At 40.7% G+C, this 60948-nt stretch overlaps 1 protein-coding gene across 1 annotated transcript; it reads right to left on the bottom strand.

Moving 5' to 3' along the window:
* Window positions 1–488: 488 nt before the first annotated feature.
* LOC124719942 (protein SCO1 homolog, mitochondrial) lies at window positions 489–52891 on the bottom strand. Its single transcript, XM_047245144.1, has 5 exons — window positions 52603–52891; window positions 52283–52481; window positions 44558–44755; window positions 13336–13544; window positions 489–2062 (listed from the first exon to the last, which is right to left on the bottom strand). Exons 1-5 carry the CDS (start codon window positions 52654–52656, stop codon window positions 1913–1915), a joined length of 810 nt encoding a protein of 269 aa, XP_047101100.1. The 5' UTR covers window positions 52657–52891; the 3' UTR covers window positions 489–1912.
* Window positions 52892–60948: the final 8057 nt, after the last annotated feature.

Here is a 60948-nt window from a genome sequence, read left to right as displayed (position 1 = left end):
AGTCACGTGACGATGTCACACATTCGACATTTGTCATCAAAGTTTTGGGTTTTTCTCGACATTTCTGACCCCGTGTCTCTTATATTAAATTAATTGCCTCATCGTCACCTACATCATTTCCGAGATTTTTAAACATTAATAAGAACCACCCCGTATTTCATTTAACAATACTACATTTTGCATTTTTGTAAAGAAACATTTTGAAGTATTGTGAGCACATGCATTTTTATACAATTATTAAATAAAAATAACAAGTTTTTCACTAAAAAATTATGATCCAATGTTTGAATGCTGAGTCGCAGATAGGCACAACAAAAAGACTATCACAATTAAAGCTTTTAGACAAACACATATGAGCGTGCGCACACGCACGCACGCACACACACACACACACACACACACACACACACACACACACACACACACACAAAAACAAACAACTGCAGTCTCAGGCAACTGAGTGTGGTTTCAGTTGCTTGAGCCTGCAGACGTACGTGTGTGTGTGTGTGTGTGTGTGTGTGTGTGTGTGTGTGTGTGTATTGTTGATGGAAGGCCTTAATCGCTGAAAGCCTTATTTGTGAGAGTCTTTTTGTTGTGCCTATCTGCGACTCAGCAGCAGCGTTATATGGTGAGTAGCTACTTTCCTTCTCATAATATTGTTACATTCCATCCTAGATTTTCCATTGTTTTCAGTCTGATAATAAATATACCACTCACATCAAAAGTAAAGGTAAATGTAAAGTCAATGGTGCAAGCCCATGATTGAACTATCAGCCTGACTGCAGGTGGATTACGGCCTTCCTACTGGTGCACGAGGAGGTGTGTGGAGACCCTAGGCCTGCTCATTCTTTACCCACAGGGTGACCCCTAGCACTCATTTTGGCAGCAGGCTGAGTAGACCTGAGGCCCTCCTGGAGATACGAATGAAGAAAAATCCCTGCACCAATCCAGGACCCCTAGAGCCAGAGTCTAGTGCTCTACCCATTCGACCACTACAGCCAATTCCTGTAAAGGTAAAGAAAATAAATAAATAAAAAAAGTTGACAGTAGCAAGAATCAAACTGATGACACCGCTGTTACAATACTGGAACACTACGCGCTGAGGTACACGCAGCTTTCTTTCATGTCCGTAATATTTTACAATTTTGTATTTATTAGTGCTCAGAACATTCCAAAGTCAACTTTTTTCAGTGTTTTTGAATAGCGGATTTACTCCTTTGGGTAGGTAGTCCGTGGGTACTGACCTTCAAATCCTGTTGTTGTCAAAATACTGGAATGATGGAAGAAAATCGCAGCAGTCTTTACAAGCAGGGCCAATACAAAAGATACGTGTTTACCGTACGGAGTTTCATGATGAGGAAAATGTAATGTGTGGTACACAGTCACCTTTTTCTCAAAGAACACTGAGAAACGTACACTAGTCTCATACACTATACCTCCTCTACAAAATAAAATATTAGAAATAGTAATTACTTCGCCTGCAGTTACTTTCTAGAAAGTTATGTAGAAGAACAAAGAGTGCATACAACAGCTTGTCAAAGAGTGCATACAAAAAGCACAACCGATACATTTCTCTCTCGTCCACTACTCGCCTGAGGTTTCTGCCACAGATCTAATGCCTGCGTGTTACCAGAAATATTTTGCCACTGAAATATTACTTGTGGTGATCATTTCACCCTTCTTCCTATTCACAGCCTGCTTCTGCCTCTGATTGCAACACTAGAAAGGAGCCTGTCCCGAGCGGAAGCAAATTCTGGAAGATCTGGCGGGCTTAAAACGAGAACACAGACTGTCCTGTTGCCACCACCGATTGATACCGACGAGGCACTCCCCGGTCAGTTCGGCGACTGTCCCTCGAAATGGCTACCCCGGTGGCCTGCAGCAGTCCCTGGCACTCCGCCGGTACTGCGAACTAGAACCACGACTTCTTGTGCACCTCATTGTATTTGACCATGTTGAACTGGATGCTGTTCGCGACCTCTTCGACAGTTCGCGTCTGGCCGTAATAGTCCACAAACTCCCCGTCCGGGTTCACCAGGTACGTGATTATGGTGTGATCCACCTGTAACAGTACCACAGAAAAAAAGTGTAAATCATACATGAAATGAAGGGATGGAACTTTCCCTTATAAAGCCAAGTTTTACAAGAACTTTCATATAAAAATTGTTTTCGACACACGTTGTTTTAACAGTATTGCAAAATGTTCACATTTAAAATTATAGACTTTTCAGTACTGAAAATGTTATGCACCAGTTGTAGAATGTGTGATTTATTTATCACAACATGTTTCAGCTCTGCATTATCCCCGTCATCAAATTCCATAAAACAAGGAACAACAAATCATTAAATCACAATTCTACACATATTGACAACTGCATAAATCAATCCATATTGAACTGTACTCAGTGGTAGCCAGTTACGATGTGCTAGTGTCTTACACTGCACTGTAAATATTGCAATAAAATTGAGCCATTTTTCTTCAATTGTGAGGAGGATACTGCACTAAAATTTCTCAATTTTTCTCCAAATGTGTGCCAGAAACCACAGTAAAATTACACTATTTCTCTTTGAACGTGTGCCAGCAGCCAAATAAAATGGACGAAAAAACGTTTTCTATCATTCTCTCTTCGATAACTAGAAACCAGTGTCAACTGCCAAAATGACTGTCAGCTGAGCTACGATCGACTCAGAGAAGAGATGCCGGTGACCGTTTCCGACTGTGTGGGCTCTGACGTGACACCATCTCTTCCGGCACTACGAGTGCTACGTTGCTCCAGCAGCGTATTGTCTAGCCACTTCGAACTGATGTCGAACGAAGCGACATTCTCAATTGCTTCGTGTTGCTCGATCCAGCCTTCCCTGATGTACTGAACATACAGGGGGCAGAGTGTGGGGGGGAAGGGGGGCTGGAGTTCACAAGTCACAGTTGTTCTCCCGCAATGTCACGGCGGTCATTCGTCGGCTGAAGCCTTCCTTCCACAGTGTGCTTGTACACAAATCTAGCACACTACATTATTTTCATCAAATTCACAGTCCTATCTCGTCCAGCTCATCTTCCGAATTTCATCGAGCGTATCGCGGTCAACCGTCAGTCGTCTCATCGTAAGGTCATTCTGCAGACTCAGTGACTGAGGCCGCCGCCGACTCCTGCATCTGTTCAGGCTCTCGTCCACTGTACAACACACAATTGACAAGACAATTTGCACAGCACTGTTAAAACAGCAGCATGACAATTATGCTAAACGTGTGGACTCCATCGAACAACCAGTCTGCTCATCCTCTTGCGAGGGGAGTGCTCGGCAGTAGTGATCCGCTCGCCACGGCTGCCCGAGTGAAACAATCTCCTGCAGTAAAATCTTTAATGTTTATATGTCGAATCCTAGCAAATCCTAAGTTAAGTTTTAATGTTTACTGTCGGTTATTCTGCATAAGGTTAACACTGCATATAAGGTGCAATATTTGTTTTTAGTATTTGCTGGGACTTGACATGTAAACATTCAACAATTTTACTGCAGTCATTAGCATCGTTGCAGGCAGTGATATGTATGTAACCTGGCAGTACAATCTTTTGTAGGCGAGGACAGATACATTTAGTTAATAACTGAGGTCTGTGTGAGTGTTACGTGTCAACACGAGATGTTGAATGAAGAGCTTTATTATTTGAAAATATATCCTTGTTGTTGCTTTTTACCTCTTAAGGTCTGTAGTACTACAGGACAATATAGATAGATTTACACGGTCGTAAGTGTGTGTAGGAAATGAAGCAATTATTTGCATTTCCTTGTTTGTAGGAATTTCATAATTGGATAATGTAACCTGAGATCAAATTCATCACAAATAAATAACACATTTTTGACAACTGGCGTGTAACAATCTCATTACAGATTAATGATACGCCTGTACGACGGCTTCACGACAGATAATTTTAGAAATTTGTTGCATTGGACCAATTTTGGAAACAATTTTCCACTCTGATGCGGTATGCCAAAAACACGGTTTCCGAAGGATTCTACTGCCTCTCAGAACAATGAAAACTGTTGGTCAGGAACAAGAGGTAGTTGTCTGACAATAACTCAGGTGCACATGTGCAGTGGGACATTAATTCCACGTTTTTCTGCATCAAATAGTGAGTTGTTTGACACAGTATGTGACTGCTGGCATTGCTGTGATGAAGACTGGTGAAATGTTTTCAGTTGTTTTTCGCTCTGTCTTCAATGACTTGTGCCAAAGTGCTGAATAGGTGGTACACACTGAGAGAGTGACATGCAGCACGGCCAATCTCCAATGTGACACGACACAGTTACGGCCAAATGTCACAGAGGGCACACGTAACCTGAACTCAGCCAGTGCTGCAGCATCCACCGAGTACCCGCCCGATGTCACAGTGTGCACATATCGAGACTGTTACTGTCACCACTGGGACAGCCCGATCGGACGTTCAACTATTAAAGTAAGTTACCGTGCACTGACTTTGAAACTAGACCTGTGTTTGTCCTGAGAAATGCAAGTGAACTTTTAACAGCACTGCCATACCACATCTTCAAACAAAGGTCGAGTAGCGTAATAATTGCTTTGATAAACTGTCGTTAAGTGTTCTTATGGTGCGTTGCCAATTTCTGGTCAAATGTATTTGGCCCTGTATCTATGATGTTTAGTTACCGCTTCCTGCCACATTTACATTGGATGCCACGTGTATCAGGTGGACGCAACACAAACAAATTGTTGTATACCATTCCGCAGTAAGTGCTCTTCAATCCTTTAAAAATTATTGTATACCATCCAGCATTAAATTATTTTCTCGCAAGTGCCTCGCGAACATAACACTTTTCTCAGTTGCAATTTGTTCTGATGCTGGAAACAATAAGAGACAGGGTTATAAGAAATTCACTGTTTATTAGGTCACAGCATGACGACATAAACATATGTCTTACTATACAGTTTACTGATGTAGGACTGCCGGTAACATGGAGCATTTGCCCGGCAGGCACTGCCGGCTATCAGCTGCAGGCAACCGAGACGAGGGGCCCGGAGTGACCGGACGGCGTGCTACTCGACACGTGTGACGCACACTGCGGTAGCGGCGGCGGAGATGTAGCAGTGTGCAGGTTACAACACGGGTCGTTAAGGAACACCGAAAAAGGCCACTCCAGCTTAGTTTCCCAATTGTATAAATACGTCCAAGTTTCGTACCCGTTGCAAAATCATACACAGATTTTAGGATTTTCTCCCTCCTATTTATTAACTTTGGTCAAATTGTCCGGGATCCACCACAAAAATATCACTTTCACAGCTGAATGTTCAGCAAAACTGAATGCGTCAAAGTCTTCGATAAGCATTTCCGTATCTTGAATTGTGCGCAGAGAGAAGGGCAGCTTGTTACAGAGACAGCAGCAAAAGAGGAATAGTCTGTGAATGTTTTTGTTTTACAAATGGGCACAGCTAAGTTAATCCCTGACAGTTGCAGTGCAGTAGTTTCAATCGCCTACCTCAACCTATCGTGTAACACAATTCTGTAAACTTCTCTACGGCAATGCTTCCGTATTGTCACAGCTCCGTAAACAGCTTATGTTTCCTCCTGCAGCTGATAGTGCTTCACAACTGGAATCTGTAAACAGTGCAGTGAGCTGTCAGTGATCTCCTTATGTACACTCGACTACAGGACACTAGATAAGTCAGATCTCTTGTTGCAGTTATGATGAGATCACAGGTACTTAATCTCTAATGCAAGGCACTGGGGTGTTTGTGCTGTGAGGAACTGTCAGTGTAAACACATTGCCTGCTAGTCTGTTAAATCATCCCGCTGCGACTGACCTAACTGGGTTTATGAACCGCTGACGCAGTCATATATACAGGTGCTGTAGGTGTACTACACACAAGAATTTGTGGCTGGTTTAACTGTCTCATGTTATCATTATTCATTCCGTGTCTGATTACGTCACAATAGTGGAGGTTTGGTACAAATTTACGCTTAAGAGTCTGTGGAAATATCTTGTGTACACAAAAAAAATGTAAAATGTGTTTAACACAAATGGTCTTTCCTCATCTGTGTTCCACAGATTCTTTTGGAGAAACTTCTTTTACCCAGAAGAAATGTCCGTATTCGAGATTGGACTAAGCCCTGGGGTCTACACAGACTGACATTAGAGATGTTGGCCTGTAATTATGTTTACCCGTCTTGTAAACATGAATCACCTGCACTCTTTTCTCAGTAATGTTGGACTGTTTTCCATGTGAGGGATTCTCATTAAGTACGAACTAGGAAGGGGAAGAATTCTGTAGCATTTTTAATGTGCCACGTCAAATTCCTTCAGTTCATTACCTGATACACACCAATAACAAGGCATTAGATACTAGATTTTTTGTGTGTGTGTGTGTGTGTGTGTGTGTGTGTGTGTGTGTGTGGGGGGGGGGGGGGGGGAGGGGGGGGTCCATCAGTCCATTGGATTAGGGAAGGAAGTCGGCTGTGCCCTTACAAAGGAACGAGTCCGGCATTTGCCTGGAGTGATTTATGGAAATCACAGAAAACCTAAATCAGATTGATCGGATGCAGCTAGATTGTGTGTAGAAATATGTTTCACAAATACAGTTCAAATTTTTGTATGTTGTTACGTGGGTCTGTGGAAAAATGGATGTCTATTTCAATGTTTCTGTTGAGCTAATGTCATGTAAAATGAGCATTTTATAAATGACAGTGTAGTTTCTCTATATGATATTTCATTAAAAAATATACACGGTGCATCAGAAAGAATCATCCTATTTTTAAAAAATCATAACTGTTATTTTTTCGAGAAAACCAGCAGTGTGCACCCACTTCAGTTCTACTAAAAATGGTGTCGTGACAACAGAAAGCATTTTGTGGTCTACGTTTCGTGCAGTGCGGGTCAGTAATAACTGTCCAGCATGACTTTCGTACTAGGCACGGCGTGGATCCTCCTACAGCACAGCATTAGACAGTGGCGTGAACAGTTCTGACAACCAGGTTGTTTGTGTAAAGGCAAAACGGCGGGCCGTCCCCAAGTGAGTGCCACAGACGTCAAATGCATCTGCCGTAGTTTCATAAAGACCCAAAAAAATCCATTCACTGTGCAGCTTCACAGCTCAACATGCCCCCGATGCCTGTCTGGTGTGTGTGGTGACGACGTTTACATATAAAACCACGCAAAACTAGCTACTGCAAGCTCTTTGTGAAGATGAGAAACAACAAAGTGTGGAGTTCTGTAATTCCGTTCTTGACGGGATGGAGGATGACAGTTTTTTCCACACTTACTGTTTAGTGATGAGACAAGATTCTGCAGAAATGGAAAGGTGAACTATCACGATGTGAGAATATGGAGTAGGGAACAACCACATGAAGTTGTACAACATGAGAGGGACTCTCCAAAGTTTAATGTGTTCTGTGCAGTTTCATGGGAAAAGGTGTGCACTCCAGTTTTCTTTGCCGAGAACATTGCCACAGGAAGCACATGTCTTAATATGCTTGAGAACTTTTTTTCCCTGCAATTGGAGACTGATTTGCACTACTTCATTAACCAATAGGATGGGCCACTGCCACACTGGCATCTGAAAGTGTGGGAATTTTTAAATCAGAGGATTACTGAATGATTGATCAGTCACATTAGACCAAATGATTCAGCCCTACATTACTGGCCTCAAAGGTCACTGGACCTGAATGTATGTGATTATTTCTTGTGGGGGTTTATAAAAGACTCTGTTTATGTGCCTCCATTACCAACAACAATGAAGGAACTGAGACATTGTATAACAGCAGCTGTGGAAGCTGTAACTCAAAACAGGTTTGCTGCAGTACTGGAAATATAGACATGCCAAATGAAATGATACAGCCTGTGTATCTGACGGATAGTTACACGACACGTGTGTACACATCCCCGTGCATCGTGAATCACATTGTCATAACAATTGTCATACCTCGTAAATAATTAACTGAGATACGGAAGAAACTTGTCTGCAGCAGTGAGAGATTGGTGGCTCATACAGACATCCATAGCACTAGGAAAACCCAAGTGGCACGTGTATACGTGTTCACAGCACCTGGGGAATCGCACAGCAGTATGTGTATACACATCCAAAGCAATGGAATGTTTAACGTCCACTAATAGATGCAAGGATTCTTTTGATCAGATAGTGTTTAACAGTACAAACTATCCAGATTCGCTAGCTGTGCAATGCGACGAATATGTGGTGACAACTGAAAATTATGCCAGACCAGGACTCAAACGTGAAATTGACACTTAGCACAAGCAGTCACCTCACGCATTTGTTTATGATCCATTGAGAAATGGCACCCGCCTGAACAAAGCTTTTTAGTGTGAAATTCTTTGTACAAAATGTAGTCGACACTTTCTTTTGAATTTTCGTACCTCCACCTTCAAACGGATAGTGGCACAGCAGCTGATAAGTATACGAGAACCAATAAAAAAACCAGTCAGCTGTTTGTCTGTGTTTACTATTTACTTAATGCGAGTGGTTTGATGGTCCACCCCAGCCATCAGGGTCCTCTGTGACAAATGTTGGTCATATAATGGGTGGTAATCGACATCATAAGAGGACTGGAAACATCTACACACACAGACCTGCTAGTGTGTGATGCACCTGGTGCAGCCCTTCAGACAACTGCTCCATCACTTGCCACAGAGAGGCCCGATGACAGTGGAGAGCACCAAAGAAACCACTCGCAGTTACATAAATTATAAATGTAGACACAAAGCTGACGGTGTTATTCGTCGCTTCACATACGAGCTTTCCAAATCTCTACAATCTCGGCAATTTCACATCCCTCGAGTACATAATTTTTTTACAACTCTATCGCACACTTTTACTACAGTCGTTCATATAGTAGCATTTTTTGAATGTCCCCCGTGTGAATCACCTCTGACACTGTCGTGGCCTCGTTTAAATTTGGTAACACGTTTCATCACAGTGTAAATCTGAGAGCAGTCATCAGAAACATTTACAAACCTGTAACAAATTTTGGGAGGTATCAAGCCTCGAATTACAAAAAATTTTACCACTGGACAGTACTCTATTTTCTCCATTTGCGAGAATTCGAGTGCCACACCTTATTCAGACAGCTGTCTGCAGGATACCGGATGGACTGTCCCGCAATTTCACACAAAACCTTCTCGAAAGTTGTACTGTTCTCTGGAGGGATAAAAGCCGTGCGTGTAATGCTGTGACCTACAGGCCGAGAACTTTTTGCACGAACCCCACAGACTTCATCAGCGTAGAGTGAAATTTGGAAATGACAGTGGAGTCGGCAATGTGGTTTCCATTTATTGTTCTGATAAGTACAACCCATCGACAGGTACTCTATCTATTCTTTCCTTATTCTGTACGGATATTAGAAGTTCCTCCTTTTTGTCAATGACGTTTGTGATGTTACGATGAAGGTAGTAAATGTGTGCCTTTCAGATGCTGGGACAAAGTCACGGATCTTAAAGAACACTCACTGCAGAAATCTAATTAATAAAAGAAAGGATGAACTTCTAATATGCTTATAGGGGAATGAAAGTATAGATGGAACTTCACCAGACTCATAATGTACACCAGAAGATCACAAGAAACTCACTGAAATCTAATTCTGATGAATGCATGCTAATATTATACACCTCTACAACCAGTGTAAGAAAAAATTGTAGTGGCTTTAGATTCAAAAATTAGAAAGTTCCAAGGCTTCTAGGTTAATAAATGAGTCGAACTGCCTCTCCGAGTGCAGTGCGCAATAAAGGACTGGGAACATACGCGAGCTCGTGGTAATGACAGTTTACAGGCCACTGGCAGAATGTCTCAAGCCTTGTAAAGCAACTAGAAACAGTTTTAACAAGTTTAATAATTTTGCAGAGTGAAAGTAATAGTTTGACAAACAGTAGAAGACTAAAGTCATAGAAGATGCACAAAAAGAATGAAAACTTTGCTACCTTTTGGATGAATGCTTTTTTGAGCTACTGTACTGGCATGACGGATCGATTCGGATGTGGTGGAGTGGGTAGTGGGAGAAAGAGGTGGACAGAGGGAAGGAGGATCAGGGAGGCAGCCGGTGTCTGGGAGAAGAGGCAGCAGGTGCACAGATTAGGAATGCCACACACGAGCACCGGAGCCGCATGTTGGCGGCAATGTGGGGAGTAGACTGGGAGGGGGTGACAGGACAGAGGAGCAGGAGATGGTCGGTTACGAGTGATAGTGGAAACTGAGGCTAGGATTGTGGGAGTAAAGGGCACGCTGCAACGACAGCTCCATTCCACGTAGTTCAGGACAGCTGGAACTGCAGAATGGGATACAGACGGCACGCGTTCCGAAGTGGTCACCGTAATCGATCGTGTTCCGCCACCGGGCCGTCAATTCCACTCTCGGCCACAGTTCCGAGGCGGCCACTCGCTCGGGCGGACAGTTAATCGGCAGTCATGCCCACGTAAAATGATGTGAGGAGACTGTAGCACAGCTGGTATACGACGTGGCTGCTCTCACGTGTGGATCTGCCTCTGGTGAAATGAAAATGGCCTGTGATTAAACTGGAGCAATCCCTAGGCCCCTTACAAAGAACACAAACCTCTGAACAGAAGAAAGAACTATCACCTCAGGACAGCCCACCGTCCTTCCCGCACACCGAGTCTCCGCTACAGTCTCGACGAATCGCAGTGACGACCTGACAGAGGGTGCCCTCCAGCTGTCTCGATCCTTCCACCTACGAGCCTTACTGAGTGATCTTGTGCCAGAAGTCCAGCAAAACCCCCAATCACGACTGAAATCATTATCAGGCTCCAGAATCTTTCCCACCAACCCATCTCTTGCCTTACCTCAAAATTTGTAAACGTAACAATCCCCAATGCCCCAGTGTAGCTATTGTGCTATCACTGATATATCTCTACTCTCGTGGAGCAATATATCCGACCACTAGCTTGTGGCCTACCCTTTCAAATTCAGCGAGTCTCGACAATACCATCCCCTGTTACCACTCACATCCCTAATTGACGCTGTCGGTGCCACCTTCCTATATTAAGACGTAACCTGTGCAAAGCCTCGCAGTTGAACACTACCTCTCCCGACATCCTAAAGGCTCCAAACTCACCACCTCATTCCTTATACATCTAATAAATCACATCCTCACAAGTAACTACTTCTCCTTTCAGGGCAAGAAACATAAACAAATCTGTTGCAGTGCCCTAGGCACCTGCACGGCAGCCTGCTCGTGGGCCACCTAGGGACACCACTTTCCGGCCTCCAAAAGGTTCCCCGAAAACATCCTAATGATCTGGATCCAGGTCCAAAACACCCATCCTCAATTCCTCCTCCACAGCCTCAACACCACCTTCCCCATCCGCTTCACCTGGTCCTCTTCAGCTCAATGTGTCACATTTCTAGATGTTGCCCTCTACTTCTCTGATGACTCCATCCATACCTCTGTCAACAGCTAGACCACTAAGAATGAAGGTATCTGCATTTTGACAGCTGTCATCCCTTGCACATTAAAAAATCGCTCTACTTTAAGCCTGGCTATCCGCGGATGGCATATCTGCAGTGACGAGAATTCCCTCGACTGTTATGCTGATCTCACAAAGGCCTTCACAGACAGGCATTACCCCCAATCCTAGTCTGAAAAACAGATTTCTTACACCATATCTCCACATACTCCTAAGGCTCCCACTGCCCCTAAGCATTAGCTGCAAAGAAGTGCCCCAACCGACACCTACTAAGGCCCCGGACTGTGTCCTTCGCCAGGGCTACAACTATCCGTCATCGTGCCCAGAGACGAGAAACATACTATCCACAATTCTTATAACCCTCCGCAACGTGGTATTCCATCATCCACCAAACCTACACAACACCCTGTTCCAAATTTATGCCACTTCGACTCCCCATTCACTGCCACACGGATCGTATGAATGTGGAAGACACAGGTGCAAAATCCTCCCATTTCACCCACCCAGCACATCCTACGCCATTCCCATCACAGGTGTATCCTGTCCCACCAGAGACAAGGCCACCTGTGAAAGCAGTGAATTCATATACCAGCTCTGCTGCAGTTTTTGCACAGCATTTTATTTGGGCACAACCACCGACCTACTGTCTATTCGAACGAATGCTCACTGCCAAACTGTGGTCGAGAGCAGAGACTACCACCCCGTGGCAGACCGCAATGCCGAGCCGAGCACGCGTTCGATTTCAGTGGCTGCTTTCACAACCTCTGCCACCTGGATGCCCGCCCCAGCATCAGCTTTTCTGATCTACCTATATGGGAGTTACTCTTGCAACACATCCTTTGGTCCCATAGTCCTGGATTCGATATCTACTAAACCCCTGTACAAAAACTTCATCCCAGCATCTCCCTTACTTATCTTAGATAATGATGAGACTCAACGTGTATCAGGAATACATACTATGTATGTTAACTTAAATTTATATTTGATGCCAGAAAAACTTCTCTTTTTCAGAAAAATCTTGGCTAGTAATGGAAGGATTTATCTGACCACAATGGTGAAATGTTACATCTACATCTACATGGTTACTCTGCAATTCACACTTAAGTGCCCGGCAGAGGGTTCATCGAACCATTTTCATACCACTACTCTACCATTCCACTCTCAAATTGCTCATGGGAAAAAGGAACACCTAAACAAATATCTCTAAAATATACTGCCCAGTTAGGTGCAGATCACAGACAAAAAGTATTGTCTCACTTCCAGCATTCTGGATAGCAGTAGGCAGAACTTAACAGGATTCAATGAAATGACAAAACAGTCAAAGTGCACAGTAGTTTGTTTTTATTTAAATGGTGACTAGTTTTAGATCTTAGTCCACTGTCAAGCCATCCACGGAAGTTCTACTGTAACACCATAATATTTTTACGGTTGCCACATTGCTCGTACGAGTGGCTACGTGCAAGACACTATTTGCATACAACAATTGATTGCTGCGTGCAGTAGGTTTTTGCTGCACACAGCACTGTATTGTCATACGCGAACAGTATCTCGCACTTCGACACTCGTGAAAGCAATACGGCAAGTGTACAAACATTACAGTGTTACAGTATGTATACTTATGTGCAACTTCGACATTTCTATAATTTTACTGAAAAGCACTGTATCTCAGAATCATAAACAGTGGCTCAATCGTACTGTTAAGAGAAAAATCATGGAAAGGTTCTAGGAGAAAAATATAAAGCCGTCATTGTAGATGGAAAATTAAAACTTTTTCTCCTAGCACAGGGTAGCGTAGTGTGGAAAACGTGTCGAACCGTTCTCGGGACTGAAGATCATGACAATAACTGGGAACGGACACAAGGATAGAAGGCAGCAGAGTCGAGCAGATGCCGACACTCACAATGTAGTCGTCTTCGACGTCGCGGGGCCCGGCGCTCGAGTAGACGCGGTACGCCTTGCAGGCACGCTGCACCTGCTCCGGCGAGCCGGTCAACCCGATGATGCGTGGCGAGAACTCGGCACAGTATTTGCCCACGATGGTGGGCGTGTCTCGCTCCGGGTCCACTGTGATGAAAAGCGGCTGCACCTTCGGCACGTCCTCCAGCTTGTCTGCAACCGAACACACAAAGTTACAAATTACTCGACCCTCCGCTGTCAGAGGTAATTATTTGTATTTTAATGTTTTACTGCACTTAGGACAATTATGTTTCTACACCCAGAACACAAATAATGAGAGTTCAGGTGGCAAGACAGTACTAGCCAAAGAATGGAAAGCTGAATCTTGGAAGGAATATGCAGGGCGTCCCAGGAGAAATGGTCAATATTCAGATATATGGTAGCAATTATTATTTGTAGCAAAAGACTTCAAACAAACAAGTGCCCCCCTTTGAACGGTTTCCGAGGTAGAACGTATTTAATGGACAGTTATTTATTTTCGTTATTATTAAGTACACTGTCATTGTTTACAATGTACCACAGAAGTATACAGGAGGTCAAGAAGAACACTTTGATAAAAGATACGTGTGGTGTATCAAATCGCAACACTACCTCAAACTGGAAAGAAATTTCACTCCGCAAGAGAATGTGCACTGATATGAAACTTCCTGGCAGATTAACACCGTGTGCCAGACCGAGACTACCTCGGGACCTTTGCCTTCCGTGCTCTACGATCTGAGCTACCCGAGCATGACTCACAACCCCTCCTCACAGCTTTACTTCCCCAGTACTTCATTCCTACTTTCCACACTTCACAGAAGCTCTCCTGCAAAACTTGCGAGACTATAACCGTGTCTCCGCAATATCTTTTCTTCCAGGAGTGCTAGTACCCGATGTTTCACAGGAGAGCTTCTGTGGTGTCTGGGAGGTACGAAACGAGGTACTGGCAGAAATAAAGCCGCGAGGACAGGTCGCGAGTTGTGCTCGGATAGTTCAGTCGGTAGACCACTTACTCACGAAAGACAAAGGTCCCAAGTTGGAATCTCGGTCCGCCACATAGTTTTAACCTGCCACAGTTTCATACCGCAAATTGGCCTACAAAAGCTATACTGCAAGCACGTCGTGCGATATTTTCAGTATTCTTTCGCTCTCTTCACGCAAGCTATTAATCCTAGGGAAAAAGTGAATAGTACCTTTTTCATATGAAATTTAATGTAATTTAATTTTGTACTGTACCGTATTTTCACTAGAGGCTGCAGTTTTTGAGTTACTCAAGAAAAATGTGCAAAAGTGACATTAAATATGTTCTATCTTGGAAACCATTCGGAATAGGGCATATGTTAATATGTAACTTTGTTGCTTCAAATGAGCATTTGCGTTCCTGTCATATACCTAAATATTCACCATTCCTTCTGGGATACCTTGTACAAAAGGGCTGACCGAGGGAAATTAATTTATAGAGAGGAAGCAAATGACGACGAGATGGGAGAGAGATGGTGTTGCGAAGAGAATTTGAGAGAGCGCTGAAAGAGTTAAGTTCAAACGAGGTACCTAGAGCAGGCGACATTCCCACAAAATTACTGAGATCTGCGAGAGCTATTCCATCTAGTGTGCAAGATATATGAGATGGGGAAAATACTCTCAGACTTCTAGAAGAATCTAGTAATTCCAGTTCCGAAGAAGGCAGGTGCAGACAGGTGAGGATACCACTCAGTTTAATTTAGTTAGGGTTGCACGATACTACCAACAGTTATCTACACGAGAAGGAAAGGCAAACAGAGAAATGTAGGAACATGCGCGGCAATACTGATTTTATGAATTTCCCTAGAGAACATGCTAAAGAAATGTAATCCCAAATAATCACTCAAATTGAAATCCTGACACTCCAACACCTTGAGGAACATTCCAAATACCACCTCCACAAGTTATCCAGCCTGCTGGCATCCTACTCTTTCCTTGGGGCACCACTATCCAACCCCACCATACTGACGATGTTGCTACTCATCAACCCCTCGTATCTCCCAGACCCTGCATAGCTGACTTTTTCAACCTACCACATCCTCCAAAACCCTCTACCACACTCCATGAAATCCAGAGCTGAAACAATCCCAGAACACAGTTGTTAACCTCCTCACCAAAATCCTCAGCCCCCAGAAATTTCAATCCTATCCAAAGGCCTCATATTCAGGTTTAATCATGTCGGACTTGTGTAAGGCCTACTCTCCTCCTCCTGCTCCCTACAGTGGAAACACTTCTTCGCCACCAACCCCTCCAACCAAACCCAATCCGATAGCAACATCGAACGCTGCCTGTTCCAATTCATACCACCATACAACCCACACTGCCACTTAATCACCTCTGGTCACCTTTCAGGAATTCCTGACTTCCAACTTGGCCTCGCCATCTTTCCCCAGGTCCCTCCCTAAGGACAACAAGCTTCTTCAATAGAAGAAAGGACTGTCCTGTCCTACACAACCTAAAAACAGATCCTGACCTATCATCCTACCGACAGACAAAGGTTCCACCGCTGTTGTGGTGAACTGGAGTGAGTACCTAGCAGACGCGCTCTGCCAGTTGTCTGACACCTACACCTACAAGCTCGGTCAAAGTTACCCCATTCCAGGAGTCCAACATAACCTCCAATCCCTGCTGAAATCCTTAGGCCCTTCCCAGAACCTCTCTCCTGAATCTATCTCCCTACTCTCTCCAAGAACAGCTCGTACACCCGCCATCTACGTGCTCCCCAAAATTCACAAACCCAAAAATCCTAGGTGCCCCACTGTGGCTGGTTACAGTGACCCCACCGAAAGAATCTCGGCCCTTGTCGATCGACATCTCTAACCGATTGTCCAAAACTTAGCCTCCCACATTAAGGATACCAATCGTTTCCTGCACTGGCTCTACACCATACTCACACCCTTACCACCTGGACCCCTATTCGTCACTGTCGATGCAATATCCCTATACACCTACGTCCCTCACGCCCCTAGCCTTGCCGTGATTGAACACTACCTCTCCAAATGGCCTGCAGACTCTAAATCCTCCACTTCATTCGTCGAACACCTAACCAACTACATCCTAACCCACAACTACTTCACCTTTGAAGGGAAGGTATACAAACAAACTTGTGGCATGCTTCTGGCACCTTCTAAGGCCAACCTCTTCCTGGGCCACCCGGAGGAAACATTCCTAGCTTCCCAAAATCCTAAACCCCTAGTTTGGTTCACGTTAACTGATTATGTCTTCATAATCTGGACCCAAGGCCAGGACACTTTATCCTCATTCCTCCACAACCTCAACATCTTCCCTCCCATCCCACTTCACACGGTCCTCCTCCACCTATCGTGCCACCTTCCTAGACGTCTATCTCCTCTTTTCAGATGGCTCCAACCACAATAAATCCTCCAATTGCCAGTAGTACCTGCACTTTGACAGCTGCCATCACTTCCCCATCAAAAACTCCCTCCCATACAGCCCAGCCATTTGTGGTAGACGATCTGCAGTAATGAGAACTCCCTCGCCCAGTTTGCTGAAGGCCTCACAAAGGTCTTTGCAGACAGACAATACTCTCCACACCTAATCCACAAACATATTTCCCAAGCCATATCCCCAAACACACCTGCTCCTCAAATCCATTCCAAGACCCAAACAAAAAGAAGCAGCCCCTTCGTCACCCAATACAACCCCAGACTGAAATGACAGAACCACGTCCTTCGTTAGGGCTTCGAATATCTATTATCGTGCCCTGAAATGAGAGACATCGTACGCAAGATACTTCCGACCCCTCCCAATGTGGTGTTCCACTGCCCACCCAACCTCCGCAACATCCTAGTACCACTCACACTCTCACTCCATTGCCACAGGGATCATACTCCCGTGGAAGACCGAGATGCGAGACCTGCCCAATCCACCCACCCAGCACCACCAACTCCAGTCCCGTCACAGGCTTATTCTACCCCATCAAAGGCTGGGCCGACTGTGAGAGCAGCCGTGTTATACACCAGTTCTTCTGCAACCACTGTACAGTGTTTTACACTGGTATGACAACCAAACAGCTGTCAACTATAATGAATGGCCACCGCCAAACTGTTGCCAGAAACGAGGTGGACCACCCAGTGGCACAACATGCAACAAAGCACAACATGAGGGATTCCAATGCCTGCTTCACAATCCCCACCACCACCAGCTTTTCTGAGCTGTGCAGCTGGAAGCTATTCTTACAGTACATCCTTCGTTCCTGTAACCTTCTTGACCTAAACCTAAGTGAACTCGCTGGCCCCCCTCACCTGCACCCAATTTTGTGTGTGTGTGTGTGTGTGTGTGTGTGTGTGTGTGTGTGTCTGAAAGGGGATGGGGAGTGTGGACATGCACACACACCATCCCCTATCCCAGTAGTCCTGCCCAATTTTTGTCTCCATATTGACTAATTGTGTGCTGTCATCTCACGCCCTAGTCTATGGAATCACGTGAAATCTGCCACCTGCCACCACCCCCTCTACCTAGCCCACAGGTGGCTCCCCACTTTCTCACGAGCCATTAGATGCTTCTCCCTAAACCCTTCCTTGCTTCCCGCCTCTCTACATCCCTCACTCCTCCCCATCCCACACCCCTACCTCACCACAGTACACTCACCATGGGCAGGGAAAGAGCTGGCAGTCAACTGAGCACAATGTAGGGAGACAGGCACGTGGATGTGTGAGTGAGAATGAAGGTGTGTGTGTGTGTGTGTGTGTGTGTGTGTGTGTGTATTTGTTTTTCCTACAAACTGGAAAAAGGAAGTGCATTCCGGAAGCAAGCCAAGCTCTGTACCTTTATTTTGTGTACTTATAAATGATGCAGCATTTCTGACTTTCAATGAGTCATCTCATTTATTCCTAAATAAACTGTAATTCTCAACCACAACTTTCTGTACATTATTATAATGCCACATTTATAGTATTTGTAGATTTACAGAAATAATGAAGATCTGGAACTGGAGAACACTGAGGAAATTGATCTGGAAGAAGCAAGATACTATGTCTTATACAATTAGTTCGACCTGGCAGTCGAACTGCTAAAATTTTGGAAAGCCACTGAAGTCGGTGGTATACCGGTGGAACTCACGGAAGGTTCTGGAGAACAGTTACACGGAGAAATGTTCCACCTCATACACATTATATATGAAACTGGGGAGCTCCCAACAGCCTTGCAGAAATGTAACATAGCACCAATACCAAAGAAAGCATCTGCAGACAGATGTGAATATAGGGCCCTCAGCTTGGTAACCCATGACTCAAAGATTTTGGCCTCTATAATTCTAAGGCAGATAAAAGGCAGGATAGATGGAATGATCACAGATGGCCAGCTTAGCTACAGAAGAGGTGGAAGCACATGAAAAGCAATACTCAGTTTATCATTAATTCTTGAAAAAATACTAAAGCAAGGTTAAGAGAAATACATTGCCTTCATCAACTCAGAAAAAGTATTTGATAGGGTAGATCTGTGACAGCTTTTTAAGATGCTGAGAGAGACTGGCATAAAGTACAAGGATAGAAGATTAATGTAGAGACTGCAAAAAAAAAGAGGCAGCTGTGATAAAGTGTGGAAAACATCAAGAAGTGGTTACTATTAAGCAGGGTGTATGACAGGGCCGCTCACACTCTCCTTTGTTCAAGGGATATACTCAGAGGACAACAGATAAAGTTAGGGAGAAACCAGGAGCTATAGGAGGAATTAAAATTCGTGTTAAGAAAATAGACGTGTTGATATTTGCTGATGATGCCGCAGTGTTAAGTGAACATGCAGAACAGTCAGAAGTGATGCTGGCCCAGACGGAAACCACCATCCGCTACTCTTATAATATGAAAATTAATAAAGGTAAAACAAAACACACTGTTGCCCGACGCTCACTCGACGACGAGCAACTAGAGACCGTCGAATCCTGTGCCTACTTACGGTGTAAAATTATACTTTGCCTACTTAGAAAGTAAAATAACATCAGACGGGAGGTCAAGGAAGACTAGTGCAAGTGAATCCACTGAGCAAAAGCTGCTTTTAACAAGAGAAGATATCTTTTCTCGTACAGTAGCACAGACAAAACATCTCAGGAAAAACCTCACAGACGATTATTTGGAGTGTCCTCCTGTACGGAAGTGAAACACGGGCACCCGTAGAAGCAGAAAAACATAAAATAACGGCCTTCGAAATGTGACGCTACTGCAGACTGTTCGAGATTTCCCGTGTGAACATCAAATGAAGAAGTGCTCCATAGAGTGGAGGGAGAGAGGCATCGTTTCCTGACAGTAATCGAACACAGAAGGGACGCACAGGTCGGCCTTCGACTGAGACACGGTGGTATCATTAAAGGTATCATCGAAGGGACAGTAGAAGGGAAAAATATAAAAGGCAGGACGAGTCTAGAATACGTCAACCAGATTGTAGAGGATATCGGCTGCACCAGCTATACCACTCTCGAGAGGGAGGCCGAAGACAGAAATTTGTGTTGAACAGCTTTATCCAACCTGACGATAGAAGACCTACAAAGAGTGTGTGTGTGTGTATATATATATATATATATATATATAATGGAAGGAAACATTCCACGTGGGAAAAATTATATATAAAAACAAAGATGAGGTGACTTACCGAACAAAAGCGCTGGCAGGTCGATAGACACACAAACAAACACAAACATACACACAAAATTCAAGCTTTCGCAACAAACTGTTGCCTCATCAGGAAAGAGGGAAGGAGAGGGGAAGACGAAAGGAAGTGGGTTTTAAGGGAGAGGGTAAGGAGTCATTCCAATCCCCCGGAAAGACTTACCTTAGGGGGAAAAAAGGACAGGTATACACTCGCACACACGCACATATCCATCCACACATACAGACACAAGCAGACATATATATATATATATATATATATATATATATATCTAAAAACAAAGATGATGTGACTTACCAAATGAAAGTGCTGGCAGGTCGACAGACACACAAACAAACACAAACATACACACAAAATTCAAGCTTTCGCAACAAACTGTTGCCTCATCAGGAAAGAGGGAAGGAGAGGGAAAGACGAAAGGATGTGGGTTTTAAGGGAGAGGGTAAGGAGTCATTCCAATCCCGGGAGCGGAAAGACTTACCTTAGGGTGAAACAAGGACGGGTATACACTCGCACACACACACATATCCATCCACACATATACAGACACAAGCAGACATATATAAAAAGAAAGATGATGAAACTTACCAAACAAAAGCGCTGGCAGGTCGACAGACACATAAACAAACACAAATATATATATATATATATATATATATATATATATATATATATATATATATATATATATAGACACACACACACACACACACACACACACACACACACACACCATTTGAAAATGTGAGTTGAATACACACTCTAAAAATCTGAAGAAGGAAGAGATAAAATACAGGAACCTAGAGTTTATTTATAATTTTTATAGAAACCAGACTGCTGTTATAACTGTCAAAGGACACGAAAGTGAAGTAGTAGTTCAGAAAAGAGTGAAACAGCTTTCTTTCCTATAGCCAACGTTATTCAGTCTGTACAATGAGGAAGCAGTAAAGGGAACAAAGGAGAAATTTGAAGAGAGATTTGAAGTTCAGGGAGAAAAAATAAGAACTTACAGTAAAACAATGTAATGGACTGTAATCAAATAAAGCAATACTCAGAGAATTATATATGAAGATAGTAACTGTTCTCAGCTTCTCTAGAATAAATGATAATTAATTGAAACCCTCAGCTGCCGACAGGTTTTGTCGACGTTTATGTTTCATTTCAAACGATCATAGATCCGAACAACACGGCCCTGTATAATTTGTCAAGAATAGACCGTCACCACACCAGGCAGAGTTTACATTTGGTCGACTGCCAGTGAACTCGAAGTGATACTGCCATTTTGTACTCATTACCAGTGATCATTAATTAGAGCACTAAAACTGTAAAATATCGAAGAAGAGTCTCAAAAGTGACTTCTACTGAACACATCGGACAAGTGTCCGCCTCTATAGCCGAGTGGTCAGGGCAGCAGCAGAACGCCACGCGAAGGGGCTCAGGTTCGATTCCCGGCTGGGTCAGAGAATTTCTCAGGTCACGGACTGTGTGTCGTGTTGCCGTCATCTCATCCCCATCCACACGCAAGTCACCAAAATGGCATCAACTAAAAAGACTTGCACCAGGCAACCGGTCTACCTGATGGGAGGTTCTAGCCACACGACATTTCATTTCATCGGAAAAGTTAGTCACAACTTGCATTTCGTCCAGAGAGGTTGTCAATGTGGGTTGTGACAGCAATTCTATGTAATTGTGACTTTAATTTGGCAAAAGGTGAAAATAAATATTTTATTTGTTAAATGTGAAAAAATTGTGTCATATGCAGAGTTTGTCAGATTAACCACTGTAGCACGAAAAAAATGAAACAACAATATTTTTATAAAGCCACCGAATCTAAGTTTGAGTTAATCTGAATACTGACTACAAGATATATACAGAGTCGACAAAAGTCACGGGATACATCCTAAGATCGAGTCAGACCTCCTTTTGTCCAGTGCAGGGCAGCAACTCAAAGTGACATGGGCTGGACAAGTTAGAAGCCCCTCAAGAAATATTGAGCCATGCTGCCTCTATAGCAGTCCATAATTGTGAAAGAATTGAAGGTGCAGGATTTTGTGCACAAACTGACCTCTCAATTATGTCCCAGAAATATTTGATGGGATTCATGTCGGGCAATCTGGCCGGTCACACAATTCGTTCGAACTGTCGAGAATGTTCTTCAAACCAATCAATTGTGGCCCAGGTGACACGGCACATTATCATCCGTAGTAACTCCGTCGTCGTTTGAGAATGTGGAGCCCACGACTGGCTGCTAACGGTCTCCACATAGCCGAACGTGACCCTTTCCAGTCAATGATCGGTTCAGTTCTATGTAAACACAGCCCACACCATTGTGGAGCCATCACCAGCTTGCACAGTGTCTCGTCGAGAACTCGGGTCCATGGCTTCGTGAGGTCTGTGCCACACTTGAACCGTACCAGGGTTCCCACAAGTTCCCCCAAGTTAAATTTCTCTGAATTGCCGGACAAATTTTAAGATGTCTAGGGTGAGTTACCACATAAGTTGAGAAAAAGTGAAGGACTTCTATATTTGTAAATGTGTGAGCAAAAATGTTAAGTACTGGCATCAACATCTTTTGCAATGAACTGTTTTAAATGGAGAAAACAAGCCAAATGGTATATATGTTTCATTAAAACCACTGATGTTATTTTATTTTAGGAAAATAAAACACATTTGGTGATAAAAATACACATTTTGTTGGAGTCAAAAGACAGAGTTTAAACACCTTCACTGATTTCAGAAATAACCTCAGAAAAAAGTAGGCCTCTTGAAAGAACTATATAAGGCAGGGAAGAATTGTACAAACCAACACTGTAGGTGACTGCCAATAAAATGTTGCTTCAGCTATGTTTGTTATTGTCAGTTATTACCCACTGTGTTACGCCTATTATTTTAAAGGTACCGTGTGATTTTCCTTTCGAGAAATACACGAGTGTAGCATATAAACTGGCAGTGACTCCCACAATTTTCTTGTTCTTATCGCTCATACTTTCTAATATATAAACTACTTTTGAAATGACAGAATGTACCACAACAAATAAAATGTCTACAAAATGCTGCACCGTACAATGTACTCGTGGTGATACAGTCGCAATTCCTGAAATCCGTCGGCCATGGTCTCTGGCCTGCCGAGGAGTACCGCTATCCTGAGCCCGCAGATAAACCACGAAAATCTGGTGCATTACGCCACACACAAACAGACCCGGCCCGCAGGCAGATCGGCGAGACTACATCCGGCGGGCAGGGCCTGTCTGTTAGTGGGAAACGATGGGCACCGGTAGGCCCGATCCTCAGAGATACCCACAAAAATGGCCCGCTGTTTTTGCCCGTCGTGGAAGTCCACTGGCGTAGCCAGCTATTCACACGTCACAGACACCGTGTCGACGAAATGAGACTGCACTGATCGAGCCGTGCAACAGGTAACTAGCGCAAATACTCTGAGAATCGATACTGATGAGGACAGGTAGTGACTCACTGTAAACACGATCGCCGAGCTGCAGACGGGCACACAGCCAAGACGAACACTCTCTCACAACTATATTTTTGGCCACAACCTTCGTCAGAAAACGAGAGCACACGCACATTCCCACAATCACTCGTACACAACTCGCGCACACACGACCGCCGTCTCTGGCCACTGCGTCAGCAGTCTCTGAGAATCAGATCCGAACAAACCACTCCTCACGCTTCCCCGCCTCTCGTCGGCAGCTGCCAGGCTGGCGGCAAGAAGTGGTGGTGTCACTGATTGCGAGCCGAGTGGAGTGGTAGAAAGGGGAAAAGCAGTAAGAATGAGGGATTAGGGAAATGGCGCACGTACTCGGCCCAGCCAGCAACGGTGTGTGACATTTCAGTAAACAAACCGTTTCATCTATTGAGACGAAAACAAGACTTTTCCCCCCAATTTCCCTGGCACGTTCGATATTCACTGATTTCCAAAACTTGGGGCAACACTGGCTACTGTCAACTCTTATCAACTGAAATTAGAAGTCATCTGACTAGTCCACAGTTATCCAGTCGTCTAGGATCCAATTTGTACAGTCACGAGCCCAGGAGAGGTGCTGCACAGGCGGTGGTGTACTGTCAGCAGAGGTACTCGCGTAAGTCGTCTGTTGCCGAAGTCCGTTAACACCACATTTCACCGCACTGTCCCACCGGGAATGTTCAACATACATCCCACATCAATTTCTGCAGTTATTTCGAGCAGTGTCGTCTGTCTTTTAACACTGACAACTCTACTCAAACACCACTGCTCTCGGTTATTAAGTGAAGGCTGTCCGCCACTGTGTCACCTGTGGTGAGAGGTAGTGGCCAAAACTCGGCATTCTCGGCACACTATCGACACTGTGGATTTTGGAAAACTGAATTCCCTAACAATTTCTTAAATGGAATGTCCCACACGTCTAGCTCCAACTACCATCGTGCATTCAAAGTTTGTTAATTTGCATCACGCGACCGTGATCATGAAATGACGGCACCAATACACTGCCTTTTATACCTCGTGTACACAATGTGCACATGGATATCTCGTGACTTTTGTTACCTCAGTGTATATTATACACAGACAGAGAGAGAGAGAGAGAGAGAGAGAGAGAGAGAGAGAGAGAGAGAGACTGAGTAGAGGATCACCGAGAAGACATGATGGGATGTCGATGTAACTTAATACTCACACCACTGGCGCATACGCACATGATTAGTGGTGGAAATCTCTGTGACAGGTGGAATGCCCACCAGAGTACATTAGTGTTGTTACCACATCTGAGAATATATCTCCTGGTTGTGAAAACTGTCAGATGATGAGGGGTCATTAGGGTGCCCCTCGGCTATATGGAATTTTCTGAAAGTCTGTATTTTGTTTCTCCCATTCCACAATTTGGGAGAAGAAATGCTCTAAACTTCACTCAAATTTCACAGAGCATCCGCAACATCCATTTCTGTCGAAACACACAGTACTCTTACTTATTTGCACCATATACTCATCTTTCACGAGAGCAACGCATGTGACATATTTGAGCACGCCTGACAATCATTTAAAATTGTATCGAGCACGTCGTAACCCCTCCACGTCCTCACCTGCTGTCCGAGAGCGAGTACGGACTACCTGCAACTTTCTGTGTCGCCCCGCACCGCCAGCCAGAGACTAGCGAATTACTGTCCACGTGCCACCATTAACACTGTGGCGCACAAGTCGAAGTCCAGAGTGGTGCCACGGTGGGAAGCACGGACAGCAGGCAAACAGTCGCACCGCATTCGGCGACGAATCGCAGATTCCTGCTAACCCGGACGACTACTGCGGGAGAGTATGTCGGTGACCCGCCGAGAAGTCTCGTCCTTCCAGTCTTTTAGAGAGAACAGGTGTTTATCACGACACGTGAAACCACCGTGTACAACTTCCCGCCGAGACCGGCACCGACGGGGGAACTCACGGCGGCACAATTCGACACGGATGTCCCGAATCTTCAAGTGTTTGACAGGATAGCAGTGCCATTTTAAATGGGACAGTGCTCTCAAGACGTATCTACGTACTGCCCGGACAGTGTCGAGCTTTCCTTACGGCCGGTGAGATCTCGAGATTTGTCCCCGATAGGACACGTGCGGGGCCATCTCGGTGGAAGCATTACTGAGAATTTAACAGAACAGTTAATGTTTCTGACTAAATCGTCTTCACTGACCTATTTATCTGAACCCGCAAGAAAAGAAACGATAAAACAATATTGGGAAGAATTGTGTCAGAGAGCAACTATTCCTTTTTTCCCCACCAACCACGTTAAATAAGTTAACAAGGCTCTAAACATTGGATAATGGTATTAGTGTCTGTCAAATCCCCCAAAAATAATTTGTATTGGGACCACCCAGAGAATGAAGCCAAGTTGTCCTAAATGCTATCTGCACACTGCCTACACTGCATCATCCACTACACCTAAATCCAAAATCTACAAATTGAGGGTATTTAATGCAAAATCTGTTTTTCTTAATTGAAGAGCCCCTGTAGGAGGAGCAAAATAGCTTCCTTACTGCCCTTCCGAAAACCAAAAACTACTCGTTACAATTTAAAATTACAAATTAACTCCACCTCTTCTACAGTTCCAACTGAAGTACAATTCTACGGGTTAGGCTCTAACTAACTACCTGAAGCCGGAACTAAACATTGACTCGACCAACAGTCGAGAGCCGTTTTCCGCGCAGAAGTATACTTCTCAGTGTCACGCTGTTGTCACTGACAGCACGCTGACGAGAGCTCAACTGAGGGACTGCGAGCAGTCGGTGAACGAATCGGCCATCTCTCACTGACAGGCACTGTCTGCAGTGATTTCTGGGTCGTCTTCTGGGAACAGTAATTAGCGACCGGACCTAAGAGCAGTCTCACAATGCGGCCGGTGACCTCTCCCCTTCGCCCGGTAAGGTACCTGGCAGTTTGCAGCTCTCCGTACGCCTCCTGGCGGTCTGGGTGTATACTCTAAAATCCTGCACACCCACTACGGACCAAGTGAGTGTCCCATTCAGTGACTCGTACATTGTAGCCGTCACGTGTATTGTGGCCGGTGCCTCTGGGCACCGTAGAATTTACTGTGGTACTCCAGGCACAGTAAACAATCGTTTCAGAATCAGTCCTCACTGTGCAGTGGACTGTCTGCCGATTTGAAACTTCACGGCAGATTAAAGTTGTGCACGTAAAGCACAATGACAGCTACGGTCAATTTGCCAAAAGAATATCCCCGACGGTTCAAGAGTTGGTGCAGACTTTACAGACGAGTCACTCTAACACCAACACGAGCTCCAAAATTCTTAAATTTTACCACGGTGATTGTGCCGCATTGCCACCTGTACAACTCGAAGTCATAGCTGCGAAGTATTTTGAGTGCAAATAGTTTTTCAGGGATTGTAGATTGTATTTTATTGGTCCTGTTGTCTACATAGCAGCTTATGCATAAGACATTGGACAAGTCAAGTTATAAATATACAGGCTGAAAGTAATTTCAAGGCATACATATTTAAGCTTACAGTAATACACTTTACACGTAAGTATTTATATAACACATTTCATAAATTTAAATATTCTTCAATGGAGTAAAAGCAGTGATGCTGTAAATATGGCTTTAGAGATTTTCCAAATGTATTGACTTCAGTGATAGCTTTTATGTTTTCAGGAAGTTTGTTATAAAGCTTAACTCCCATGTGAAAAGTACCTTTTTGGCACAGTGCTGTGCTGATTTGAGTCATATGTAAGTTTCTGTTTTGTCTGGTAAAGTGCTCATGTATATCACAGTGTTTTTTGTAGTCTCTGGTCCTTGCCTATTACATTTAATTTAAAGAACAAAAGGGTTTCCATAATGTATACACACAGTAATGGGGGAATACCAGATTTCTTGAACAGGGGTTTACGAGAGTCTCTAGGTTTGCACCCAAACAAGATTCTAATGGCCCTTTTTTGTAGTTTAAAAGTGCTATTAGCTATTTTAGAGTTTCCCCAGAAGATGACCCCATATCTAAGACGAGAATGAAAGTACGCATGATATGCATTCAATACTGTTTTCTCACTACAGCATGATTTTAATGAACAAAGAAGATAACATGTTTTGCTCAGTTCTGCATTGAGATATTCAATATGCTTATTCCATCTGATGTTACTCTGCAGCCAAAGTCCTAAGAATTTGGTTTCGGTACTGTTACCAACTGGTTCGTCATTGAGAGAGACTGATGGGATAAACATGTCCTTGTTAGGAACACTGTGGAATTTTAGAGCAACGGTTTTCTTACATTGGACAATTACAAGCTGATTACTCTGTGCCCAGCTGCTAAGTTGTTTCGTGACTGTGTTTACAGTCTGCTGTAACTGTTCATCGTCGTCTCCTTTTAATAGAATCGTGGTGTCATCTGCAAATATGATTGATTTGTGTGCATCAATATTTAAGCTTAGATCATTTATGTACAGAAGAAACAGAAGGGGTCCCAATACGGATCCTTGGGGTACACCACATTTTATTTGTTTATAGTCAGATAAGTGATTAGATACAGTTTTTAGTTCAATATTTGTGTGCTTGACGCACACTGCCTGCATACGATTTGGCAGGAAGGAACTGATCCACTAGTTGGACAGACCTCGAATAACATATCTTTCTAGCTTTGATAGCAGAATTTTATGGTCCACCATGTCAAAAGCTTTTGACAAGTCAATAAAGACTCCTATTGTTTCCTGTTTTTTGTCCATCAGGTTTAGGACGGAATTGATGCACTCATAGACAGCAGTTGTTGTTGACCTCTTATTTCTGAATCCATGTTGTTCATTACATAGGATGCTGTTTTTATTTATAAATTTCATAAGTTTCTTATACATAACTTTATCCAGTACTTTAGAGATGCAGGAGGAAATTGTGATGGGTTTGTAGTTATTTACATTGTCTTTATCCCCTTTTTTATATACAGGAATAACAGGGAAAGTGCCTGCCTGAAGTGAGCAGTCGCATAAATGTGTGAGTACTTCAATTAGGTTTGATGCGCTCTTCTTTAACATTGTTGCAGGTATACCATCAATACCTGCCAATTTGGAATTTTTTAGTCCTTTTATTGCTTTAGCTACTTCATCGTGTGAAACAGAACTGATGTACATTGCTCCTCTACATGCACTTATTTTATATTCATTTGCCTGGATGCTCTTAAAGTTTGACTGTAACATATTTTCAGCAACACCTGTGAAAAAGTTGTTAAATGTGTTGGCTACTTCTAAGGGGTTTGTTACTTTTTTATTTTTATGTGATAGTGTTATATTTTTCCAAGGTTGTCTGTATTCTCCACATTCTTTTTTTATAACCTCCACATAGCCTTTGATTTATTAGCTGAATTATACATGATTTCATCATTATGCATTATTTCTGCTGCTTTTATTACTTTTCTTAATATTTTGGAGTATTTTTTATAGTATGCGCGTACTACAGGTGAGGAATTTTTTTAGTTACATATTTCATGAAGTAGTCTTTTCTTCTGGCATGAGACCCTTATTACCTTTGTGATCTAGCTGTTTAGAATAGAGTTTCCCTGTATGGTTAATGTTTTCAGTGGGAATGCAAGTTCAAAGAAATGGGTTAATGTATCAATGAAAGTGTTGAATTTTTCATTTATATCGTTCATTTTGTACACTCCTAGCCATTTTTCTTTCTGTAATAAGTTGTTGAAATAGTTCACATTATGCTGATTATAGCTTCGATATGCTGTTCTAAAAGACATGTTGTTAATAATACTGCCTTGTACTTTTATGCTTAATATTTGAGCAAGATGATCACTAAAAACTGCATTGAAAATTTTTAGTGAGGTGTTGTGTAAACTCTTCTTTACTAGAAACTGATCAAGAGCTGTTTGACAAGTATCTGATACTCGGGTAGCTGCTTTTACTTCAGCCTTTTTATTTACTTTATTTACCAATGACTCCATTTTGTTTAAGAAAAGTTCAAAATTCCCGGACGTTGATCGGTAAACTGTAGCAATAACCAGGTTGAACTGAGTAATTTTTATAGCTGCAATTTCATAATCCTTTTCGACATTTGCCCTAGTTAAGTCAGGTAGTGTAATAAAATCTACATTATCCTTTGTGTAAATTGCTACCCCACCCTGCTTGCTGTTTTTCCTGCAGTAGTAAGCAGCCAAGACAAATTTGTTTATTTTCATATTCTGGATTAATTCTGGGTTAAGCCAGTGCTCAGAAATGCATAACACTGAGATATCATTAAGTTCATGTGTTAATAGAACGTTAATTTCATCGATCTTATAACACAGGGATTGCACATTATGGTGGTAAATTTTTAGTTCGGGCATATTCACGATTTGGTAATTGGGAATCACATTTACAGCATCACATACCTCTAGTTTAAATTAGGAACGTCAGCAGTGTTGTATTTTCGTTCTTCTTTCTTGTTTATTTTGTTTTCCTCGCTGTTGGAAGGATGTTTAGGAAGCTGATAAATTGTTCTATCCCTTACAAGTCTTTCTTTGATTATTTCACTAACACGATCACAAACAAATCTTTTCCCTTCACAGTTCAAATGCATTCCATGCTTCGTGTGCAGATTTCCATGCAGCTTGCTTATATCCAGTACATCGCACTTGGTGTATTGAGAACACAGTTTCCTTATTTTAATGTTTGTTTTCCGAATTTCTTTGTTTACACATGAACTATAAATCAGATCATGCCTATGAGGAAGTGTGGCAACTACTGTGTTTCTGTATTTATTAGCTTGTAATAAATTCTGTAGCGTTTTCATGCAAACCTCTGCTTCATTTTTTGCCACATCATTTGAACCCATTATACAGACGATAAAGTAATTTTCTTGCATTAATTTCGTCTGAGAGTTAATGTCTACAACATTTTTACATCCTGCTCCCGGTTTCAGTACACTAGTCACTGCTATGTCGCGATTTTTCTCACGGAGCATGCTAGATAGATTCCTGCCATGACTGTCTGTTAGTAATAGTACACTACTCTTTTTCCCTGATGATCTGTGTTTGTTGTTGATATTATTTGAAAAAACGCTATTCATTTTCAGTTCACTGACTTTTTCAAGTTCACGATCATTTGGAGAGTCGTTATCACAGTCACTTGTTTGCAAAACATGATATTTGTTTTTCTCCGAAAATGTGACAGTTTTAGCAGACTTTGTTGTTCTTTTTGTAGTTGGAACACTATTTTTGTACGGCACTTTTACCAACTCGACTTTTGACTTGCATCTCTTCACTTAGTGTTGGCTTCGATCGCAGATTCCGATTTTCTTTCTTGAGTGAGTCAATATCGTTTCTTAAGGAACTGACTATGAATTGTAAGCTAGCAATTCGTTCTTTTAGCGTTGTTATTTCAGTGTTACATTTCTTACAAACTCCCTTTTTAACAGCATAACTATGACTATTTCTCAAGTTAGATTCACACACTTCTACACTCGCGGCCATCTTGTTAGTGGTATCATGAGTTACTCAATGAGTTCATGTTCATGATGCAGTGAAAGGTGTGGTATTGTCAATTTCAAAAGTATGTTATACAATCTGTTCCTCAAGCCACAGGAATGTAAGCAGTGGTGCTACCTCAAAGAGACAATCTCACAGGCCTCGTAGATAATGCTAATTTGGGGGAGATAGGTTAATGGCAGGCTTCTTATCCAGTTATGAAAGTCGTCTGATGAGTAGCTGCTGCTCTGAAAATTTGAACGATCTCCGTGAAGAAAATGATGAAGGAGAAGTGTCTGGAGAGGTACAGGAAGCGACAGCTGCTCTTTTGACTCCAGGAAAAGATGGGACTGGATGTTGCTAAAACAACAAAACTGGATAATTTTCAAAAGGGTGCAATTCGATGACATATACGGGGACATTCAAAAGTACTGTACGCATTTTGCAGGTGTAGTGTGCGCATCAAAATAAGTGCAAAATGTTACATAAAGTTTTGTGTGGAACTGCTTTATTTCAGAGCTATGCAGTAGAGTAGGGACCTCCAGTGAAACACAAACAACACAAAATCCATTCTTCTAAGAAAGCAAAGACCAGGGTTTATATGCTGACAAGGAAAAAAAATTCCCGGATTTCCCGGTTAAAAATGAATTTTCTCCCGGGTGAAAATACACTTTTTCCATTTTAAGTGACAGTATACTTTCCCTCAGAACAACAATTTCTCAGCACTATAGAAAACAAAACTCAGGAGGGTGGAACAAAAACACGTTTTGGAAAGATCTTTGATGTGTAGCAACATGTACACTGCATATTTTTGTATAACAAAAGTATAAATGCAAATTTCACCAAACACCGCATGTTACTTTCCGAAGCACTGAAATTGAGATTGCGATGCGCTTTTGTAAGCCAGCTCGTGTCATGTGATCTTGACACTGGATGACAGCGGATATTCAGAGCATAGGACACGTGATGTAGTCAGCCAAGAGCAACATCACTGTTAAGTAGCGCGAACACAAATAGGAAAAGTTAATGGTTTGAATTAATATACACAGTGTTGCTACAAGAAAAGCAAAGTTTTCACGCATAATATTGGCTTCTAAGATTTGTGGGGATGTAAAACCAGTGGCTCACCCATCAATAATATTGCTACCCTACCGCAGCAAGAACAACTGTACCTTTACCGTATCAGTTCTCTGTAGTGCGCGTTTTATGCTACATGCATTGTGTACATGCTGCGAGAATAAAAGTATTCACAGTAAGTGTCAGGAGTGTGAGTGATTATTTATCATCATAATTACCACGCCCACTCGCCACTGCCTACAGATTAAGAAGCCCCAAGAGAAGCTAAGCTTTCATGTATAATGTTGATCTTTCTGAAAGATCAAGTCTATTCAAGTTTGACATCAATAGCTAGTAGCGCCACTATGAGGATGCAAATCAGGTTTGCTTTAAATACACGCTGTAATGGTCACAAGCGTTAGTTACCTTTGAGATTGGACATCATGAACTGATGTTAGTCAAGAATTCCTTTAAGGGCGACAAAGATGCCATTATCGACACCCCAGCGAGTTTCGGTGAGGTCGTGTAATAGGTACAGTTGCGAGAAGACCGGGGTTCATAGGACCGTGTGGCACTACCGAGAGGGAAGAACATCGTGTTCCGTTCATGGCCCTCTCACGTTGTACTGCATATGACACAGCAATCTGAGCAGCAGTTGGCACTACTGTGACAGAATGAACCGTTGCAAATTGGTTTCTGCAAGGACAGCTCCGAGCCAGACAACCTGTTGCACGCATTACACTGACCAAAAACTACCACAATTTGCAAGTTCAGTGGTGTCAAGTGAGAGCTCGTCAGAGGCAGGGTGCAGGTCTATTGTGTTTTCTGATTAAAGCTGTTTCTGCCTCAGAGCGGGTGATTGCGGTGCGTCGATTAGGAGGAGGCCAGTTTCAGTCGTGTGCTCAACCTGTTTGTGTGACGACACACGACGTAAACCTGCAGTTATGGCCTGGGGTGCAATTTTGTTATGACAGCAGGAGCACTCTTGTGGTTATCCCACACACCCTGACTGCCAATTTGTACATCAGTCTGGTGATTCAACCTGTCGTGCTGCCATTTACGAACAGCATTCCACGGAGTGTTTTCCGACAGGATAGTGCTCGCCAACATACCTCTGGCCTCACCCGATACGTTCTACAGAGTGTCGACACGATGCCTCGCCTCGCCCGATCGCCAGATTTGTCTCCGATCGAGCACGTACGGGACACCGTCTGACGACGACACTGGCACCGTCCACAAACACCATTAACCGTCCCCGTATTGACTGTCCGACTGCAACAGGTGTGGAACTCCATCCCACAAATTGACATCTCTCACCTGTACAACACAGTGGATGCAAATTTGCGGCCTTTCATTGCAATGGCTTATCTCGTACTTACATTAACCTGTGAGCTTGCAATGTTAATCACTTAAATATGTTACCTAGACAAATGTAGTCACAAAAATTTCGTTACTCTACATTAATTATTTTTTGGTGTTGCTATTTTTTTCCCATCAATGTAATAGCAGCAGCAGCAGCAGCAGCAGCAGCGAGGATATTGACAGTGACAATGTGGCTAAGGTCGACACTTTCACAGATAAGAGTTGCGTCATCGCATATATTGAAATGCTGTAACATCACAATCCTTACTTCATCTCAACATATTTCAAACCTTTTCTTTTTAATTAAGAAGAGAGTACTTATTGATCCCCTGAGGTGGTTGTCGGTTTTTCACGCATCAGTAGTAGGTGTTGCAACGGCTCTACAATTGTGCAGTGTGACATTCGTAATAGGTCAACCGACACGACATAACGACAAGTGGCAGTGTAGCAGCATTGGCAACATAGCCGCTGACTGTCACAGATGTCCTTTCAGTGGCCCGAATACAGTTACAATGCCTTTCTGCAAACTACGGTTAGTTTCATCTCGTCTTCACGGTCACTTCGAGAGCAATACGTAAGGGCTGGTGAATATCCTCAGCTTCTTCACTAGTACTAGTTCTTGAAATTTTATATGCAAGCTTTTGTGGGATAATTTGCATTCACATCCACAAGTCTGTTAACTCAGGTTTCACAATATTACCATGGCAATCCCTGGGAGTGAGACATGCCTGAGCACATTCATCTTACTCCTGTCTGTATACCTTCAATATCCCCTGCTAGTCCTACTTACAATTAGCACTGGTTCCCATTTTTACGATTGCATTTCCCGAGTATGCTACCCGTGAACCAAAATCTGCCATTGCTTTACCTATAACTGAGTCCGTGTGATCATTCCATTTCACATCCCTACCTTCAGGTATTTGTACAAGTTGGCTGATTTCAACTGTGACTTGCTGGAAGTCGTAGGATACTACGTCTTTTTTGTTTTATGAAGTGCACAATTTTACTTATCTATACACTTATATCAAGTTGCCAAACTTCACACCATTTTGAAATCTTATTAAGATTTGCTTGAATGTCTGTGCAGTCTTTCTTTCTTTCTTTCTTTCTTTCCTTTTTTTTGAGATAGGTCTTCATTATAGAAAAATGCATCATCTGTATAAAGCTTGAAGCTACTTCTAATATTGTTTGCAATTTCATTGACATAAAACATGAATAAAGTCAGTCCCATCACACTTCATGTTTGGCTACTAAAATCTGTACTTTTCATTGCTACATATTGCTTACCGATAAATGATACCTGCAAACAAAAAACCTATAAAATGAGTTATTATACAGAAGAGCAGCACTATCATGCAGGTTTTTTGTTCTATTTTCACAGGGACAACTGAGCCGAGGGATGACACACTTCTCCGAGAGAGGGTGCCAATCGTAGTGGCTGAGCGAGAGGAAGCACCTGCACAGATGTCAATGTAAGAGCTCTTCTAATCACCAGCCTAGCCTGTAAAAGTGCAATACTTTCAAAGTAAATGAACGAAATAATGACCATGTATGCAGTCGGGTTTGAAGAGATAAACAATTAACTGAAATGCCACACAGAGTCCATTCTATGTAAAAAACTTGTATGTAGTCATTTTGAATTGGATATGTTGATTAGACATTTGATACTGTTTGAAGGTGATTGTACACAACTGTGGACAATCTATGAAAGATGTCGGCATAATTAATTGAGGAAAGTAGAAGTTGCTGTATTACATTTCCTTCCGACACGAACTGGTCAGTCAGGAGAAGTAGTCTTTTAGCGCCGTGTCCGAGGAAACGATGAAACAAAGCTATGAAGAAAAGTAGTATAATAGTAAGACTTTGCTGAAAAGACAACATCCGATCCCACTGGAAAGTCTAAAGCAGCGTGCAGTCCAAACATAGAAAGTATGCTCGGCAGTGTTAAAATATGCCGTCGGGCAGAAAGAATAACAGACAGCTGTGAGGCTGCACTATGAATCTGTGTGGTGGAATTTGTGACAATGGGATAGGAAAAAAGCAATGCCCACAAAATAATCCAAAAGTACTTTTGGCATCGACAAGACTACTGTGAATAGTTTCCCTAGACCTTGAAGAGCACAATAAAAGTAGACAACAAGTATTAAGACCAGTTCACAGTGCAGAATGCCACAGTTCATATTGCAGAATCAGACAGGCAAAACAAAATCTGTCATAAAAGGAACCAATCATTAATTTATTTCCATTCTGATCAGCAGTTTCTCAACATTCTTACCCATAACAGTAAATAAATGGTATTTCCAGAATGAATCTTTCACTGTGAAGTGCACTATATGCCAATTTGAAACTTTGTGACAGATTAAAAATGTGTACTGGACCAGGTCTCGAACTGAAGTGTTACGTGCCATTTAGTCAAATGGCATTTCACACTACTTGTGTAGTACAAGGAAAGATGATTGATACAGAATAATATTATGTAGGGAATAAGTCACAGAACGGGTACTTTGGTCGGGTATCTGTTTCCGTGTGTGTGTGTGTGTGTGTGTGTGTGTGTGTGTGTGTACATTATGAGAAAACAGCAAGAGGTGGTGACATATAAATGGCTTCACCTGCTGTGGGCAGGGTCTTTTACATTTTGGCACTGTCACTTGGTGGTGGATTGATGGTCAAACAGCAATCACTCTCCGAGAATGAAAACAAAAGAGAAGATGGTTTTGTGACAAATGAAATATTTGGTAATCTGGATTGCCAGGTTGTGCCTTCGAGACATATGTCACATAAAAGTGTGTTCTACAGAAATTCACAAGTCACACTAATGATCCGTGCACCAATTTAAGGAAATATATGTTTGTAAAAGGAGAGTAGTGGACGTGCTTTCTTGTGATAAGAGCAGAAGTTACCTTCTTTCACTCCAATAACAGTTGCAGAATGTGAAGAAATCAAGCCATTCCTTGGCTAAACACAGGATTTCAGAGGCACCCATTACCAGTACCTCCACTCCAAGACAGTAAACTACAGTGACCGGATTAAAAGAAAAAGGTAAATACATCACATGTTACGTTGGATGAGAGATATCTGGTAGTATTCTAACTCAGCTTTGACTACAAGGAGTGAGTCGGCGGCTACATAAAACCCTACAATTAGCAAGACAAAACATTTCATTTGGCTCACAGTGTACAGAACACTGAGCATTGGAGCTAACAGAAGAAAATAACTATAAATTTAGGAAATCTTGAAATTCAATGTGTGATAAATTATGGCACTGCTAAGAGCAACAAGGATTAAACAGAAGGAGAAAATATAAATAAACAGATGTAACTGTATTGTCCGATGTCAGTAACATTTCGCTGACAAGAAAGTGAAAGGAAATAGTGACACATTTCATGAAATCTGAAGACAAATCATACTTATAAAATTGTGGTACAAGTGTTACAGCAACTTCAATTAAATTTACATGTCAGGTAAATTACGTCAACACGTGAATAAAAGAATGTTTTAACTATAACAGAGTAATTTCTCAGCAGGTTTGGAGGTGCAGAATTTTTTTGGCAGGTTGGGAGAAGAAGATTTCGAATCTAGACATCGGTGGGGACGCAGTAGGAGCTGAGCAATGCTGCAGGGGTGCTGCCGTACGACACGTACCGTCGATCTATTGCCGTGTTCGAGATGGCAGCTGTGCCAGGTAGTGCAAGTCATTGCGGAATTTCGCCACGTACAGACAGTTGCTTCGGCTACACGATGAGGGATGGGAATTCGTCAGAAAGATTGAGCTGTCCAGAAAAATCCACATTGAAAACTTTTTTTCATCTAGACAGTGACATAGTGTTTCAGTGTTATCACTTCTAAGAAAACAGTGTAGTAACAGAGGGTACACAATAGGGAATATTTGCATTGTATGCCAGTTATTACTGGAAGAATTGGCACAGAGGCTCCAGAATGTATTAAAGGTGTTTTGGAGCAAATGTATGACAAAATGAATTCTAATTTTAAGAAATTATCTGACAAAGTAGATTCTAATATTAAGCAACTATTTGACAATGTAGAGTCTAGAGAGTAATGAACTGTCTGTCAAGGTAGAAAATAAGGAAGAAGGTCTAAATTTAGAGATAACAGAACATGTCAAACAGGAAATAGCAGCTAAATTAACTATCGTTGCAAATATTTTGACCCAGTCACCTCAGGAGTTGAAGAATGAGATCAATACCAATGCAATTTAGTTTGCAAGGAAGTAAAAGAGCAAATCTCAGAGGCAAAAAAGCATTTAACTGTTTTAGAACACTGCAAAGAATTTAGAGAAATAATTAAAACACCTGAAACGCTACCTAATTTGGAGGAATGATTACGTGAATTAATAAATTCTACTGTATAAGAGAAAGTAGAATTGTTTGATACTAATACTCTTTCCAAGTGACTAAAGCATGTTAAACTTCATCCCATTAAAGAAACAAATACCTTATTTAATACTAATACTCTTTCCAAGTGTTCAAAACATGTTAAACTTTATCCCATTAAACAGGCAAATACCAACACAGTAATGCATTATTAGCAAGAATATTTTCAAGGTGTGGGTAAACCACTATGTCTATTAACTGACAGTGGACAGCAATTTATTAGCCATAATTTTAAGGAATTCTTGGCTTGGGAAGAGATAAGACACATTAACTATATCCACATATAGTCCACAAACTAAGCATTGTGAACATGTTATGAAGGAATTAGGACAATTGTGTAAAATGTACTGTACTATGAGGCACACAACCTGGGCACAACTAGTGCCGTAAGCCTTAATGAATTACCACATAAATCAACAGGATTAGCGCCTATAGTAATCACGAATAAAACCTCTATAGGAGGGCCATTGTAAAAATTGTTTACACGGCAAAACTCATCGGCAATCAACTTGGAAAAGTTGCTAGACAAAGTACAAGAAAATCTGATTACACTGGGACAAAATAAAACAGAACTTTTAATAAGAAGGCTGTTGTACAAAACTATCAAATAAATGATTTAGTATCAGTATGGGATTTTCATCAGAGCTCAAATGTAAAGAAGGAAACAAGCAATTTTTTTCAGCGTTACAGTGGATCTTTTACAGTTCAGAATGTACCACATCGAAAAGCAGTATATGCAATAGACAGTGATACAGGGCAAAATAAAGGAGTATACAATATAGATATGATTAAAAGATTTAAGGCCCCAGGAGTGTTCGTGCTCTTTGTGAACTCGGTGGGTTGACGTCCACCAGCCATTCGAGTTAAATTGTTTCCATATCTGTATCTTTGTTTTCTTGGGGACAATTTCTATCTTCTTTGACTATTCTATTATATTAATATTATACAGTCTAATATCACTTCTTGCAGAAAGAGAACTAAAAATATGACCTCAGCAACTATATGCATAATATCTATGGTTGATTCAATGTAACTACAAAATTAACATTTTATCGAAAATTCTGAAGATGTACAATGTACATGTAGTACACAAAAAAACTAAGAATAAGAACAATTTTAGCTCTATTATTATATGATGGTTATAGCACTATGATACTTGTAGAGAAATGCTTTCAATCAGGAGGTCTTTGCATAAGCTGTGAACATAGTAAGCTAAATATTATGGAATTTAGAATAAGGAATTATTGATTTTGTACATTTTTTTAAAACATAAAAAAGAATAGAATGGTTGGGTTTGTAATTGAATTTTATTAGGGGAGGTTATCATGGGTAAGGAGATCACATCTATTGAGTATTGACCATCGAATACGAATAGACTGACCACAGAAATTACACTGACCACTGATGACGACTTAGGTGAATACACTTGCCTATTCCATCGCATTTCATAGGAGTTTGTTAGGATCCATTTTCAAGGTGTCTGCGATGGTGAAGCCGTGCAGTCCGTTCTGTAGTGAATGTCAAACAACTTCTCCCTGTGGCTCCACGGTGAAGTACCTTAGCAGATGGGGGACTCTGAGGGGTAGTGTAGTAAGGGAATCCATCTATGGCGTACTGTCTTCTTTTCTTTTCTGATCCTAACATACCAGTCTGACAACTTTCTTTTCTTACTTCTCCATTATAAGGATGAAATCTATCTTCCCTCTGACCACATGCAAAGTTCTTATCACACGATTTCTTCCTTTTCAGTCTATATAGTAGAATTTACAGCCTACAACAGTGAGATTGCACTGGCAGTTATTTCACGCATGATGACAACAATAAATTATCAGGTTCTTTATTTTGGGTTAAGTAAGTGACATGTTACTCATGCCACACTTTATAGGGGAGAAGAGTCCAGATATGAGATGGATGGCAAGACAAACAGATTGCATGCTAACGTCCATAGCCCAATAAGAAGCATGATCTTAAAGAGTTAACAAGAGTATGGGAAGGTTTGATTACTCGTAATCTTTTGTATTGTCTAAATCTAGTAATTATAAGAAAGTAAACTATAAACTGTATGTATCAGTAAATAGAAGCAAGAAACATAAGCATGAGAAGTATGTGTATGTAGAGATGTTATATGTGTCATAAACAAGAGGAAGACAGAAAAGTTAGAAGAGAGGAGTTAAGATATTTAGATAGAGAGCAAACAGGTAATGTCAGCAGAAAGCAGTTATGGGAGAAGCTTGTTGTTTAGAGTGAGAAAATACAGAAAAAGTGGGCTAGTGAGTGTGCTTACTGATGAAGTTAAGATGGGACATACCCAAGTAGCGGATGAGGTGTAGGAGAGGGAAAGGGTATGTGGATCTGCAGAAGGAATGGCCGATACCTTCGTCATGTGAATCTGTGGGAGAAATGACATGTACTATTTCATGTAGGTAGGTGAGACGTAAGGTTACACAGACCCACAGAAGGAGTGGTCTATATCTTGGTCAGGTGAACCCATTGAGGGAATGACCTGTACCACATTTTTTTAGGGAAATGAGGGTACACCTACATCTATAAGGGTATACAGGTTTGACACAGTGACTGCCCTTAGAAGCCGTGTTAAGTGCAGTGAACACGGAAGTATGAAGCTTTATGGTGCTCATGATATGATAGTTTTCTCCAAACTAGTTCTATAATCAAATAGACTTACCTGACAGTAGAGATGAAAATGGTTGGAGCAGGAATGTTACACGCTCGTCTATACTGAGATTTGACTCTAGACACCAAATAGTAGGCATATATCTGACAAGTAACTCCTCAGGTAGATATAATGTGAGAAAAGGTAAAAGGCAACCAACTATGTATTATACAAGAAGTGAACACGAATACTATACTGGCTTGAAGCAAATGTAGTGTTAAATGAATATAAAAACTGTTAAGTGATAACACGATAGACATGTACAGGGTCATTCACAAAGATACGCGAATATCTTAATGTGTTATTCTACAAGAAAAACTAAAGAAAAAGTTGATATCACCATAGATCCGCAAATGTATGGTTACGGAGTTATGGCTAATAAAAGATTTTGCCAGAAATTTAACAACTTCGCTAATATGAAGCCATCGAAAACTGTATGAGGGTAAAGCAAAGCACGATATCCATTAATTTTGTCGTTATTGATCTGGTGAATCTAACAAAACATGTCCCAGACACGTATCTGCAGTAATTTTCCAGGACAACCAGAGAAGCAAAATTTCATAAAATTTTAATTTATTACAAAGTTTTCATGAGAAGTTATAGAGAATATAATAACAGTTGCCAACAATGACATAAATGTTTCTACATTCTTACGGGAAAGTAAACAAATTTACTTGTATAATAAACTTTGCTTCACTGGATGTTCTGGAAAACTACTGCAGGTACATGTCTGAGACATGTTTTATCAGATTCACCAAACCAACAACAACAAAATAAATGGAAATCGTGCTTTACTTTAACCTCATACAGTTTTGCGATGGATTCATATAAGCGAAGGTGCTAAATTTCAGGCAAAATCTTTTACTAGCTGTAACTCCGTAACTAAACATTTGCAGACCTATGTTTATCTGAACTTTTTTCTTCAGTTTTACTTTTAGCATAACATATTAAAATATTTGCATATCTCTGTGAATCACCCAGTACATATTAAAGTGACGTTTTGTTATACAGAAAGACTGATATAGAAAGACTGGTCATTACACGACAATTTTTTGCATCATGCAGAATGTGAAGTAACAATATTATGAAAATGGAAGTTGCCACTCACTTTATAGCAGAGGTGTTGAATTGCAGATAGGCACAACACAAAGACTATCACAAAAAAGGTTTCGGCCATTAAGGCCTTCGTCAACAATAGACAAAACACACACACACACACACACACACACACACACACACACACACACACACACACACACACACAAAAAAAACTGCATTTTCAGGCAACTAAAAGTAAATAATATGAAGATACACAAAGTAGACTAACACTGTTCTGCACAATTTACCTGAAATGAAGCAATAAAATTGAAAAGACTTGTTATTAAAAATGGAGTTTGATTCCTTTTTAAAGAAGAAAATCATATCCAGTGTTTTAGTAATTAGGTTGTCTATAGTTGTGTGTTAAAGAAAAATCAATTATTGTTTTTGAGATTGTGAGAGGTCCTGACATCTTTCCTAAAAGTGGGGGAATACAAAGTGTTATATGCTGTTTAGGCAAATGACGTTTCACATTCCTTGTGTAGTTCAAGGAAAGATGAACGTGAGAGAATAATACTAAGTCGCAGAACATATTCTGTGCATGGGTGTTTGTTTTCATATCTATAGACAGAATAGGGGAGGTGTGGAATGCAAGAAATTGGTGAGGTGTGATGACAAATAAGTGGCTTCACCTGCTGTGAGTGGGGCCTTTTACGTTTCGGTGTCACGGGTCGGCAGTGGCTCGAGCGTCTAAGAGCAACCGCACTCTCCGAGAACGAAAGCAAAAGACACGACGGTTTTGCGACAAATGACATATACGATGAACTTAATTCTCAGGTTGTGCCTTTGAGGCATATGTCTTATAAAAGTGTGTTCAACTGAAATTCACGAGTCACACTAAATCCTCATTTGCTCCAATAACAGCTGCGGAACGTGAAGAAGTCGAGCCTTTCCTTCGCTAAACACTGGATTTGAGAGGCACCGATTAGCAGGACCTCTACTTCGAGACAATCAACTACGGCAACAGAGTTAAAAGAAAAAGGTAAATGCGTCACATTTTATGTCGGGTGACAGATCTCGTGAAGTGTTCTGACTTAGCTTCGACTACAAGGAGCAAGCCGGCAGCTACACAAAATCCTAAATCAACAAGAAAAGCATTTCAGAACCCATAACCTTGATTTTTGTGGGTACGTGCTCTACTAACTGACCTATATAAGCACAACTCGTGACCCACCTACACAGTTTTTCTTCATCTTCCACCACGTAAAGCTGCAAGAGCACATCTGTAACAGTACTTGCTCAGCTACACTCCTACTCTTTGGTTAGCGCGAACTAGGTGCCAATTCTGACACGTGCTAACTACCGAGTCTCACATTCTGGAACCTGTGGAACACTAAGTGCTTATTTTGTTGAGTTGCACCGGCTCTGTCCCAGTAAGTAACACAACTGGGCATGTGAGTCGGCCGGTGTCCACAGCTAGAAGTGTCAGCTGGGTCATAGAAATGAGGTCGGTGGAAGTAAAAGCTAGATGCCTTGTGGAAGACGGAGAAAAAGAATTGTAAGATGAAGTTAAATAGTGATTAATTGTCATATATATAAAAGTTAATGTGTAAGTGTATTGGGTCTGTAGGCCCTTACTATAACTTTACACTTGGCACAGGTCGATAGGGCGAACAATCGACTGTGACGTGTTGAGAGAGAGAGTGTCGAGATGCGCCAGTGTGGTTGGCGGGAATAGTGTGTGTGTGGAGGCCATTATTGAAATACAGGGTCTTTAACGGAGAAGGGTGTCGCCATCGCCATGGTTAGACCCCTAAATAATAAATTAATACCAGGAAAGTGATGAAGTATCATTATGAAAGATATCAGTGACGTTACTAGTGCCGATATTTGGTTTCGCATCTACCGCGCCGGCCTAACCTTGGATTGCAGTGTTGGATGCAGTGATGGATTAGCGTGTGACGATAATGTTAAATGAAGAAAGCCTGTGCTGAGAGTAGCCGTAATTAGATATGTATGACGAAGGCAGTGGCTGTCTCCTTTTTGTGTTTTGAGAAGATTATAAGTTCGTAATTAGTAAAACTGTGTTGGTGTTCCTTATTACCAGACATTCAGTATTATAGTATTGAACAGAACGAACTGGAAAGTAACAACCTCTGTAGCAGTCAATTCCCATTGCCAGCCCCATTAGGTTCACGGTCATGTTAATAATAAATATTGGGCTGCTATTCGATCAGATCAGATCGGGATAAAAACGGAGGTGTTACAGAAGGAACAAGTGTTAGCTTTTCTAGTGTGAGTAAAACAGGAGTTACTGATCACGATTTTTGTGTATTAATGATCTACAGGAGATTGTGCTAAAAGTTGATACTGGTGTTGATAAGGAATTGAGATCAATTAAATAGTGACTTACTTAGAATGACAAACTGCAAAATTTTGGATGTGAGAAGCATAGCAGCAAACATTTTTTGTTGGGAAGCAATAATCTAAGTTTATATGCAATGTGTTGTCTTTTATAGCACATCTGACAATGGGTAATTGCCAAGTCAACAGACATTAATTACAGACTTGTCACAAATAAAAGGTAGATGGTTTATTTCCGTATCGGATGTGATTTCTTGTAAATTGTCTCCCTCAAAAGTCCAATTGTCAAACTGCTAGATAAACAATAAAATATCTAAAATTCCGAAAGGGAGAGATTACAGGTCACGACTCGTGTCCAGATACCTCAGCCGGTAGAGCGCATGCCTGAGAAAAGAAAGGTTCCGGGTTCGAGTACCACTTCGGCACAGAGTTTTCATCTGTTACGAAGTTTCAAATCGGCACACACACTGTTGCAGAATAAATGATTCATGCTGGTACCCAGTATTTCATTCCCAAATTATCTTTTCTCACACCTGCCCATTCCACCCAGGATCTGCTCCTCCCCCATTACATCAGAAGAAGGACTTATACCTGTGGGAAAGTTTCTCGACAGTTGCTCAGTGCTGCACCAACAAGCACTCCGATTCGAAAGGACGAGTCGACACCTCGAATTACGAGTGACGAGGCATTAAAGCTTTCTACAGGTGAGTTTAGAGGGTCACAGCCGCAGGCCGGAAACTCACCGAGCGTTTCGACGACGGCGACCATCTTCTCGATCTCGTCCGGGCAGATGTCGGGACAGTGCGTGAAGCCGAAGTAGATGAGTAGCCACTGGCCCAGGAAGTCGCGGCTGGAGCGCGGCCGGCCCTCGCAGTCCACGAGCTCGAAGGCACCGCCGATGGCTGCTTTGCCCAGCTGCCGCTTTCTCTCGCGGTCGCGTGCTGTGTACAGTAAAGCACCGGTCGCAATTTGTCGACTGTCCGTACCATGTAGCTGAGGTGTCGCAATACCGACTGACACCTGCGGTAGCTTTACTGCCATCTGAGGCAGTGTATTTGCGTTGTTTGTTGCACTGAAAGGAAATTCACTCGAGAAACTCTAAAATTACGACTATAAATTGTTGGCCAGTACTTATCTTCAAGAATCAAAACATTCAGTACTGCCAATAAAAGCATAATGGTAAACCTCCGATTATTTAAAGAATAGAACTCTTGCATATAAAACAGCTTGAAACATCTGATTACTTTAAAAATGAGTTAATCTGTTAAACATTTGACTTAAAGCGTGCAAGTGAGAAAAGGTTTGAAATTATGCTTACAGTCTGTTGGAAGTCACTAAGTGTGCTCATTATGAAACACTCGATTAATATAGTCCGAGTAGTGTCCATTCCATTTTGAGAAAAAGGTAGTTTTTCACGCATCTCAATGTTTACAACTGTGTGTCGAGCGAAGATATGATTTTGCAGGTATATTCAATGGTACATGGATACTGTCTGAAAATTCTGTTGAAAATAGAATTTGTAGTAATGAAGTAACAAAATTAAAATGCCGTACTTATGCTAAGTTTTATGCATAAACAATGAAAATGTAGTAAACAATAAACTTTTTTCCTTTCATCATTTTGTGGGGAATGTCAGTAAAGTAAAGGTTTTGAAATTCTGTGTCAAGTTTGTCGAAAGTCACGAAGTGCTCTCACTCTGAAATACTGCCAAATATATTTTGCGTATTTGCTGTTATGCTGTCTCCAAATGAAAACACATTTTCTAATGGAATACTTGCCTTAACGATTTACACTTTTGACATAAGATTAACTCCTTAATAAGGAGGTTATAACAACATTTTGAATTTGGTCAATAATCACACAACGTATTGAAATCAAATTCCTTCTGCCCCTGTAAGTCGTTAGATAGGCAACCTGCAGCTGGCACAGGTTCAGGGAGCATTTTAGCAATACAGATAAAAATCTGAGCTCCCATATGTTCATCTCTATATTGCTAAAATGCTTCCCGAATTGTTATTTATGGGTCAACTAAACCAAACAATACGGATGCCAGTTTCATCTCGTGACGTAATGACATTGTGACGCACGATGTCACATGCACGCAAACAGGAAACAGAACAGAATACTGGCAATTTTCAATTTTTTTCCTTTTTTTGCACTCCCTGTAATAAAAGTGGAACACCTAGCAGGGCAGGAGGAAATGAAAAGAAACTTCATGGGCTGAGAGAGTATTTGAGGTTACTTCAGTGATTACAACAGCTAGCAAAGGAGCAGCTTACTGGCACTCAACAGCGAGCTAATCAGCAAATGTACAAAGAGCTTGGCAGTATACGCCCACTTGTTATTACAATGTTGCACCCCTCTGCCACTGATTTGGTCGGGGAGGTCTTTTTGTATTGATAAATAACAGCAACATTAAAACATTGTCTACAACAACAAAGTACAAACTATATATAAAAAGACATGTACCATTCCATATTACGAGGGTTGCCCACAAAGTAATGCACCCCAGTTTTTTTTTCTTTGCCAACACTTTATTGAACATAATGAGAATTACATATACGAAAGAATGGTGTTTTATCTACACACCCTATTTTTCCACATAATCTCCATCCTGTTCTACAGCCTTCCTCCAGTGTGAATTAGGGTGTGTATGCCCTGTCGGTACCAATCCCTGACCTGGTGATGGAGCCTGTGCTTCACTTTGTGCATCACCTCCTCCTCGTCCTCAAAATGTCTTCCACGAATGGCATCCTTTAATGGTACAAACAAGTGGAAGTCTGAGGAGGCTAAGCCAGGGCTGTCAGGTGTGACAGCCGTGGACGGTCTACCAGACTGCTGCAAATCGTGGATGTGTCTCTGAAAATGCCCTTCCCCATTCCCATTGACGCATATCATCTTAAAGAAACCTACTTTTCTTTTACAGGTGTCTAGACGTGATTTCACTATGCAGCTCAAATCAAGTCAAAGACAGATACTTGAAGACCCATGTCCCTGACAGTGATAAAGCTTTTTACAAAAGATCTTTCTTCAGTATTGGTAAACACTGTGGGCCTTACAACTTAACAACTGTGCTTGTTTTCCAACTTGTTAACAATTGTTTGCCTTGGAATGCTACATTTCCTTGCAGCTTTGCTCTGCCCAATTCGTCCTCTACTAATTTCTTCTAGTATTTTCAACAGTGATTCATTCGAATAACAGGTTTTTGTGCCATATTTCCAATTACGTACTTTGGAAGGTTTCTGCCATCCCAAGGTTTGTAGAAGAAAAATATAGTGAGCCCAGTGGTACTGTTTAGCTAAATGGAGGCTTAGATAGAATTTTGAAGTTTATTTTTATTGACACTACAGTAATTTTTGAACAACACAGAAATGAGTGACATCAGAAGTTGTGCAATTGTCTACAACAAGTTTCTTTAATTATTGGGACATGAATTTCCGAATTTTTACCCATACAAATGAGTATCGTTGCACTCAACCATCAAAATAAGATAATTCACGCAATACCGAGACATTTTATCAATTTCAGTGTCATAATATCTTGATTTATTATTATACTTTCAATTTGGTAGACACTGTACAATGATCCTGGTAACTTAGTACCTGTACAATGTTACCCTAAAATTTACATGAATTTGCTACTTCATAATCATTTAAAAACAAAACATTATGAAGGAGGTCATTATTTATACTTACAACCACAAACTGAAACCACTAGCATAAGAAGTTTTCTTAACAGCCAACTCGATCAAATAATAATTTACAAGACAAAGAAAGAACTTTTAGGAATGTGGAAGGACAATTGAAATATGAACTACAAATCACAGAGGTACTAAAATTGTTACTTTCAGTACAAAATAATGCCAGCAGATGGAACACCAGCCACTTGAAATGAAAATAGTAAGTGATACAAAGTTACCATGACTGGTAAAAAGTTACCCTGATTGAATGCATTAAATTTGTTGCATAATGTTCATGTTGTATAATGTATAGCTACTCCAATAGCAGGTTGACGTCTGCACCAGCTGATGCCCCTCTGATGGACTGCTGCTGTGCCACGCATTGGGGCAGTTTGGGGGGGGGGGGGGGGGTCACACATCGTGAACTATAACTATGCTTACCCGATCAGGCAGATGTGTGAACGCAGCTGACATTACAATGTGCAATAGCTTGCTTACTCACTATCACTTGTCACAATAAAACTATTGACGTACGACCGAGCTGTGGGAAACAGTAGTTTATAATAAACTGGACCATTTGGCCAATGTATCAGCAGTAAGTTATGCACTACTAAGGGGGAGGGGGGGGGGGGGGGACGGCATTGTAGACTTACACTGTACTTACACTGTACGCTGTTTTGAAGCCAGCCGACCGGGCCTACCATCATTTTAAGCAGGCCCAAACATTGGCAGTTGCTTCTTGCTCATTATTTTTACAAATTATAGCACTTGCATGAATAACATAGTGCAGGAAAGCAATTTTGAATATTTTTCTGTTCTTGAATGTGTATTTGCTCAGCTAATATGGCACATTTGGCCTCGTTAATGTAACCTAATTTTGCTGATGCACTTCGAATAAGCAAGAACCATGAGATATGAAAAAGATGCCTTCATAATGCATTTTATTCCACTTTCATCATATTTGTATTGATAGCAAATGAAGCTGGAAATCCAAAACTAATGCTTGTTTGCTTACTGGTACTGCTTCTTGTTAGTCACATTTTCAATTTTCAACTCATACGCACATTTTTTATGTTCGCATTTCCAAATAGCTTACCTATGTGTTCTTTGTTGAACGTTTTGCAACAAGGAAAGAAGCCAGGCATGCTATTATATATTGTGCATGCCGACAAAGTGAATGATTCCAGAATGAGATTTTCACTCTGCAGCGGAGTGTGCGCTGATATGAAAGGTCCTGAGTTCGAGTCTCGGCCCGGCACACAGTTATAATCTGCCAGGAAGTTTCAAAGTGAATGATTATTAGAATGCCAAATAAATAGAACCTCAGAGAGGTATGCTTCCATGCAGAATAGAGTTCTTATTTTATTAGATTGTCAGTGCATTAGTTTCACTGTAGTTTGCATGTCTCACACTGAAATCTTACCTATAGATGTGTAATTCAGTGCATGGCCAATAATAGCAATTTACAGGAAAAAAGGATATAATTTTTTAAACATCTTCCAGCATTGTGGAATGCTATAAATGTGATAAGGGTCTGGTCTCAAACACATGAGATCCCATAAAAAGAGATATAACCCTGTAACATGTATGTAAGTAACTCTTTTAGCAATGGTTGCCTAACCCCTGTAAGATGTAGGCCTCTCTTTCCAATAGTAGCCTATTTGCTTCTGTTCCCACAGTATTTCTCCAGTATCTCTGTCAGTTTTTCAGGAATAACCAAATACAGCACAATAGGAATGTTCATCAACTTTGATCATCTGCTTGATTTTACTTTTGAATTTCATATTGAGGTTTTCAAAGCATATAAGCCTATACCATGTTTTGTGATATACCAATAGTTAGTTAGTTAGTTTCATGTTCCATGTATCATTTGCATGATAAATTGTAATGCTGTGGAATGAGTCATCATATGTTGACATCAAGTTTTTTTTTTTTGTAAATATGCCTGCATGCTGACTATTTATTAGTTTTTTTTCCTTTTTTGATTATAGACAGACAGATGTTAGTAAATCCTACCCATCAACATTTACACATTACAGTAATAGATAATCTTTTGTGGGATAGGAGTAGTTATCAAACAGAAACATGTTTCGTTTAGTTTAAAATTTTACTTTGCTGTCTATCAGGCATTTTATATCAATGGGTGATTAAAACTTTTGGTTGCAGCATTGTGAACCGCTCTTTGTGCTACAGACAGCCTTAAATGGCATGATGAATGTAATTTTTTTCTTCTGATATTGTACTTATGTGCCTCATTGTTCCTGTTGAAGTGCAGTGGATCTTTTACAACACACTTCATGAGGAAATAACTATACTGTGAAGCGGGTAGAATGCTACTCACATGCTGAGCAACGTGCAGACATGACAAAAAGAGTGTTCGCCTAAGTTTTCAGCCAAAGCCTCCAACGGAAAGGAAGCAAAGTGCGCACGCGTACACAAACGACTGCTGTCTCCTGCTGTTCTAACCAGAACCTGAGCTTTCTTGAAGTGGGAGGAAATGTGATCAATGAATAATTATCGGTGGGAGTATTTAGGGCAGGAGATGCTGCCCCAACACTCAGTGTGGTTATGTAGCCAAGTGTTGGGCAAGGACATGACCATTGATAGGGTGTGGTTCGGATGTATCAGCGTTTGTGATTTGGAAGGCAATGAAAAACACAGGAAAGAAGAGAAAGAATTGACACTGAGTAAAGTAAAGCAAATTCAAAGTGAAATGACAAAAATAAAGCCACTACGATAAAAGTAAACAGTGCAACCATAATTCATGATACAAAGGAAAATATGGTTTGAAAGGCTCCACTTATGAATGAAATGTGATTTCTTTAAACTTTAGGCTATGACTGGATTAATTACTACACCAGTAAACAATGTAAAGTGGCAGTTTTCATGAAACAACTATGTCTCCGCACAATCAAAGCACCAAAGACAGTTGAAACTGGGCAGGGGCTCATTAGAGTAATGTAACGGAAGTGTCACAGCAGTGAACAATGGAGGTATAAATGTGGTGAACCTAATGTTTTGGGCTACATGAGATGTCAGCTTTTAAGTTTGTGAAGTAATGACAACAAACTTTTTTTTTTACCTCCACAGACAAATGTGACATACTGAAATGACACATTTAATTTCACTTTGGACAAATAAGAGAAAGTGTAAATGGTATACATTCTTTATATTTCATTTTAGTTACTCTTTGGCTTGAGAGAAACTCTTTGCAGGTGCTATTATGTAATGCTCTTTAAAGTTATTAAAAGTAGTGCATTTCCTTCACGTAGTTCTCACAAATAAATCAGTACATTACAGATATCTAAGGAACTCTTACATTGTCTGTTGAAACATAAAAGTTTTACAAAATTTAAACGAAAATTCCTCTTAGCTTCATTGCAAGTACTGATGTTGTAAAGTGGCATCATAAGTAATAGGGTACTGTAAATGGGCTTCTGTTGCGACACGTGTAGGTAATTATTTTCTACAAAAAATACTGCTCTAATCAAATAATTATTATTTTGAAGAGAAAAAAAGGCTGCTTTATCAATTATGTTGCAAAGATTCTTTTGATCCCCTTATTACATTAATTAAAGCACGTTTAGCTCCTGTTGCTAAGTGAGATAGAAAGAGTGCCATCTCTTTAATACAACCCAGAAAGCAGCATTTTCTTCCCCTAAAACCAGTGATTTTCATTTCAATTTACTGGGTTACATGTAGTTGGCATTAGCACCAACAGCATTAAGGAGAATAGTGTTAGTTTACTGTTAATAATATAGAGCACAGATTAAGTTTTTATGATTTGCTAGCCTTTTATTAATGTATATCTTGACTTGTTCCACATCACTGGAGGTTCTTTCACTTGATGAGACGTATGAAAAATTCATTTGTACAGGTATTTAAGTGTGAATGCATAAAGCTGAATGCAGATGAGAGGTACGACAACACCTACTATACAAACATGCGTAGACACATCTTTACTACATTTTGCTTGATTAACATAATGCGAGGGCATGCACATTGCAAGAGTCATTTAAGAAAAGCATACAGGTGGGCCAGTGATCTTGCATTACTAATGTTCAATTAATGCCACCACATGAATTCTTACTTGGAAAATTTACGTATATAATGTTCAAAAGAGTCAAACTACAATGACAGGGTAGAAAAATGTAGGAAAATCTTCTGCTATTGGTATACATTCTTTGTATAACCCATGACCATAGGCCTACGATCAATATTTTTTACTATTTTGAAAAAACTCTTATCTAATATGGTATACTTCAAATTAACAGTAGGCCTCCAAAACACAGTCACTCAAAAAATGTAAAACAATGCAAGGACAAAAGTCTCAAATAATAGGTCTCCAGTCTATCGGCAAAAGTAAAAAACTTCACTAGATTCCCAATAATATGGAATGGGCTTCATAATCCATGGCTGAACTACTTCAATATTTAGTTATCAAACACCATACAACAATACTTATCGTGTCCAAGAAACGACTCAACGATACATAATATTAGGTAGGCTGTCTGTTCTGTAGACACACAGTGAGGAAACTGATGAGGATATGAATTATGGAAATCTTAACAATATGCATCAAGACACTCACAAGCATTGTTATTTACACATGCAGCACTCAACTCATATTTTATACACATTAACAGATTACAGTGTGATACTGAATATGGTGGGAAATTAGATGCAGCAATAAAAAGTGTTCCACATTTACGTAGTATGGAAATGCAGCAATGGGAGAAAATACAATTACTAAACTGACATATGTAGTGAGCACTTTGTATAAATATACCTTGTTGTTTCTCGTTCTTTAAATGGAGCATAAAAGCTGCCAGGGAACCGCCTACAAGAGCTGTAATACCAACTGTTTTCCAGGTTACTGGACCACCCTTTCCCTTCTTCCCATCTTCTTTTCCACCTGGAATCTTTGTCGATGTACTAGTTGAATCGTCCGTAGCGTACCTTCTGACACCGGTACATGTTCCTGTCATCTAAAACAATAAACAGGACACCATTTTTATTGAACTTACTGTTCCTGCTGGACTTAAATACGAAAACGTAAATCACTTGATTCTGTAAAAAGTACGTTGCATTTTTTCAGTGAATACTAACCAGACTATTTCTATTTCTAAGTAAATAATGTAGTCTCGGCAGAACTTTCGACATTGTTTACACACAATCTGCGCACGCCCCAACTAGTAACGAGAGAGAGGTTACGTACGGGTCATCACTCATATACTACAGAGATACGGCGTTTCTTGTGAACGTATAGCACTCTGACGGGAGTAGACACTCTCCATGCTATGTATTAAATGTTTTCAGCTATATAACTAATGAATTTATTCGTCACCAAATTTTTCCTTTTTACAATCGATACAATTTCACACTATCACCCAGTGAATCATTGCACCGGCATTGTATTTACAATCTTTGAAGAGGACTTTCTTGTTATCAACCAAAAAATGAGCGTACATATAAAACTGACGTCTTTGGAAATGGCGGTTAATTTCAATTTTAACATTGCGTGGACTCCAAATTTTTTGTACTCCCACAGTCAGGAAGGGAAAAGACTCCTCGTAAGAGTGGTGATTTTTTAGTAAAATTAACGCCATGTTTCTGAATTATGTTCTGTATTGAATTCAACCTTTATCGCGCAAGTAATTCCGAAGCAGCGTTCTGTACTCACGATGGAAGACAATGATGCTCAATATGAACTGTCGGAATTTTGTGGGTTATCGGAAACATGGAGTCCCGAGAACTTAGGCAAGTTATACGAAAAATATATCATATATTCATGGCAAAATCTCTCACTTAACCATTTGATATCGTAATGTTTGCGTGGCATTGCAGCTTCAATGCTAAAGGCTTTTTGGCGAAACCTCGAGATGAAAAATACAGAAGATTTTGAAAAGAGAAGAGAAGATAAAATACCCTTTATGATTCTCAGCCGAGAAGTGATTGACATGGTATTTTGTATTGGCAGGCGACTTAATCAGACAACAGAAGCCCAATTTATAACCATAGAGATCTTGGATAGGTTTGTATTGAGTTCTTTGACCTACTGTATTCATACAGTACTGATTAGAAATTCTACAATTTGTGATTTTAAATGTGGAGTGTTGCCTTTTAATGTAAACAGAAAGTATGAAGGAAACCACAAATGATTCTACACATTTATTTATGTATTGGCCCTCAACATATTGTCTGTACATGGATTCAGTTGGATAAGTCATTTTTTTGCCATGAGAATGATGTGAGGGGAACATGTTTCAAATAGGAATATTGATAATAGGCCTTATAAACTACTTTTTTTTTTGCATAAGGTTCACAATTTCCTAATTCAACCAAAACTTGTGTCCAGTACACAGATAGTAACAGCATGACTGATACTGTATGCACAAACTAAGTAGACACTCGGTGCGGTGGCTGGTGGGAGCAATGGTAAAGGCATTCCCATTTATGGTGACTCCCATCAGACACTGTGGCGAGTGTCAACTTAGTTTTACATTCTCACTAGATACAGATTAGCATTACAGTGTATGTAGGAGAATGATGTGGTAATGAAACACCATACACATTCTGTATTATTAATTGGATGGAAATTAACTAACACAACAGTCAAGGATAATACAGCTGCACAGTTTTTCTTCTCCCTCTCTCTCTCTCTCTCTCTCTCTTTTTTCCCATTCTATACAGTTATTTCTTTAAAAGTTCAATTTTAAGAGTTCTTTTAGATCTTGTAATTCTTTGTCTTCTTTATGTGGTAATTTTCTTATAAAGTTTGTTCCAGGCTAGTAGAAGCCAGTTTTATATAATTTTGTTCGCGTATCCTCACTGTAGTTCCAGCTTTTTACCTTGGATCATATTATGTTATTTGGGCACAATGCCATTTTTACACGGTAGTGGTTTGCTGTGTCTGTAATTTTATTTATGAACAATGCTTTCTCTCTGTAAGTAAGAACAATAATAATAAAGGAAGAATTTCAGCTTCTTAAAAATGGCATGCATGATCTCTTGGAGTTTGTATTTCGTGTGGTCTCTGTAGTGCCTTTTTATGGATTAAAGCAGTTTCTAATGATAGACACCTCCCCCCATGAACCATGGACCTTGCCGTTGGTGGGGAGGCTTGCGTGCCTCAGCGATACTGATAGCCGTACCGTAAGTGCAACCACAACGGAGGGGTATCTGTTGAGAGGCCAGACAAATGCTGGTTCCTGAAGAGGGGCAGCAGCCTTTTCAGTAGTTGCAGGGGCAACAGTCTGGATGATAGACTGATCTGGCCTTGTAACACTAACCAAAACGGCCTTGCTGTCCTGGTACTGCGAACGGCTGAAAGCAAGGGGAAACTACAGCCGTAATTTTTCCCGAGGGCATGCAGCTTTACTGTATGGTTAAATGATGATGGCGTCCTCTTGGGTAAAATATTCCGGAGGTAAAATAGTCCCCCATTCGGATCTCCGGGCGGGGACTACTCGAGAGGACGTCATTATCAGGAGAAAGGAAACTGGCGTTCTACGGATCTGAGCGTGGAATGTTAGATCTCTTAATCGGGCAGGTAGGTTAGAAAATTTAAAAAGGAAAATGGATAGGTTAAAGTTAGATGCAGTGGGAATTAGTGAAGTTCGGTGGCAGGCAAATACAGGATCATAAATACAAAATCAAATAGGGGTAATGCAGGAGTAGCTTTAATAATGAATAGGAAAATAGGAGTGCGGGTAAGCTACTACAAACAGCATAGTGAACGCGTTATTGTGGCCAAGATAGACACGAAGCCCATGCCTACTACAGTAGTACAAGTTTATATGCCAACTAGCTCTGCAGATAGCGAAGAAATTGAAGAAATGTATGATGAAATCAAAGAAATTATTCAGATAGTGAAGGGAGATGAAAATTTAATAGTGATGGGTGACTGGAATTCGGTAATAGGAAAAGGGAGAGAAGGAAACATAGTAGGTGAATATGGATTGGGGCTAAGAAATGAAAGAGGGAGCCGCTTGGTAGAATTTTGCACAGAGCACAACTTAATCATAGCTAACACTTGGTTCAAGAATCATGAAAGAAGGTTGTATACATGGAAGAACCCTGGAGATACTGACAGGTTTCAGATAGATTATATAATGGTAAGACAGAGATTTAGGAACCAGGTTTTAAACTGTAAGACATTTCCAGGGGCAGATGTGGATTCTGACCACAATCTATTGGTTATGAACTGTAGATTAAAACTGAAGAAACTGCAAAGAGGTGGAAATTTAAGGAGATGGGACTTGGATAAACTGACTGAACCAGAGGTTATACAGAGTTTCAGGGAGAGCATAACGGATCAATTGACAGGAATGGGGGAAAGAAATACAGTACAAGAAGAATGGGTAGCTTTGAGGGATGAAGTAGTGAAGGCAGCAGAGGATCAAGTAGGTAAAAAGACAAGGGCTAGTAGAAATCCTTGGATAACAGAAGAAATATTGAATTTAATTGATGAAAGGAGAAAATATAAAAATGCAGTAAATTAAACAGGCAAAAAGGAATACAAACGTCTCAAAAATGAGATCGACAGGAAGTGCAAAATGGCTAAGCAGGGATAGCTAGAGGACAAATGTAAGGATGTAGAGGCTTGTCTCACTAGGGGTAAGATGGATACTGCCTACAGGAAAACACATGTATGAATATCAACAGCTCAGATGGAAACCCAGTTCTAAGCAAAGAAGGGAAAGCAGAAAGGTGGAAGGAGTATATAGAGGGTCTATACAAGGGCGATGTACTTGAGGACAATATTATGGAAATGGAAGAGGATGTAGATGAAGATGAAATGGGAGATATAATACTGCATGAAGAGTTTGACAGAGCACTAAAAGATCTGAGTCGAAACAAGGCCCCGGGAGTAGACAACATTCCATTAGAACTACTGACGGCCTTGGGAGAGACAGTCCTGACGAAACTCTACCATCTGGTGAGCAAGATGTATGAGCAGGCAAAATACCCTCAGACTTCAAGAAGAATATAATAATTCCAATCCCAAAGAAAGCAGGTGTTGACAGATGAGAAAATTACCGAACTATCAGTTTAATAAGCCACAGCTGCAAAATACTAACGCGAATTCTTTACAGACAAATGGAAAAACTAGTAGAAGCCGACCTAGGGGAAGATCAGTTTTTGATTCCGTAGAAATATTGGAACACGCAAGGCAGTACTGACCCTACGACTTATCTTAGAAGCTAGATTAAGGAAAGGCAAACCTACGTTTCTAGCATTTGTAGACTTAGACAAAGCGTTTGACAATGTTGACTGGAATACTCTCTTTCAACTTCTGAAGGTGGCAGGCGTAAAATACAGGGAGCGGAAGCCTATTTACAATTTGTACAGAAACCAGATGGCAGTTATAAGAGTCGAGGGACATGAAAGGTAAGCAGTGGTTGGGAAGGGAGTGAGACAGGATTGTAGCCTATCCACGATGTTATTCAATCTTTATATTGAGCAAGCAGTAAAGGAAACAAAAGAGAAATTCGGAGTAGGTATTAAAATCCATGGAGAAGTAATAAAAACTTTGTGGTTCGCTGATGACATTGTAATTCTGTCAGAGATAGCAAAGGACTTGGAAGAGCAGTTGAACGGAATGGATAGTGTTTTGAAAGGAGGGTATAAGATGAACATCAACAAAAGCAAAATGAGGATAATGGAATGTAGTCAAATTAAGTCGGGTGATGCTGAGAGAATTAGATTAGGAAATGAGACACTTAAAGTAGTAAAGGAGTTTTGCTATTTATGGAGCAAAATAACTGATGATGGTCAAAGTAGAGAGGATATAAAATGTAGACTGGAAATGGCAAGGATAGTATTTCTGAAGAAGAGAAATTTGTTAACATCGAATATAGATTTAAGTGTCAGGAAGTCATTTCTGAAAGTATTTGTATGGAGTGTGGCCATGTATGGAAGTGAAACATGGTCGATAAATAGTTTGCACAAGAAGAGAATAGAAGCTTTCGAAATGTGGTGCTACAGAAGAATGCTGAAGATTAGATGGGTAGATCACATAACTAATGAGGAGGTATTGAATAGGATTGGGGAGAAGAGAAGTTTGTGGCACAACTTGACTAGAAGAAGGGATCGGTTGGTAGAACATGTTCTGAGGCATCAAGGGATCACCAATTTAGCATTGGAGGGCAGTGTGGAAGGTAAAAATCGTAGAGGGAGACCAAGAGATGAATACACTAAACAGATTCAGAAGGACGTATGTTGCAGTAGGTACTGGGAGATGAAGAAGCTTGCACAGGATAGAGTAGCATGGAGAGCTGCATCAAACCAGTCTCAGGACTGAAGACCACAACAACAACAACAACAACAATGATAGACAAATTTCCTGAATAAATAACACTGTATCTCAACAGCAATTTCATGTGTGCTCAGTGAACATTTTTTGTCACCTGTACACCCGGTAATAATCTCCATAGAGTAGCAAACAGTACTCAATTTTTTGTTTGTGAAATTTAAATGATTGTTTCACTTTAAATTTTTCTAAATCCACAATCAAAGAAACTGTAAATCATTTATGAATAGCTGGAATAAGACAGAGCTTAGAACCGAAACTTGAGGTCTGCCATATTTAACATTATATACGGTATATGTGTTTCTATCTTCATAGTTGACTTATCTTAGAAAACTGATTGAAGGAAAGCAAACCTACATTTATAGTATTCTTAGATTTGCTAAACACCTTTGAAAATGTTGACTGGTACACATTCTTTGAAATTCTGAAAGTGGCAGGCATAAAATGCAGTGAGCAGAAATGTATCTGCGACTTGTACAGAAACTAGATTGCAATTATAATAATGGCCTGACTAGAGAAAGAAGCAGTTGTTGAGGAGGGAGTCAGACAAGGTTATAGCGTATCCACCATGTTGTTCAATTCATGCATTGAGCAAGTAATAAAGGAAACCAAAGAGAAAGTTGGAAAGGGAATTTAATTTCAACAAGGAGAAACACTGTTTTTAAGTTTTGCTAATAATATTTTAATTCTGTCAAATATGACACACAATCTGGTAGAGCAGTTTAATGGAAGAAATAGTGTCAATTTCAGGTAAGACAGATAACAGATTTCAATTCATTGGCAGAATAGTGAGAAAACACAATCAGTCTACAAAGGAGACTGTTTACAAATTACTTGTGTGTCCCATCTTAGAATTCTGTGTTATTGAAATGTGTGGGACCCATATAAAATGGGACTAATATGGGATATTGAACATATACAGAGAAATAAGCTAGTTAGTTTTATGTTGCATGGATCATTTGCACAGTAAATTGTAATGATGTGGACCGAGTCATATTACATTCACATTGCAAATTAATTTATAAGTATGGCTACAAGTTGAACATTTATATGTTTATTATTATTATTATTATTATTATTAAACATACAGGTGTCAGTAATTCCTATCCACACCTTTTACCCATTACAATAATAGAACTTCTTCTACAGAGTTGGAGGAGCTGTCAAGGAGAAACTTTTTCAGTTTGTTTTCCAATTTTACTTTGTTGTCTGTAAGACATTTTACGTTGCTGAGTAAATTATCCAGAATTTTAGTTGAGGCATTGCACACCTCTTTTTGTGCTAAAGCGAACCTTTACATGGAGTAAAAACTTTTTAATACAAGATTACATTAGTATTTCTTTATTTACAACAACCAGATTCACCAAACTTCGCTGTTATCTTCAGGTTTTCAAAACTTTTTTTTTTTTTATAAAAAACATGTTCATTTTGAGTTAGAACCTCACACCAAGTGTTATACCTTATACACCATCCAAGGTGGATGTACAGTGATTACAACATGTTCAGTTAATTAAACAGATGTGTTACTATGTATTGTATACTGTGATTTTTCTTACGTAACAATCATCTGTGTGTGTAAAATATATGGACGTGGACATGTACATGGGATGGTTTTTGATTTTAAATGTTTTGCTTGTGACAGACATTGGTATAATGTCCTGCATTTTATCCATCAATATGACAGCTTGGTATGAGGTCGGAAGATGTCCTTCTTCTGCAGTCACAGTTTCAGAAGTTATATAAGTTATGTAACGTCTTTTGTGACTGTAATAAAAGTGATCTTAATAAGGCTTTTATTAGAATCACCAAATATGGTGTTTACCTGAAATCACTTGCAATAAATTTTCAAGAAATGTGTATAATAATAAAGGTATAGTTGAATATGATTTGTACTCTGTACAGCCATAGATTCAAAAGATAAATAAATAAATAAATTGCTCGAACACTAAACCATGACCGGCTGTTGGAAGGAAGCACAGATTACACCCATCTATGAGAAGGGTAGCGGAAGTGATCAACGTAAGTACCACCAAACGTCTTTGACATCCAGTTGTTGTAGAACCTTAGAACACATTTTGAGCTCTTTGAGGTATCTATAATAGAATTACCACCTCCATGCAGACGAGCATGGATTTTGAAAATGATGATTAAGTGAAATCCCACTCTCACAAAACAATGGATGATGGCTGTCATGTAGATGTGGTATTTCTTGACTTCTGAAAAACTTATGCTTATTCATATTGGGTATTCAGAGAAATTTATGTCTGGATTGAAAATTTCTTACTAGGAAGGATGTAGCATGTTATCTTCAATGAAAAGTCAGTGACAAATGCAGAAGTAACTTCAGACATGACACATGGAAAAGTTTGGGACTCTTCCTATTCATGTTGTATAGTAATGACCTTACAAATAATATTAATAGCAATGTCAAACCATTAGCAGATGATGTGGTTATCTACAGGGTGTTTGGAAATTCCCTTTACAAACTTCTAGAAATTGTAAAGGTGAGTGATTACATAATATCTTAAATATAAATCCTTGCCCAGAAACGTATTATTTCTGTTCATATATTTAACTTTTCCATTTTGTCTTCAGGAACTGAATTAGCATGACACAGTACAATTATTCAGAACAATTCGAAATGAAATGTGACGCACCATCCATTTATTACCTAAGCATGTTTGTTTGTATTAATACTTAAACATTATGTCTTTTCATTACTCCAAAACAAAAAAAGAATCCCGCCTACTGTATGTACAGAACAGTACTGATGCGTTACAACAGTGGCTCGATGTGGTGACTACCAATGTTGTTACAGACATTGTACATATGAAGTATGTTCTGATACATGTTCCCCATCCCACCCGGTGTCTCTTCAGTTTTTATTGTAGTGGCCAGAACTCATGTCAGCAGATCTTCCTCTGTCTCCACAGGACTCTCATAAGTTAAACTCTGCCTAGGAACCCACAAGAAGTAGGCAGAAATCAAAGGAAAATCCACCCACACAATCACACACACACACACACACACACACACACACACACACACACATGCAATCTCTGGCAACTTAAGCCACACTACCATGGCAGTTTTTTTTAATTTGTGTGTGTGTGTGTGTTGTCAATTTTTGACGGAGGCCT

Source organism: Schistocerca piceifrons, chromosome 11 (assembly GCF_021461385.2).
Source record: "Schistocerca piceifrons isolate TAMUIC-IGC-003096 chromosome 11, iqSchPice1.1, whole genome shotgun sequence".
NCBI lineage: Eukaryota > Metazoa > Arthropoda > Insecta > Orthoptera > Acrididae > Schistocerca > Schistocerca piceifrons.
This window is presented reverse-complemented; position numbering and strand designations above follow the sequence as displayed.

What these genes read in the sequence shown, in the direction of transcription:
- LOC124719942 (XM_047245144.1), bottom strand. Translation starts at nt 52,656, where the DNA reads ATGTCGAAAGTTCTGCCGAGACTACATTATTTACTTAGAAATAGAAAT. An exon ending in TTAGAAATAGAAATAGTCTG is followed by an intron (nt 52,482 to 52,602) that starts GTTAGTATTCAC and finishes TTATTGTTTTAG; the next exon opens with ATGACAGGAACATGTACCGG. An exon ending in AAAGAACGAGAAACAACAAG is followed by an intron (nt 44,756 to 52,282) that starts GTATATTTATAC and finishes TACTGTACACAG; the next exon opens with CACGCGACCGCGAGAGAAAG.